The 61,344-nt window shown below is 41.8% G+C and overlaps 4 protein-coding genes and 1 pseudogene across 24 annotated transcripts; 3 read left to right on the top strand and 2 right to left on the bottom strand.

Moving 5' to 3' along the window:
• The first annotated feature begins 13,713 nt into the window (after positions 1-13,713).
• On the top strand, positions 13,714-14,391 carry LOC120109991 (uncharacterized). Its single transcript, XM_039123944.2, has one exon. It carries the CDS (start codon positions 13,714-13,716, stop codon positions 14,389-14,391), a length of 678 nt encoding a protein of 225 aa, XP_038979872.2.
• A 13,869-nt stretch (positions 14,392-28,260) lies between these two features.
• LOC103701347 (mediator of RNA polymerase II transcription subunit 15a-like) lies at positions 28,261-30,393 on the bottom strand. Its single transcript, XM_008783376.5, has 4 exons — positions 30,197-30,393; positions 28,626-28,814; positions 28,449-28,537; positions 28,261-28,344 (listed from the first exon to the last, which is right to left on the bottom strand). Exons 1-4 carry the CDS (start codon positions 30,353-30,355, stop codon positions 28,278-28,280), a joined length of 504 nt encoding a protein of 167 aa, XP_008781598.4. The 5' UTR covers positions 30,356-30,393; the 3' UTR covers positions 28,261-28,277.
• A 21-nt stretch (positions 30,394-30,414) lies between these two features.
• On the top strand, positions 30,415-31,276 carry LOC149768098 (mediator of RNA polymerase II transcription subunit 15a pseudogene; annotated as a pseudogene). Its single transcript, XR_016400055.1, has 3 exons — positions 30,415-30,588; positions 30,684-30,772; positions 30,877-31,276. The product of XR_016400055.1 is annotated as a mediator of RNA polymerase II transcription subunit 15a pseudogene (transcript).
• Positions 31,277-44,396: 13,120 nt separating this feature from the next.
• Positions 44,397-45,749, bottom strand: LOC149768097 (uncharacterized). The gene is made up of 3 exons (XM_089929937.1): positions 45,422-45,749; positions 44,667-45,140; positions 44,397-44,564 (listed from the first exon to the last, which is right to left on the bottom strand). The coding sequence occupies exons 1-3, from the start codon at positions 45,656-45,658 to the stop codon at positions 44,397-44,399; spliced, it is 879 nt and encodes a 292-aa protein (XP_089786063.1). The 5' UTR covers positions 45,659-45,749.
• Positions 45,750-48,121: 2,372 nt separating this feature from the next.
• LOC103701348 (pentatricopeptide repeat-containing protein At5g27110-like) lies at positions 48,122-60,370 on the top strand. 20 transcript variants are annotated; one of them, XM_088718293.2, is made up of 5 exons: positions 48,122-49,986; positions 50,115-50,194; positions 59,002-59,275; positions 59,431-59,582; positions 59,681-60,370. In XM_088718293.2, the coding sequence occupies exon 1, from the start codon at positions 48,185-48,187 to the stop codon at positions 49,904-49,906; it is 1,722 nt and encodes a 573-aa protein (XP_088574419.2). In that variant the 5' UTR covers positions 48,122-48,184; the 3' UTR covers positions 49,907-49,986; positions 50,115-50,194; positions 59,002-59,275; positions 59,431-59,582; positions 59,681-60,370. The 20 variants fall into 20 exon arrangements, with proteins under 20 accessions (XP_088574419.2, XP_088574429.2, XP_088574430.2 ...); XM_088718303.2 differs by adding an exon at positions 50,371-50,458 and having other exon boundaries at positions 48,140-49,883; positions 59,002-59,582; XM_088718304.2 differs by adding an exon at positions 50,371-50,458 and having other exon boundaries at positions 48,140-49,883; positions 50,115-50,214; positions 59,002-59,582.
• Positions 60,371-61,344: the final 974 nt, after the last annotated feature.

Genomic DNA, 61,344 nt, shown 5'->3' with positions numbered 1-61,344 from the left:
TACTTAATGTTTCACAGTTATGAGACAGTTTTAACTTATCTTTGACAAGAGATTGATTTTCTTCTTTTAGAACTTTATTTTTATTAATTAGTTTCTTATGTTCTTCCATGAGTTCCAAGAATGCATCATGTAATTCATCAACAGTAAAATCACAGTCAAGTTCAGAATCTACCTCATCATCATTGGCCATATGACACATTTGGGCCGTCTCTTGATGATCTTCCTCTTCCGAACTTGATTCCTCACTTTCACTCCATTCAGCCATGAAGTTCTTCTTTTTTAGTTTTTTTGCCATCCATTTCAAATTCGGGCAATCTATCTTATAATGTCCGGGTTTGTTACATTCATAGCAAATGGGAGTTTCTTTTTTCTTTTCTTTGTCCTTACCCTTCTCTTTGCTTGAGTTACCTTTGATGAAGGGTTTCTTTTTATAGAATCTATTCTTACCTCTCATAAATTTTCTGAATTTTCTCCCAAGCATAGCCATCCCTTCTTCATCAATTTCTTCATCATCATCTGAATCTTCCGATTCAGTTTGTTGTTTAGGGGTGGTAGTCTTTAGGGCAATGGGCTTTCTTTTCTTGACCTCATCTTCTGAATTTTGCCTCATTGTCAACTCATGGGTCATGAGTGATCCTAGAAGCTCCTCTAATTGCAGTGTGTTGAGGTCCTTAGCTTCTTGAATAGCGATTACCTTGGCCTCCCAAATTCTTGGTAGAGACCTGAGAATTTTTCGCACCAAATCAGAGTTAGAATAAGACTTTCCTAAACTCTTAAGCCCATTTATAATGCCAGTAAAACGAGTAAACATATCAGTTATGGACTCAGTAGATTCCATTTTAAACAATTCATACTTGTGTACCAATATGTTTATCTTTGACTCTTTAACTTGATTGGTCCCTTCATGGGTGACCTCAAGTTTGTCCCAAATTTCTTTAGCAGTAGAGCAAGTAGATATTCTATTAAATTCACTTACATCTAATGAGCAGTAAAGTACATTTATAGCTTTTGTATTTAACTGTGCTAATCTTCTATCACTTTCATTCCAATCCATTTCTGGTTTGGGTATGATAGTGCCCTCTATGTTAAGTGTGGGTGTGTGAGGTCCTCTAGTGATGATGTACCATAGTTCATAGTCGGAAGCTTGAATGAATATCCTCATCCTAGCTTTCCAATATGTGTAGTTTGTGCCATTAAATAGAGGTGGTCTATTTGTGGATTGCCCCTCACTCATAGAGCATCCCACTTGGGTTGTCATGATCTTTAACTCTTGATTGTGAGATCAATGAGTACTATTAGAGCACCTTGCTCTGATACCACTTGTTGCCCAAGGTGACAAGCCAAGAGGGGGGGGGGTGAATTGGTTTCTTTCGATTTTAACTAACTTACTTAAGTCAATTGTATGATTAGTAAGCTAAAACAAATCACAATACAAACAACACAAAATATAGTGGTTCGGTGCTCTCCTTAGCACCTACGTCCACTCCCCAAGCGACCCCTTGGGAATTCACTATAATCCCGCGGATTACAGTTGGATTGTTTTCCGGGCTCACAATCCAAAAACCTTTACACTTTGGTTTTCCGGGTTCACCAAAAACCTATGTTGGTTTTACGGGCTCACCAACGAACCTTTGTTGGTTTTGCGGGCTCACCAACGAACCTTTACAATTGGTTTTCCGGGTTCACCAATCAACCTATTCCGTTGGTTTTGCGGGCTAACCAACCAACCTTTACAAGTAGTTTAATAAACTAAGAAAGAAGATTTAAACTCCTAGATGAGCAAATAAAACAATATAAACTACAAAGAAGAGTTTAGAAAGTATTTATCGCTTGTAGTGACTTCTCTCTTCTTTGTCAAGGATGCTTCACTCTTCAAGGGAGGATGGAGCTCTAGATGACTCTTTGAATCTGCTCAACCCCTTTCTTTGATTCTTGAATGAAGCACTTGGATGAAGAAGATTAGGGCACTTTCTCTTTCTTGTGTACTCTTTGATATTCTTTGGAAAGGATGTTCTATCTGATGAATAGTGCCACTTTAAATAGCTTCCTACATCCATTGGACAAGCCCCAATGGTTAGAATTCAAAAACTAGCCGTTACTGACTTTTGGAAGGACAAAAAGTACATCTGCAGAACTAGCCGTTATGCTTCATCCCGTGTTTGAGTCGGCTCAACCTGTCCTTGGGTCGACCCAACTTTTGCTTGGGTCGACTCAAACATTCCTTCGGTCGACCCTCTCAGAAACACAGAAACTTTATAATTCAGCCTTCCTTCACTTGGGTCGACCCAACCTTTCTTTGGGTCGACTCAAAGTTCACTTGGGTCGACTCAACTTCTTCTTGGGTCGACCCTAACAGGGTTTCCAGAGAACCTTTTCTGTCTTCATTCCTGTCTTGCCTTTGGGTCGACCCTCTCAGGGTTTGGGTCGACTCAAGCTTGGGTCGACTCAACTACTGTTTGGGTCGACCCTCTCAGTAAATCCAGAGAACCATTTTTCTATCTTGTTTTGAGGATCTTGATCCTTGGGTCGACTCATGCTTTCCTTGGGTCGACCCAACTCACTGTTCATCTTTGCCATTTTTGCAGAAGTGTGCCAAATGTTTTCTTGATGTGCCGGGGTCGACCCAATCATCCTTTGGGTCGACTCAATCCACACTTTGCTGCATCTCAAGGTTAGATTCATTTAAATGAACAATGAAATGTATCTATATCAGTTTATTCAAAATATACTGAGAGTAATAAACTTATAAATGAAGTATCGATTTAACTTATAACATACTCTAGATAATTGCTTGTTAATCATCAAAATAACACTATCATCCTCAGCTACCAAAGCCATTATTATCCTTAAAGAGTCCTTCTTTGAAACTGGAGAGAAGGTCTCATGATAATCAATACCCTCCTTTTGAGTAAATCCTTTGGCAACAAGTCTAGCCTTATGTCGCTCTATCTTACCCTTGGAGTCTCTTTTGGTTTTAAAAACCCATTTGCAGCGTACTGCAGTAGCCCCAGGAGGTAGTTCAACAAGATTCCAAATATTGTTTTTAGCCATAGAATCTATCTCATCTTTCATAGCATCTAGCCATTTGGAGGAATTTACTGAATTTATGGCTTGTGAGAAATTTATTGGATCATCTATATTTCCAATGTCATAATCATTTTCTTGAAGGTATACAATATAATCTGGTGGAATTGGAGATCTCCTTACCCTTGATGACCTTCTTAAAGTTGCTTCTTGATCCACTGGTTCTATAGGTGGAGCAACATTTTCAGTGATAACTGGCACAGATTCAAGTGGTACATTAAAAGTAGACTCATCCTCCTCCAAACTATTATCAATGATAGGTAGAGGAATCATTGGCTGCTTATTTGAATCTTGCATACCATACGGAGTTTGCTGTTCCTCAAAATTAATTTCTTGAGGTTTTATACTCCCACTGATTTGGTCATTTTCAAGAAATCTAGCATTTCTTGTCTCCACAATCCTCAAAGTATGATTAGGACAATAAAATCTGTATCCCTTGGACTTTTCTGGATAACCGATAAAATAACAACTAATGGTTCTAAAGTCCAACTTTTTCTCTTGTGGGTTGTACACCCTTGCCTCAGCTTGACACCCCCAAATGTGTAGATGTCTTAAACTAGATTTCCTACCTGTCCAAACTTCATAGGATGTTTTTGGGACAGCTTTAGTAGGAACCCTGTTTAAAATATACGCAGCGGTTTTTAAGGCATCACCCCATAGAGAAATTGAGAGAGTTGAGTGACCAATCATACTTCTTACCATCTCCATTAATGTTCGGTTTCTTCTTTCCGCAACTCCATTTTGATCAGGAGTACCAGGCATAGTATATTGTGCAACTATACCTTGCTCTTGAAGAAATCGAGCAAATGGACCTAAATGTTGTCCAGTTTCAGTATACCTACCGTAGTATTCACCACCTCTATCTGATCTCACAACTTTAATCTTTTTATTAAGTTGTAACTCTACCTCTGTTTTGAAAAACTTAAAGGCATTTAATGCCTCAGCCTTGTCATACAACAAGTAGAGATACCCATAGCGTGAGTAATCATCAATAAAGGTGATAAAATACTTATGACCAGTAAAACATGGGATCGAAAAAGGCCCACATATATCTGTATGTATGAGATCCAATAAATTTGTACTTCTAATGGCACCTTTCTTAAACTTGTTAGTCTGCTTTCCCTTGAAGCAGTCTAAACAAGTTTCAAAATCACCATAGTCAAGAGTTGGTAAAATTTCATCATTTACTAATTTCTTGATTCTCTTTATGGAGATATGACCTAATCTTCGGTGCCATAACATAGAGGAATTTTCATTTATCAATATCTTAGGTGATAGCGTCGCAGAATATGCTTGGTCCGCTGATGTGCTTTAGGTTCCTTTGCCTGAGCTATGGCTCCAGTGTTATCACAAAATATAGGAACTGGACCATCAATGGAAGGTGCCACTTCCAACTCGGTGATGAACTTGCGCAACCATACGGCTTCCTTGGCTGCATCAGATGCTGCGATGTATTCTGCTTCACATGTAGAATCTGCCACTGTATGCTGCTTGGAACTCTTCCAGCAGATGGCCCCACCCTTAAGAGTGAAGATATATCCCGACACGCTCTTGCTATCATCTTGATCTGACTGAAAACTTGAATCGGTATATCCCTCAAGTTTTAAGTCAGAATCACCGTAGACAAGCCACTGATCTTTAGTATTTTTCAAATACTTAAGGATGGTTTTTACAACCTTCCAGTGGTTGCTACCTGGATCAGACTGGTATCTACTCACTACTCCTAGTGAGTATGCCACGTCTGGTCTAGTACATATCATGGCATACATTATAGATCCCACTGCCGAAGCATATGGAATTCTATCCATACTTTCTCTTTCTTGAGAGGTTGTCGGACAATCCCTTTTAGAGAGGTTAATTCCATGGCCCATTGGAAGATAGCCTTTCTTAGAATTAATCATACTGAACCTTTTCAGTATAGTATCAATGTATGTGGATTGGGATAATCCAAGCAATCTTCTAGATCTATCTCTATAGATCTTCATCCCTAGGATGTAAGATGCTTCTCCCAAATCCTTCATGGCAAATTGAGATGATAGCCAAACCTTTATTCCTTGTAATGCAGGAATGTCATTCCCGATTAAAAGAATGTCATCCACATACAAAACAAGAAATATAATAACTGAACCATTTGCCCATTTATAAATGCAAGGTTCTTCTTCATTCTTAATGAAGCCATATGATTTGATCACCTTATCAAATCGTATGTTCCAACTCCGTGAAGCTTGCTTTAATCCATAAATGGATTTTTGAAGCTTGCACACCTTAGACTCATCTGCAAATATAAAACCTTCAGGTTTCATCATATACACCTCCTCTTCTAAATCTCCATTTAGAAAAGCGGTTTTAACATCCATCTGCCAGATCTCATAATCTAAGTGTGCTGCTATCGTAAGCATAATCCGAATGGATTTAAGCATTGCCACAGGAGAAAACGTCTCGTCATAGTCAATACCATAACGTTGACGATATCCCTTGGCAACCAGACGGGCTTTATAGGTCTCTACTTTTTCGTCTGCGCCCCATTTTCTTTTGAAAATCCACTTACACCCTTTGGGTTTAATCCCTTCGGGTGGGTCAACTAATGTCCATACATCATTGACCTTCATGGATTCCATTTCGGATTGCATGGCTCCAAGCCATGCATCAGAGTCATGCCTCTGCATAGCATCCATATAGGTGATCGGATCCTCATCGTTTTCATCAAGTTCGACAGGATCCCCGTCCTGGACCAAGAAACCGTAGTATCTGTCCGGCTGACGTGGTACTCTACCTGATCGCCTTAATGGTGCATCTAAGATGGGTTCTGGATCTGATCTAATCAAATCCGACTCAACTAGTTCAGTAGATGGTGTCGGATCTTCTACATGTTGAACTTCCCTAAGCTCAACATTAGAGCTTTTAGTTCCTTCACTAAGGAATTCTTTCTCTAAAAAAACAGCTCTATTGCTTACGAATAACTTTTGTTCTTTAGCAAAGTAGAAGTAATATCCTTTAGTTTCTTTAGGATAACCAACAAAGAAACATTTGTCAGACTTGGGTTCAAGTTTGTCTGTCTTCAAACGTTTGACATATGCCGGACACCCCCAAACCCTAAGGTGAGAGAGCATTGGCTTACGTCCAGTCCACATCTCATGTGATGTTTTATTTACAGACTTACTTGGAACCTTATTTAGAATGTAGCAGGCTGACTCAAGTGCATATCCCCAAAAGGATATGGGCAGACTCGCAAACCCCATCATGGATCGAACCATGTCTAACAAAGTTCGATTTCTTCTTTCTGATACACCGTTATACTATGGTATACCAGGAGGAGTCTATTGGGACAGAATCTCATTCTCTCCTAAATATGTCAAAAACTCATTGGAAAGGTATTCGCCTCCTCGATCTGATCGAAGAGTTTTAATACTCTTTCCAGTTTGTTTTTCTACTTCATACGATACAATTTGAACATTTCAAATGCTTCAGATTTATATCTTATTAAATAGACATAACCGTACTTTGAAAGGTCGTCTGTAAACGTAATGAAATATGAATATCTACCTCTAGCATCTGTGCTCATTGGCCCACATACATCAGAATGTATAAGGGTCAATAAATCACTAGCTCGTTCACCTTTTCCAGTAAAAGGTGATTTGGTCATTTTACCAAGAAGACATGATTCACAAGTTGTCAATGATTCACAATCATTAACATCAAGGATTTCTTCTTTACTTAACCTGTTCATCCTCTTCTTGTTAATATGTCCTAGCCTATGATGCCAAAGGTAGACATCCGTGACATTATCTATTTTAGGGCGCTTATTGGACTTGTACATTACATGACAGGCTGTGACAAAATGTAAATGCCATTACTCAGAGTTCCATTCATTACATCATCACCATTCCAAATGATATTGCAATAATCCTTTTTTATTGATATTTCATAACCATTTTTGGCCAAAAGGCCTACAGAAATGACATTCAATAAAAAACTTGGACAATAGTAACAATCACTAAGGACATTTACATGAGAGCTAAATTCAAGTTTAAGAATTCCTAAAGCTAGAACTGGAACTGATCTTCCATCTCCAACATTCATGAACCTTTCTCCTTCTTCAAACCTCTCACTGACTTGTAGCCCCTGCAACGAATTGCAAATATTAAAAGGACTACCGGTATCCAATACGCAGGTCGAATTATCACAAATAGAAAAATTGCAAGGTGTTATCATATAAGTACCTTGATTGGCAACTGATTGCCCACTTTTCTTAAGCCGGTTCGGATCGAGAGATGCAATGTAAAGAGGACAGTTCCTCTTTCAATGTCCTTGCTTCTTGCAGAAGAAGCACTCCGCCTTGCTCTGATCAGCCTTTTTATTCTTTTTCTAACTACGCTGAGCATGGTGCACTTGTTTCTTTTGGATTTTATTTTTCTTTTTCCCTTTCTTAAAGGAACGACCCTTGGATGAACCTCCCACAAAGTTCACCGTCTTCTTAAGAAGTTGGTGATCATTCTCAAACGTCTGTAGTAACCCCAACAATTGGTGATAATTCACTACAGGTTTCGCCATACGAAAATGAGTGAGAAAAGGACGGTATGATCCAGGCAATGAGTTTAGTATGGCATCCTTCCCCAATTGATCATGAAGGGGAAAACCAAGAGAGCTTAGACGCTCGATCAACTCAATCATGTACAATACATGATCAGTTACCGAGGTCCCATCTTTCATTCGGGCACTGAAGATGGCACAACTAGTTTTGTGCCTCTCAACGTCGTCAGGAACACCGAATGATTCATTCAACACTTGAATAATATCTTCCGGCTGCGTATTCTCAAAACGTCTACTAAACTCATCACTCATTGCTGCTAACATGATGCATCGAACAGTGATCCGGTCACTAAGCCACTTCTGATAAGTGTCTCTAGCTGATCTTGATGCATTAGCAGCGGGCTGCTCAGGTGCTGGATCCATTATCACATAAAGGATCCTTTCATGCTCTAGCACTATTTTCAGTTTCCTATGCCAATTATTAAAATTTGGACCAGTCAACTTGTCATTGTCCAACAATGAGCGAAGTGACAAATTAGTGGCCATTTCTGCATATAAAAAAAAAAATTGGCTATTAGTATATGAATTGACTAAACACATTAGACTTGAACTTTAGTATAAAGGTACTCCCACTAATTTATACAAATTGGTAGCCTCTACCTCCAATTCGAAAAATTACTCCTAATTCTTTAGTGGGCACTAGAACCCAATAGATCGCATATAGGCCCGAGTGTGGCTCGGCTAACCCATATGCACCTATTGGTAGGTTCTAAACCAGTTGCTTCACCAAGCAACTTCTCGTGATTATTTTGCCCTAGGTTCTTCGGTAGGCGTGTGGCGCCTCCACCGAATACCCTAGTCAGGTCCAACCATTAAATGATAGGGTTAAGTCTAATCAACTAATAGACGACCAAGCCCGAGTGTAGCTCGGCTCACCTGACCGCCTATTGAAGGTACACTTAACTCATCATATATTGAATGACAATTCCAATGCTTGATAAGTACCAGGCGTGTCGCGCCTCCAGTAATTATCAAAGCATTGGACCCATTATCACCCAACTTAATGGGAGGCTATGACCTAGTTATCCCCATAACCATTTCATTTTAAGGACCTAATAATTTTAGAGGATTTCTTAATTAGGATAGATAAGAAGATCCAGTTAGTCTAATTTCTCCCACTGACTTCACCAAATCAGATTAGACTCAAACCGGTTAAGGAGGCACCTAAATCAGACAAACTAATTTTTCTTATAGGCATGGGCTAACTCGAATCATTAAGTGATCCAATCAAAATGTGATTGACCATGTCGGCCAGGTAAATGAGATCGGTGGAAGGGATATGCCATTAACTCGACAAAAACGAATCAGTGCGAGTAGCTCCCAATTAAAAACCGCCGGTCAAAACTGCCAAACTTACCTTAGACACCGACTGGTTAATCAATTTCGATTTGATTACTCAAATGACTCGGGCTACACCTCTGAGCCTAAATCAAGTTCCATCTTGGTCTAATCAAAGATATGGACTTGATCCATCTACAACTATTGTAAATTGATCTAGAATTTTCTTGACCTAATCTAGTTACTACTTAATTAGATTTGATCAATTAATTCTATTTATCCATGTATGATTCTAACCTTAGGTCTAACCCAATCCTAGGAACTTGATTCAAGCTAACCCATATGCCCAAAGAATTATGCAATCTCAATTAATTGAGTTACAATTCTATTTCATAACACTTAATTCTCAATTAAGTTTAGACTTATGAAAGTTTTGATCATTGCATATTTCTTTTTAATTACATATTAATTACAATCTTTCAGTTCTTAAAACATATTTTCAGATCTGAGTTTTTGTAATTAATCACATGTAATCAGATTTAATTCATGTTTAAGTCATTATGTTTTATGTTCATGCATCACATATACACAATAACATGAATTAATTCAAACAATATACATCTTATGTATTTATTTTTTCACTTTTATTTTCAGATCTGATTTGTTCATTAAAATCAGAGATCATATAAATCATAAACTTTATTTAGATCTAATCTAAATAATATTATAATTTCAGATTTATTCATGTTACTAATCCTAACACAAACATGCATCATATGCATCCAAAATTTCAGATCTACTTAATCATGCATAATCAACAATTAAATCAATCATAAAAAGCACTTTAGATCTAATCTAAACATGTTAATGATTTCAGATTTAATTGCAAGAATTAAAACATAAAAGTTTCAACATAAACCTGGCTCTGATACTACTGAAAGTGGATCCTAGGTTCTTCGGTGTTAAGCATGCTGATTTTTTTTTTTTTTAAAACCATGGCTGAACCTGATCGGGTTACCTACGTACTCCTTCATAAGGAGGATCAAGCCATACGTAGTTCTTTTTAAGTTTTAAAATGTAGCGGAAAAATCGAATCAAACAATTTAATTCATGCATGCTTACAAGATCAAATCTAGAAATCAGCACCTTAAGAACACATAGAATTATGCCGGAATCGTTTAAACAATTATGCTAAAACTTTCATGCATGATTAACTATCAGATCTGAAACTTAAGAACTCTATTCCGATTAATCTCCAAATATCCATCGAATGGATTCTGGAGATAACTCCGTGAGGAGCCCCAAAGGAAGGTAAAACCTCGGGGAATCAGACCTAGACTCTGACTCCAAAATAAAATATTGATGTGGGATTAATACCTTTTTATGATGGAAGAAACTTATGGATCTGATCCTTGACTTCGCAGCCACGCACACGAATGGCCTCTATGAGAAGTACACGCGAAGCCCTAGGTAGATAGTCTTCCGCGGGAGTGCTAGCTCGCGCAGGAACGCAGCAATGGCTGAAGCTTTCTCCTTCTAAACACTCAACCTTTGATTGTTCTTCAAGGAGATGGAGGATGGATGTGAGGAAGAAGGAGAAGAAGGGATGGAGGCCCTCAAGAAATTTTTTCAGAATTTTTTGAAACCTCTAAATATGGTATATCTTGAACCCAAGGCATGGGGGTCTTTTATAGCCAAAAGATCCCCCCACGTATCACACCTAATTTAGCCAACTAATTTGGCTGATAAAATTCCCAAAAAATTCTGGTGGTTTGACAGCTAAGAGGATATAAACATATCCAAATTTCGTGCATTTTGGATCCCTAAAAGATAGGAATTCATGCGTCCAAAGTTCAGCCGCAGACCACCCTATTTCATGCACCATGCAATCCCTATAAATTAGGAAATTCATCTAAATCTTTCTAGAAAGATTTAAGGCACCATTTTTATAGAAACTATAGCCCCACGCCTCCTCTCTTCTCACGCCAATTTTTGGCCAAAAATAAAGAGGATAGGTATAGAAAATATTGGAAATAAATTAAGGTGTCATTCTTCTCCAAGAAGATAAGGATGGGTTCCTAAAATTTAGGGATTCTTCTCCTTATCCAATTCTGATTATTTGGACTCATAATCCTCATCAAATAAGGTCTTCTAATTGATTTGGATCAAGCCCAATCCAATTGGGTCAAGTTCAATCTACTAGGGTTGAACCCAATCCAATTGGGTCAAACCCTGATGCAGCCCAAATTGAATCCTATTCAATTTGGCTCAACCTAAGCTTAATTACTCAATCAAATTGAGTTCATTAGCAATCTAATTGCTAATTAATCCTCAAATAATTCAATAATTATTTTAATGCAACTTTTGCTTAGGATAATTTGTCAATCAAATTGACCAAATTACTCCTGAATGATTCTTAATCATCAATCAGCCATTTGATCAACCTAGAAATTTCTATGCGTGTGACCTCATAGGTTCGAACCTAAGCCGGTAGTATAGGAACGTCTTCCTATACTAATCGATGTGACCATCTAGCAATGGTACCCGATGTCCGGATAGGCCGAATATATGCGAAGCAAATATTCTGGAACCCTGGACTATGGTTACTGTATAATTCAATCCCTTTGACTGCTAATGCCAGGATGACTTAGAGCTCACTATCAACCCTATAATTAGTACATCCATTATGTGATTAACTTTAGATATCCCGTGACTCCTCACTGAGATTACCCTGGCCAAGGTTTTGCTAAATTAATCACAAGACATTATCTCCTGTTTGCAGGAGGGGTCAATTCTATCTCGACTCACAACTGACTACGCAAGTACTTGACTGCACCCAGTGACCTTCCGTCACTAAATTAGAAATTCAGGTAGTCCGGTACCAAAGTACAGTGAGTTATTTGCTAGTCACAGGTTGCGATCTCAGGTCAGAGGGCCAAACTTATACCCATATCCACTCGGAACATCTCTCGACAGTAGAGCGTTCCGGAATTGGTCACGTTCAGTGAAATGTACTCCTACACTTCACCTGTATGGCATACCAGTATCTCCACACTCCTTGGTTAAGAGGACAACCAACGTATATGTCACACAACGACCTAATCTCGATAATGTTGTCGTCCTAGTAACAACATATCATTTGGTCGCGAACAAGTTTAAGGACTCAAAGATAAATCCTCCTTTATCATAACATAAGTCCTAAGGACTTCATCATATAAGAGTTCATTTGAAGATGAAATTATGAATAATGCCAAATAATACTTTATTAATTTGTCAGTTCATTTACAAAATTCAATCATCAATATGCTGACGATTGACATTTAGGATACAATTCCCAACAGCACGTGGAAGCGGCATGCCGCTTTCCGACGGCGTCTTGCGCACAAAGGGAGGCGCCCCCGATGGCAACGGAGACGGGGGGCAAGCCCGATCTATCGACCCCGGGCGGCGGGGAGGAGGTCCAGGGGCCAGTCTACGGCCCCTGGATGGTGGCGACGCAGCAGAAAATCCCACGGGAGGATTTGCCGCCACGGCCGGGGGTGATGATCGGACCGGACATTGGGGCTGGGCCGTCCTCGAGGCGACCGCCGCCCCTAGCGGATCAGCCGACTGCACCCGTGTCTCCGGCGGACACGGAAGGCTGGCAAAAGCCAGCCAAGGTTGCGCGGCGCCGGTCGCCACTGGCGGCGGAGGGGGAAGGGCTACACTTGGCCCTTCCTCCCGGCCCTCTTCAGGTCGACCCGATTGACTGGCTTGGGGACGACCTGCTTGAGCCTGAAGACTCGGCTCCGAGTCAGGGGGCTACCCCTCTGCATGCCAACTCGGGGCCGAGTCGGGGACCCGCCCTGATGCGGGCTGAGCCGGGGCTTAGTGGACCTGCTGCGGCCCGGGCCCAAACACAGAAGAGGCCCAGGCCGATAGCAGGCCCGGGCTCGCAAGGGGGCCCGGGAACGGTGGCCCAGCTGGCCCGCGCGCATCTCGCAGTGGGCCAGCGGGCTGACATCGTGCCGGCCCAACGCACCCGTGCCCAGGGGACGGGACGCCGGGGTCGCGGGCCGGCGGGTGCGACCCGGGGCGCGCCCGCAGCGCGGGGCGTGCCTCGTGCCCGTTCAGCCCGAGCTTGCGGGCTTCCCCAGCGATGGGGGAGCGGCCCCGGGACTTGTTGGGCCAGGCCGTCCTGGCTGTGGGGGCTGAGGACGGCCCGCGGGCCCAGGGCCCACAGGCCCAGGCCATAGGGGATCTGCGGGCAGGTTTTCGTGCGGGCCCAGAGGCCCAGGTTCTGGCGAGCGATCAGGCTCAGTCCGACCTGGGTAGGGGGGTCCAGGTTGCGCCAGACCAGCAGGCTGATGGCGAGACGATCCCAGTCTTCTGGTTTGGCCCTCCGCCTCCGATCTCGGGTGAGCAGGAGGATGCAGCCTCAGGTAGGTACGAGGCGGGGGGCCGATCTGCTCCTTACGTGGAGGCTGAGCCACTACCGCCGGGAGGTTTTGTTTGGCCTCCGGCTGGGGATGAGCAGGGGGTGGCTGCTTCCAGTGGGAGTGGGGCCAGGGACCACCTCGTGCCGCTTTCGCAGGGGTGTCACGCCGTACCGTTGATGACAGGAGGGGGTACGGACCACACGACTGTTGTGCAGGGTATCAGGGTGGCAGTCATGCAGGTCGTATCTGTTGAGCAGCGGGAGGGCCCAGGTAGCATGCTTGAGGCTGGCCCCGCGGCTCAGGGGGAGGATGGGTCAGAGGCCGACTACGTGGACTGTGACCCATGAGGGTCCTAGCCTGGAACTATAGGGGGGCGGCCAAGCCGTCCTTCATGTCTTCCTTCAAACGGTTAGTGCAAGTTCATTGTCCGGAGATCTGCTTCATTAGCGAGACCCGGCTATCTGGTGAGGGGCTTGTGCATTTGAGACGGCGCTTGGGGAGGGACTGGGAGTCATACACATTCGATTCCCGGGGGCTGTCGGGAGGTATCCTGCTACTGTGGAGGCGAGGGGTGGCGACCTTTGATGTAGTTATGGTTGTCTCGGCACCGGATGTTGCTCCGTGGGTTTTGTGTGGGGTGTACACGAGCACGGATTATAGGGTCAGAAGAGTCCTCTGGCAGGAGATCACCAGCCTTACCGCCCAGGGTGTCCCGACAGTTGTAGTTGGCGACTTTAATTGCATATTGAGTTTGGGTGACAAGAGGGGCGGGGCAGCTTTTATGGATAGAGCGGACAGGAGGGAGTTTCGCGATTTTGTGTCGCGTACTGGCCTGGTAGACTTAGGGTTCTCTGGACCTCAGTTTACTTGGTGCAATAATCAGCTCGGCAATGCTAGAGTTTCGGAGCGTCTAGATAGGGCCTTTGCGTCCCCGGACTGGATCCTCCGTTTTCCTACTTGCAGGGTTAGTCACTTACCTCGGATCGCCTCAGACCACTGCCTCTTGCTGATCCCGTTTTGAGAAGGTTTGGCTATCGTACCCCCAGTCCTGGGACATTGTCCGTGAGGCATGGCGCATCCCGGTGCGTGGAGATGCTATGTACCGGGTGTCGCGCAAACTAGAATTGGCCAAGAGGCGGCTCCGGCGGTGGAACCGTGAGGTTGTGGGTGATATCTTCCGAAGAGTAGAGGGGGTAGAGACTGCAATCTCTGAGTTGCAGCGGAAAGAAGATCTAGAAGGTGCGCTCTCGGTGGATGATATGGGCGATCTCCGGGGGCTTCTAGCGACCCACCACTCACTACTACGACAGCATGAGATCTTCTGGCGACAGAAATCTCGAGTTCAGTGGGTACGTGAGGGTGACCGCAATACTAGTTTCTTCCACCGGACTACGATTATCCGGAGGCAGCGTAGCACGATCCACTCGCTGCAGGACGGGTCTGGACATCGGGTGGAAGGTGAGCCTGCCATTCGTCAGGTCCTGCTGGATTTCTTCCATGACAGATGGACGGAGGATGAGAATTCCGGCGACAGAGACCATCCCATGAGGATGGATGCGAGGATCGAGGATACTGAGAACGCAGCCCTGGTCCGACCAGTGTCGGCACAGGAGGTTCATGAGGCAGTCTGGGCTTTGGCTCCAGACAAGGCTCCGGGTCCGGACGGGTTCCCCCCGTTCTTTTTCCGACAGTACTGGGCTATCATTCGGACAGCAGTGGTAGAGGCCATTCAGTGCTTCTTCTCTCAGAAGATGATGCCGGATGATTGGAAGGCTACCTTCATCACGCTCATTCCGAAGCGTCAGGAGGCGGCGGAGCCCGACCACTTCAGACCCATTAGTTTGTGCACAGCCTTGTATAAGGTTGTGGCCAGAATAATGGTCCGAAGGATGAAGCCCCTACTGCCTGGCATTATCAGTCAGGAGCAGGGGGCGTTTATAGCTGGCAGAAACATCTCCCATAATGTTCTGCTGGCCCAAGAGATGATGTGGGATTTGCAGCGAGCATCGAAGCGACGTAGCTTGATGGCTATTAAGCTGGATATGGAGAGAGCTTACGACATGATCAGATGGAGATTTCTTCAGCAGGCACTCGAGGCGTACGATTTCCATAGGCAGTGGATCGGCTGGATCATGGGGTGTGTCAGGGGGCCAAGGTTTTCTATCTTGGTCAACGGCACACCTTCACCTTTCTTTGAGTCCATCATGGGGCTGCGTCAGGGATGTCCTCTATCACCTTATTTGTTTATTCTTTGTGCTGACATTTTGTCTCGTGATTTGCAGAGGGTGTGTGCCCACAGGGAGCTCGAGGCCTATGTCCCCGCCCCGGGGGCTAGTCCTCTTTCCCACTTACTCTTCGCTGATGATTGCCTTCTTTTGGCCAGGGCACGGGTTTCTGATGCATGGATCCTTCGGAGGGTGGTGGCGGACTATTGCGTGGCATCAGGCCAGAGAGTTAATTTTCAAAAGTCATCAGTTCACTTTAGCCCGAGCACGGAGAGCAGAGTCAGACAGGAGATCCGAGGGATTCTGCAGATACCTGAGCAGGTAGAGACATTGACCTACCTGGGAGTTTCTATCACAGTCCGCAGACTGCGGGTGGCAGAGTGCTCCTACCTGGTGCAGCGGGTGGAGAGCAGGTTGGAGGGATGGAGAGCGGCATCCCTGTCTATGATGGGGAGACTGACCTTGATCAGATCAGTGTTGGGGTCCATGCCAGTATACCTCATGGCCAACACTGTGGTTCCAAAGATGACCTTGCTGAGGGTCGAGCGACTGCTGCAATGTTTCCTATGGGGGTCATACGACGGAGGCCACGGGGTGCACTTGGTGGCCTGGGAGCATGTCTGTCAGCCTACCAGTGAGGGCGGTCTCAGGGTGCAGTCCCTACTGGAGCGGCGCGAGCTTTTCATTGCTCGGCATGCAGCTCGGTTCTTGCTAGAGCCACATGGGCTGTGGAGTCAGGTGATGGCGGCTAGATATGGCCGTGAGGTCTCAGAGGCGGCACGGAGAGGGCGGCGAGTCTCCTTCATGTGGCGTGAGATTGGGAGGTACTTGCCGACGGTGTCAGCAAACACCAGGTGGCTGATTGGCGATGGGCGGAGTATTGATGTGACTGCGGACCCATGGGTGGATACCGTCCCACTGAGGTGCTGGCCGACCATGATCGATGCTGAGGCAGTGGAGGGGTTGCGGGTCTTCGATCTTCTTGCCCCAGGAGAGTCAGCATGGGATGACACTAGGCTACGTCAGCTGTTCGGAGGATACCTAGCTGAGAGGATCCGATCCCTTCCGGTGCCAGGTTGTGGGGGGCCTGATGTCAGGGTTTGGGGCACCTCTTGCCGGTCCAGTGTCAGACTGGGAGACTTTGTCGATGTTATCCAGCAGGAGCATGAGCCGGGGCAGGACTACACTTGGATCTGGAGGTCTGGGCTTCACCCGAGGGCGGCACTCTTCCTATGGAAGGTGGCATGGGACCGCCTTCCGACGAGAGCAGTGCTGAGCAGGCGAGGTTGGGGGATCCCAGCAGAGTGCGGGACATGCAGTGTTGAGGAGTCGGTCGACCACGTGCTCTTCCAGTGTACGTGGGTGAGGTCGGCATGGCTGTGGGCAGGGTTCCCGCAGGGGGTTTGGTGTGGGAGGCTTCAGTTTTTACAGATGATGCAGCAGTGGTTGGCCCGGTCTCGGACATGTCAGGAGGCTATTCGAGCGACCTGCACAGCACATCAGATCTGGCTGGCGAGGAATGCCCGCACCTTTGGTGAGCGCAGGGTGTCACCGAGGTTCGTTAAGGAGTTCGCGCGAGTACAGGCATTGGAGATCAGACCTTCTTTAGATGGACCTCTGATAGCTCGGGACACCTGGGTTTCCCTCTCTGCTCCGGCAGCTCCTCAGCTGGTGTTTTTCACCTGAAAACCCCCACCCTCGAGTTTCCTCAAGGTCAACTTCGACGGATCGGTCCTGGATGGAGGCACGCGAGGTGGTGCGGGTTTTGTGATACGGGACTCGCACTCCAGAGTGGTGGCAGCAGCAGGCTGTCAGTTGTTCGGTACATCGGTTTTCGGGGCAGAGCTACGAGCTGCCTGGGCGGATCTTCGATACGCGAGGCAGGTATTGCAGGCTGGCTCGATTGTTTTGGAGGGCGACTCGGCCACAATTATCAGTTGGATCCAGGAGGAGCTGAGGGGTGAGGGCTTAAACCACCCCTTGGTTCAGGATATAGGGACGATGTGTGGGGTTGGGGTGGCCATCCAGGCCAAACATGTATTCCGAGAAGCTAATGGGGCAGCCGACTGGGTGGCTGCCTTCGCGGCTCATCATTCAGGGTACACCTTTTGGGTGGGGGAGGGGGAGTTGCCACTAGCTCTCCGTGAGTTAGTTTTTTTTGACTTTATTGGGTGTATTCGCACACGTACTGTATGAGAACCCGTTTTCAGCAAAAAAAAAAAAATCATTTTTGAATCCTACTCTCAATATATATTGTTTTAATCTTTTTGGTAAAACAAATTACTAAAAAACACCATCGTCCATTTTATCTAAGTAAACAAATATTTGTCACATATTTAGAATATACATATATTATTATTATTAAGAATATATATATGTATAGACACACATACTTACATATATACATACTTGCATGTATAAATATACATAAATATATACATAATTATGTATGTATAGTATTTGGTAAACATGTATGGGGCATTTTAAATGTGTATATTATCCATCTTGTATTTAGATCCAAGGTTAAACTTATCCAAAAAGTTCTAATTGTGCATCCTTATGTGCAAGAATAGTCCAATCTTTGTCTTTTAAAAATCAATAATTAAGAAAAGTCAAATATTTTTTGTGCAATATTATCCATCTTGTATTTAGATCCAAGGTTAAATTTGTCCAAGAAGTTCTAATGTGTCGGCCGTTATGAGAAAGAAAAATCTATTTTTTTCTTTACAAATCAATAATTAAGTGGTTTTTTATGCAAAATTTACTTTCACCTTTTTAGTATTTTCGTTGCAAAGTTTCATAAGAGCAATAGAATATGTGTACGAGTCCAACTATCGTCATTCATAAGTTGGATCGTGTTAAAGCATATGACAGTTTGATTCAAAGATTTATATTAAAAATATTTTTTATACTATAGGGGGCCACAAAGGGGTTAGTTTCAGAATGAGCCAGCCTTTTTTTTTTTGGACCCAAATTAGACTTGAGTGATACGTGAGCTAAGACGAGTCAGGATTGGATTAGAAATTATAAAATCTAGAACTGACCTAGTTTTCAAATGAAGTTCAATTTTTGACCCCAATCCGATTAGGAATTTGTAGTCTACTCAGGTTGCATTCAGGTCATGGATAGATCCGGCCAATTTGTGGTCGTAATCTTGTAGCAGCTCAACAATCTGCTTGTTATTAATTATCAGAAAAACACAAAGGGAAAAAAAGAAAAAGATAAAACAAAAGATAAACTTGTTCAGCAAATAATGAAAGATGGATTTATGTTGTACTTATCATTGATCAAGCCCACCTAGGCCGGTTATTATTTTCATTTTTTGTCCAATCGGAAGGTTTTGTGTTTATTTTTATTTTTTATTTTTTGGATAGAGGGAAAGCTTGCTGTTGCTTTTATTCCCATAGACAAGATGGTATCAGATTTCTTTAAACTGTTTACTCCATTAGTCGGATTTATCAAACAACATCCTGTATTTTTAGGTATTATTTTGGTTGCAAAGTTTCCATCTCGGCTCGAATTTGTATCGTACCATATATCCTTGTTCATTAGTCTGTTGGAGTTAAAACATGGATCATTTTAAATCATAGTCAGGGGGTCAGATGGAGCAATCTAATTGCCTCTAAATGGATTTACAAATTTATGAATTATATTTATTTACATATTGCAGCAGTTTAACATTCAGTGTATTTGGCAAAATAATAAATATCAAATTTTTGTACCCACCCTTGGTTCGACCCCATCTAGCATGGTTCTTCCTAAAATAAATTATAATTTTACTGGGATGCAATTTTTTGTTTTTGTCCAGATTATCATGATTTGGACTGCTTGGTTAGATGGACTTCAGCACTTGCTTTATTTGGAGCAAGAACAAAGTGTGGATAAACCGAGACACGGGTTGGACGGTCCACGTTGCGCGGAGGTGCGGAGCCCGAGCCCGCCCCATCCCCATCTCCATCTCCGTCTCCGTCTCCGTCGGAGAGAAGAACGAGTAGCCAAGCTCGGTTCCGACGGTTCGTCATCGGAGAGAAGAATGAAGGAAAGAAAGAAAGAAAAGAAGAAGAAGAAGAAAGGAGGAAAGAAAGAAAGAAAGAAAGAAAAAAGAGAGAAGAATGGACTCACCTTGTCGCATGCGGGAGCCGCCGGCTTCGGCCGCGAGCATCGCCGGCACGGGCGTCGGCCGCAGGCACTGCCGAGGACGCCACGGGCCCCGCCGCGGGCTCCGCCGGCCGTGGCCCGACCCTCCCGTGCAAGGGATTCCCCTTCTCTGTGATCTGTTGCAGACGCAGTCTCGCCGGTGGAGCTGTGGAGGAGTCGGCAAAGAGAGGAAAAGGGAGGGGGAGAAATGGAGAAGAAAGAGGGGGAGGGGCCTCGGGTGTGATTTCTTTCCCAGCAGCGGAAGGAGGCGGCGAGGCATCGGCGGCGGAGGAGGAAGGCGAGAGGGGAGGGGAGGGGAGGGACACCTGGTGCGCCGGTGCGGGAAGCTTCTGGAGAAAATGAGAAGAAATGGGAAAGAAAAAAAAAAGAAAGAGGAGGTGGAGGGAAGGGGTAACGGATTGGGTTTGGGTTAACGGGCTGAGTCCGAACCCAAACCAATCCAATTCGATTTAAAGAAATTAAATGGATTTAGGTTAGCTCGGATTGGGTCTGATTTAAATCCAATTGTATTCAATCAGATTGGGATTTAAATTGATTAAGCCAAATAAAATTTAATTGGGTTGAGTCCAAAGTTAATTGGGACCTAATTAAATTGTTAATTGGACTGAGCCCTCTTTTGGGCTCGTGAGCTGCTCGAGCTCGAGCTCGGGCTCGGGCTTGGATTTAAACGGGCCTCATTTTGGGCTCGGGCTCGGGCTCGTTTGATTAACGAGCAGAGCTCGAGCCGGGCTTTTACCGAGCCGGGCCCGAGCAGCTCGACCCGTTGACAGCCCTAGCACCAGCTTCTTTGGGCCCGCCGACGTCCACCTACGGATGCGGCTTGCCACCTTCCAAGTGCCACTTGTTCTGCAGACGCCAGGTGGGAGTGTGGGACGCGTGGACCCTGACTCCTGAACGAACCCACTTGTTCACCAGACGCCACTCCCATCCGCGTCTCTCGCTGATTGGAGCTCCCCAGATGGGGCCGCCTCAGGCCCGTTTGGCAGAACTGTTGGTAGTACAGCTATGGCCGGCCCCGCCTAAGACCCCGTTTAAATATTAAATCTTCAACTCAATAGACAAGAATGCTTAAAGAATCTAAATTTGTCAGCCTACTTAAAAAATAAATCAATATAGAATACAAATACTAAATTCTATTAGCATCTGGAGAAGTAACACATTCACTTGAATATAGAAAATTTTGGCAAAATCAAGCTCAGCAAAAGGCACATTTGTTCACACATCCTTGAAGAATGACCCTTACAGATATTAAAAGATGCTTTTCAAGTACAAAAATCATGAATCCACAAAATTTGCACATTGGTGATAACATAAACTTGCATGTTTGTGGGATATTGGTTGCACTTCAATTGAATACCCATAATTCTATTGTTGTTTTGAACATTCAACTGGGATAGAACTGGATCCCAACCACATCCTATGGAAGAACAAGAAGATGCAGATGAATGTGAGCCAAAAGAAGAAAGCTAGAAAAATGAAGGTTATTAATATTTGACCTTCCACCTTTTACCAAATTCATGATTGTACAATATTTGTACATACTGTCGAGTAGATAGAACTAATATGTTCATCAACCTAAAACATTGAATTTAAATAAGCAAACTAGAATAAAGATACTGCACCCTATTATCATTAGTAACAAATTGCAATATAAGCATGTTCATTATTAACATGAAACCATTTGGCAAAACCAATGTCAACCAAAGGCACATCTTCATACACATCGCTCAAGAATGACCTGAACAGATATTGGCAGAATTTCTCGAGCACAAGGACCACAATTTCACAAGATGCAAACATTGGAATAACATAACCTACAGGTTTGCAAGATATTGGTTGTGCCACAACAGGATCCCCTAGATTGAGATGTTGCTTTGAGGATTCAGTCGAGAAAGAACTAGATCCAACTACATCCTGTGGAACAACAGAAACATGCAGATGAGAGTGAGTAAAAAAATAAAAATAAAAATAAAGAGAACAAGTGAGCTAGAAAATTGAAGGATCTTAAATCTTTGACCTTCCATAGTTTGCCAAATATATGGAACTACGATTTGTACGAAACTGTGAAGTAGATAAAAGGTCAATCTTAGAAATCAGGTAGAGGAATTACCGTGCAAAAAAGAGGAAAGAGCACAATTCCATGCCATTATGGGCTCCATTAAACATACGCTCTCCAATCACCGTATTCCTTTGAAATAGGCATGTTCTTCTTATGATGTTGCCATGTGAAGAAAAAGAGGTCCAATATTGAAATATACATAACTAGCAATTTCAATAATGAAATGGTTCAAAATCATCTAACACAAGTTACTAAACTTCAGATAAGCATCAAAATTGATCGGACATAAGGATTATCAAAATGATATTTTTGACACTAATTATGTTCGAGTGTTTTACCTGGAAACAACAAGGCACAAGATTGCCGAACAAATCTTCTTACATCATCTGCATCAATGGAGTACAAAGCATTTTTAAGCCCGCAAGAAGCAAGATATTCCTCTGTTTCTTTATGCAAAGTGTAACCCTTAAATACACTGACAGCAGGATCACAAACCTATTGGGGGGAAAATGATTAAATTAACGAACCACCAAAGCAAGAATCACCTTCTTTGCAAGATAGACAATAAAAAAAAGAGCAGCTCGGTGCATGAGGCTCCTGCCATCGCATGGTCTGGGGGGGTAAGATATATGTAGCCCTACCCCCACATATGGAGAGACTATTCCGTATTTCAAATCTATGACCTCTAGATCACAATGGAACAATCTTACCATTGTGCCAAAGCTCGCCTCTCCAGGCAAGATGGACAATAGCTGTTTAATAATTTATAAAAGTTTAACTCAAATGATTGACAATAACCTTTTATAAATTTAATAACTTGAACATAATTTTGAAGTCGGCATTTGAAAACCATTAGACCAAATTCCTAGAGTAGTGAATCCTGAACATCAAGAAAATTTATCATGGAAATCTCTACAAGGTCATCCTACATCCTCAAGTGCTTGATTTAAAAAATTATCGTGGGGCTATAATTTCTATAAAAATGGAGCCTTAAATCTTTCTAGAAAGATTTAGATGAATTTCCTAATTTGTAGGGATTGCATGGTGCATGAAATAGGGTGGTCTGCGGCTGAACTTTGGACGCATGAATTCCTATCTTTAGGAATCCAAAATATACGAAATTTGGATATGTTTATCTCCTCTTAGCTTTCAAACCACTAGAATTTTTTGAGAATTTTATCTGCCAAATTAGTTGGCTAAATTAGGTGTGATACATGGGGGGATCTTTTGGCTATAAAAGACCCCCATGCCTTGGGTTCAAGATATACCATATTTAGAGGTTTCAAAAAAATCTGAAAAAATTTTCTGAGGGCCTCCATCCCTTCTTCTCCTTCTTCCTTACGTCCATCCTCCATCTCCTTGAAGAACAATCAAAGGTTGAGTGTTTAGAAGGAGAAAGCTTCAGCCATTGCTGCGTTCCTGCGCGAGCTAGCACTCCCGCGGAAGACGATCTACCTAGGGCTTCGCGTGTACTTCTCATAGAGGCCATTCTGTGCGTGGCTGCAAAGTCAAGGATCAGATCCATAAGTTTCTTCCATCATAAAAGGTATTAATCCCACATCAATATTTTATTTTGGAGTCAGAGTCTAGGTCTGATTCCTCGAGGTTTTACCCTCCTTTGGGGCTCCTCACGGAGTTATCTCCAGAATCCATTCGATGGATATTCGGAGATTAATCGGAATAGAGTTCTTAAGTTTCAGATCTGATAGTTAATCATGCATGAAAGTTTTAGCATAATTGTTTAAACGATTCCGGCATAATCCTATGTGTTCTTAAGGTGCTGATTTCTAGATTTGATCTTGTAAGCATACATGAATTAAATTGTTTGATTCGATTTTTCCGCTGCATTTTAAAACTTAAAAAGAACTACGTATGGCTTGATCCCCCTTATGAAGGGGTACGTAGGCAACCCGATCAGGTTCAGCCATGGTTTTAAAAAAAAAAAAATCAGCATGCTTAATACCGAAGAACCTAGGATTCACTTTCACGTGCCCCATCCGCCCACAGCGGGGACAGAGGACCGGGATGTTTTCGAAGACGAAGGGCTGCCACCGCACCTTCGTCTTCCCCTATATCATGACTCCCGGCCGTAGCGGTTCAGTGGTATCAATCGCCACTTTAACTCGGGCGAAACCCATCGTCGCCTGCTGCTCGGTGACCCCATCCACCGCCAATGGCTGGCCCGCCCGAGCCGCAATATGAAGAATGGTCGAAGTCGACCAGTACTCCGGCGGCAGTCGCGGCAACCGGAGCCACACCATCGCCCTTTTCACCGTGTCGTCCCCGGGCTCGAAATCCGGAACCCACGGGCTCATGGCAAGGAGTTGCCCTACCACCACACAAGGCCCCTCACTGAGAGCCCGATCCCGGTCCTCCGTCGACCGGAATCTCAGAGCAAGGTAGTCATCCGCAAGCGGGACGGCCACCACATCTTTAAGTTTTGCGCGGGCGGCCACATCCTTGGCCACCCATTCCGCCGGAATCCGGCGGCCAAAACTGCGGGTAATCATCGCCCGACCCTCCTACACCTGTCGAGCCGCCTCTATCGGCTCCTCCGGAGGCCGCAAGACGTCCGGGAAGCGGCGGCTCAGGCGTTCCACTTCCTCAGCCGTGGGCCAGTGGGTAACCCACGGCCCTGGCTTCGACCAGGCCGCAGGGCGCACCCCACGACCAGATGGCTTACCGTAGCCTCTCGCTTCCTCCATCGCCGTCGGCTGCTTCCCTTTTTGGTCCAAGGAGGAACGAGTTTACCAGTTGCCCCCCTTCCGGCTGGGCCAGCCGCAAAGATCTACTCTCTCGGCCAGAAACTTTGATAGCAGGCTACAGCAGGCCCGGTCCCCCCAAGCGCCGCCGGTTTCCCTCAAGGTTTCCTCCCCGGAGACAGGCTCCACTGCCGCTCGCCCACTTGTTGTCTTCCCTGACTCCCCGATCTAACCGAGGAAATCGAAGACTCTCAATGGGATTCCAATCACCGTTCTCGCAGCCCCAGCCGTCGTGTGCGCCACGCCGACTAGCCGGAGCACCAACTTCTCCGGCCGAGTGCCTCACGAACACCGTCGTTTAGCTAACCGTTGGGCTCTCTCTTTAAAACGCCAGAGTTTCTCTCTCTTCAGCTTTCTTTTTTGCGCTCACGCCACACCACCTTAGCTGAAAAATGAGTAATTAACGTTATGTTGAGAGTGGGATTTGAACCCACGCCCTTTCGAACCAGAACCTTAATCTGGCGCCTCGGCCATCTCAACCAGTTACATTAGGTTTATTGTTTTTAATTATTAAGAATCAAATTACCCGAGCTCAACCTCCCCATTGAATTCTTACCTGGACCAAATTAAAAAGTTTCTAATCCACAAGCTGGGCCTCGATCTGAGCCATTTACCTTAAGAATATGCTAATAGGCTTCGCTTGGTCCTATTATTAGTTCTATATGCTGCTATCTGATAAATATTTCAATCATATACTTCCAAATCAAAATCAGAAATAATTTGCTAAAATTAAAAATAATGTATAAAACTACATAATTCTAACAATTCTAGTAGCACAGTAGCATGTTTCACGCCATTCATCAATCCCATCTTCCAGAAGGGGCATGCAAATTTGATAGAGATACATAATTTGATGGATTCTCTGGTTCTGACTGAAGAAGGAACCTGGAAGCCAGATCTTGCATTTCCTGGTTTTTATGAATCACAGAAGCACCAAAAAGAGCTCCCCAAACACTAGATAAAGAGGGTGCAACTGGCATTGAATTTATAAAATCCACAGCTTGATTCAGCTATCACGGTGTCGGACCCGAACACGAGGCAGATAGCGAGGGAATGGATGCCTCTGCCGGTGCCGGAGTCGACAAGCTCGGCGGAGGCCTTGGCCAGGATGGCGAGGGTGAAATGATCAGGAGATTGGTGAGTGCGCATGCGGCGGAAGATGGCGAGGGGCTCGATGAAGAGGCCGGCGCGGGAGTAGGCGGCGAGGAGGGCGTTCCTGAGGAAGATGTTGGACGGGGCGCCGGTGGCCGCGGCGGAGTCGAAGACGAGGCGAGAGAGGGAGGGGAAGCCGAGGCGGGAGTAGGCGGAGATGAGAGCGGACGAGAGGACGGGGTGGCGGTGGAGGCCAATGGGGAAGGCGCGGGCGTGGGCTCGCTGGGCAAGCCGGAGGGCGCCGGCGCCGGCGGCGAGACGGAGGAGGCCGGAGAGGGACCGGACGGCGGCCGAGGGGGAAGGGGAGAACATCGGGAGAGAGGGAGAGGAGATTGGGTAGGGGCTAAGGTTCCGATAACGGCGTTATTCCAATATAACGGCCTCCATTGCCGCCGACTGTTATATCGGTAATCTGAGCCGTTATTTGCCCGATTACAAAAGGGTGATTTCAATTTTTTATATTAAAATACGAGTGTTATAACAGCCGTTACAGCGTTTGTTTTTCCTGGTGCGCAAACCCTTTTAGAGAGAAAATTGTACAAAAAATTGTTTTATTTAGAATAAAAATAGAAATAACAGCAGGTTATAATACGTAGCCTTTGCTGACTCTGATACCAATTGTCGCAGATGAAAGAATGGAGAGGAAGCCGGCTAAGGGGAAGATGGCTTGATAAGGAAAGGATACCCTAGAGTTTATATGTAATACAGATAGCGAAATATTGGCTCTATGACCAATATGTAGACTTATAGCAGGCCATTATAACATTATAATCGTCATCATCCTTTTACTTCCCTGTTGTTAGCGTGTGGTTCCAAATTTTTATTGTTAAATAACAAACATTAGGATATCCGATGTAACATTATTATTATTATTATTATTATTATTTATGCAGGTGCACAAACTCTTTTAAAGAGAAAATTGCAATTTAGAATCAAAATAGAAATAACAATCATACCGTACAATGGATTGTTATAAGAGTCATCTTTTAGATATATTATTTTAAAATAAAATTTTTTAATTTGTATCTAAAGACTAAAAGTCAAAAATTGTAGCAAATTGTAAGCAATCTATTCTTGTTAGAAGGTTTAAGATGATTTTGTAATCTTACAGCAGCCTGTAACAGGTTTGGGCCCCCTTTGTTATATTATATCCATTATAACAAAGAAAAAGATAATGACTGCAATAGCAGATTATTCAGCGTAAGAATAGCTTGTTATAAAATGGATGGAAGGTAGATAACCAAAATGGTAAAGCTTGAAATGTAACTAACCTTTTTAAATAATTTGAGAGGTCCAAATAGAATTGCTTGCTGAATGAGAATTCGTAAAGCTTTCAAATAATTGAAAGAAGGTTTGACTGATTATGATTATGGTTGCGTGAGAACAAAGTGAAAATTTAGTAAAAAAATTGACTATGAATTTCATAAACCAGCTAGATGCATTGTTATCAGACAGATTTCTATGTTATCAATATTGTCTTCAGTTTTATCATGCCATAAATTATGAATGAACCTACATAACACATAATTTGGATCAGAGTTACAGAATCATCTTGAAAAAATAGGATGGAAGGCTTATGCAATGCCTGTAAAGTCAGGAGCTTAAAAACAAAGTAAATCTTTATACAAGTAGGACAAAGCAAACTAAATCTTTCTGAAGTCACCCTTTATGATTCGTGAGGCCCAAGATTTTCTCAAGCATCGCAGAGAAAAATAGGTTCCATATAGCACATTCAACTTTTCAGACATCAAAACTCAAGAATCATATATAACAGGGTTTTAAGCAGACATATATGACGCGTATGAGAAAGATGATGGACAACTCATTTCTTTCAGCCACCTTAGTTGCCAAACTCATTCGTACCACATGTTTGTTACTTCATTAAACAGTCAAGCCGACAGGTGCACCACATATGGAAGCCTCAGGCTAAAATTGATTGCAGGGGAGTTATACTCCATGATATACAGAAAATCAAATTCTATTATGTACACTTTCATTTTTTAATGTAAAAAAGAAATTGTCTGAAACCAGGTTTGAACCAGTATATTGTATAATCAATATGGCATAACAAGAAGACTAAACAGTCTATGTCACACAATATAAGACATTGATTCCATCTCGAGTGCACTAATGCAGCTGTTGAATCTGCATATGAAACCCCAAGAATGCCAGGTTGTTGCTTTCTAAATAACACAAGAAAAAATATATATATGGGACCTATGACAAATGAATTACAATTAGCAAAAATTCAGAAGAAATTGTTGTCCCCAGCTGTTTGTTTGCTAACTCCCTTGTTCAAATTTTTATGGTCTTCAACAGGCATCCTTCATAAAAATGGCCATCATGATGATTAGTTAATTATGGCTAAATACCCATAAGACCTCAGAAATCCATGTTGTTGACGGCAGCACGGTCACGAACTGACACAATTCTCCCAAGCACCAAACCTAGAGCTGAAGCTACCGCCTCCGGTTTGCTGAGCGTACTCATCAATAACTTTGTGTGCACAGGCATCCCATGTCTTTACGATTTCTCTACGCAAAAGGGGCTGTCAAAGGTCACGGAGGGACATTCTGAACCTTGACCATGCCTTGACAGAAAGATCTCCGAACTCCTTGCTATAGGAACACATGATTGAATAAGAAAAATTGCAGGTCAGATATAGAAGGGAGTGGTGAACTCAAACCCCCTAAGCATGAAAATCACAACAATTTCATCTCACCTCAGTTCACTTGGTAACATGTCTAGAAGTATGGGGGATGATTTTGGATAATTGGTAGGAATGAGAATCCTCAGAGGCACAATTGGAGACTGCATAAACAAAATGTTGAATCAATACTAGATAGATCAATGAGGAGTTCATATATGTACCTCTGCCTTTTGGCTATTTAGGGCTCACCATCTGATCTGAAGCGAACTGTGATTTCAAGTTCGGACAAAGAAACACAGCATTAAAACAACATTTGATAACTGTCCCTTCTCCCCCAGCTGCAGCAGCAACCATATCAGCATCTTCACTTGCAGTTATCACCATACCAATCAATTTTTGATTTATCTCGTTGATCTTTTCCAGTAGAGCATGGTTGACCTGCATCGAGGAGATCTTAATAGACAGTAAGAATACCAAAAACTAAGTAGCATGATGATATTAGATGATAGACAATGTGCAACTGTTCTTTCAAGGCTTATAAAAATTTATGTGCACATGTAATTTTAATTTACATCATCTTAAGCCTTGGAACTAGTTCCAGATGCTCGTCTAATATATTTCCATTGCAATTTAATAATGAGAAAAGAAAAGAACGAGTATACAATAATAAAATATCAGTTCACATAGACATGCCTCACCTCTGGAAACCAACTACATAATGCATCTGTCAATGTACTAAAAATAATTTTAAAAAAATCTGCATTTTCTTTCGAAGCTGTAATTTTGTGCTTAACATAAGGTCATCTCCACAGAATTACATCTTTAGAGGATTTGATTATGTTGTTTGGAAATGTACTATTCAAAAAATTAAACCTCATATGGCAGTTTCTGGACTATTTGTTACAAGCCCACCTTATTATCTTGATTAAGCATGATCTATCATAAATTATTTCTGGAACAGTTCAATCATTATCTAATTGATATCCAAGAAATAAATGTTGTTTTAATTTGTCAAAAATGGAAAATTTCTTGAGTAAGGGTTGTTTTACTCAAACATTAACAATAATCATCCAGCTTTGTCACAATATATGGCATTGGCTTTATGGATTGTAATTAGCTCAAACAGTTTTGACATAGTTTTTACTTTTCCAGGGCCATCCATAGTATTAGTTCAAGCTTTTCCAAATCCTTCTTCACAATCACCATCTACGTGACCTTATGTCTTCTCTTCTATGCTTCTACATCTTTTAAAACATATTAGAACCTATCTTTGCTGGTGCCCCATTAGGTCCTCACTGAATATTGCTCATACCGAATTTGATGATTCTCCCATCATTTCCATAATTTCAGCAACTCCAATGGAATTTCACCCTCGATCTTTCTTTTTTCAATAAAAAAACATAAATCCATGTCAAAATTCTCATTTCTGCTAGACCCACCTCTTTTCGTTGGTTCTTTTTTGCTTGCCTATTATTTAGGTAAATTCATGAAACCCCCGAGTCGTTCTATAGATTATCAGCAATACCTTATTTATCACATAAAACCCCAAAGGCACCTCTACGCTTCATCCAACTAGCTCTAGTTCTATTACATATATCTTCATCTATCTCTCCTTATTCTGTATAATAAGTCCAAGCTAACAAAAACCACCACTCTGAAGCATAATTGACATTTATCCTTGGGGAAAACGGCTTAATTGTACACAAGAATTTATAATTTAGACATAAAAGCTGAACACTGCAGACTTAAAGGTAACATACATTAATAATAGAAAACATTTAGTGATGCTACACAAGAAAACGAATTGGATTATACCATACCTCAACTTTTTGTCTCTTGAAATTGGATGTTGAAGTTGATTCAAGTTCAGATTGTTGGAAACTATCACTCATGCTGCCAGCTGATGGCATAACATTCAAGGGCCTGGCAGTTATATCACGCTTCAATTTTTTTGTCATATTATTTCCATCCTGTGACATGAGTTCCTGAGCTTCCAAATGGAACTTTGTTGAGGCAACTAAATCTTCAAGATGCTGATATGGTTGCTGCTGCAGCTGCAGCTGGTATGGTGATTGGTATGGTGATAACTGCAAGTGAAGATGCTGATATGGTTGCTGCTGCAGCTGGGGGAGAAGGGACAGTTATCAAATGTTGTTTTAATGCTGTGTTTCTTTGTCCGAACTTGAAATCACAGTTCGCTTCAGATCAGATGGTGAGCCCTAAATAGCCAAAAGGCAGAGGTACATATATCATATATGAACTCCTCATTGATCTATCTAGTATTGATTCAACATTTTGTTTATGCAGTCTCCAATTGTGCCTCTGAGGATTCTCATTCCTACCAATTATCCAAAATCATCCCCCATACTTCTAGACATGTTACCAAGTGAACTGAGGTGAGATGAAATTGTTGTGATTTTCATGCTTAGGGGGTTTGAGTTCACCACTCCCTTCTATATCTGACCTGCATTTTTTCTTATTCAATCATGTGTTCCTATAGCAAGGAGTTCGGAGATCTTTCTGTCAAGGCATGGTCAAGGTTCAGAATGTCCCTCCGTGACCTTCCACAGCCCCTTTCACTTAGAGAAATCGTAAAGACATGGGATGCCTGTGCACACAAAGTTATTGATGAGTACGCTCAGCAAACCGGAGGCGGTAGCTTCAGCTCTAGGTTTGGTGCTTGGGAGAATTGTGTCAGTTCGTGACCGTGCTGCTATCAACAACATGGATTTCTGAGGTCTTATGGGTATTTAGCCATAATTTACTTATCATCATGATGGCCATTTTTATGAAGGATGCCTGTTGAAGACCATAAAAATTTTAACAAGGGAGTTAGCAAACAAACAGCTGGGGACAACATTTTCTTCTGAATTTTTGCTAATTGTAATTCATTTTTCATAGGTCCCATATATATATTTTTTCTTGTGTTATTTAGAAAGCAACAACCTGGCATTCTTGGGTTTCATATGCAGATTCAACAGCTGCATTAGTGCACTCGAGATGGAATCAATGTCTTATATTGTGTAACATAGACTGTATAGTCTTCTTGTTATGCCATATTGATTATACAATATGTTGCCCAAGGTGACAATCCAAGAGGGGGGGGGGTGAATTGATTTCTTCTCAATTTTGGTGTTTTAAAAAGCTTTCTTAATTAAGTGCGGTGGTTGCTTTTTTAGATTATTTGAATGAGTTAAACTAGAACAAAGATGGAAGATAATGCAAGAATAAATGTAAACACAAGCACAACACAAACACAACAATATATAGTGGTTCGGTGCTCTCCTTAGCACCTACATCCACTCCCCAAGCGACCCCTTGGGAATTCACTATAATCTCGCGGATTACAGTTGGATTGTTTTCCGGGCTCACAATCCAAAAACCTTTATTGGTTTTACGGGCTCACCAACGAACCTATACACTTTGGTTTTCCGGGTTCACCAAAAACCTTTGTTGGTTTTGCGGGCTCATCAACGAACCTTTACACTTTGGTTTTCCGGGTTCACCAAAAACCTTTGTTGGTTTTACGGGTTCACCAACAAACCTTTACAAATAGTTCGACAAACAAAAAGAAAGATTCAAACTCCTAAATGAGCAAATGAAACAATATTAACTACAAAGAAGAGTTAGAAAGTATTTATCGCTTTGAAGTGGCTTTGCTCTTCTTTGTCAAGGATGCTTTACTCTTCAAGAAAGGATGGAGCTCTTGATGACTCTTTGAATCTGCTCAACCCCTTTCTTTGATTCTTGAAGCACTTGAATGAAGAAGATTAGGGCACTTTTGTTTTCTTGTGTACTCTTTGATATCTCTTTCAAAAGTTGTTCTATCTGATGAATAGTGCCCCTTTAAATAGCTTCCCACATCCTTTGGACAAGCCCCAATGGTTAGATTTGAAAAACTAGCCGTTACTGACCTTGGAAAGGACAAAAAGTACATCTGCAGAACTAGCCGTTATGCTTCAGCCCGTGTTTGGGTCGGCTCAATCTGTCCTTGGGTCGACCCAACTTTCACTTGGGTCGACTCAAACATTCCTTGGGTCGACCCTCTCAGAAAACACAGAAACTGGAATTTCAGCCTTCCTCCCCATAGGTCGACCCAACCATTCTTTGGGTCGACTCAAAGTTCACTTGGGTCGACTCAACTTCTTCTTGGGTCGACCCTCTCAGTAATTCCAGAGAACCATTTTCTGTCTGCCTTTCTGTCTTGCCTTTGGGTCGACCCTCTCAGGGTTTGGGTCGACTCAAGCTTGGGTCGACTCAACCACTGTTTGGGTCGACCCTCTCAGTAAATCCAGAGAACATATTTCTTTCATGTTTTGAGGTTCTTGAAGTTTGGGTCGACTCATACTTACCTTGGGTCGACCCAACTCACTGTTCATCTGTGCCAATTTTGCAGAAGTGTGCCAAATGACTTCTTGATGTGCCGGGGTCGACCCAATCAACCTTTGGGTCGACTCAATCTACACTTTGCTGCATCTCAAGGTTAGATTCATTCAAATGAACAAAGACATGTATCTATATCAATTCATACAAATATACTGAGAGTAATGAACTTATAAATGAAGTATCAATTTAACTTATAATATACTCTAGATAATTGCTTGTTAATCATCAAAATAACACTATTATCCTCAATCTCCCCCTTTTTGATGATTACAAAATAAAGAGTATAAGCCTATTGATACTTGTCTTTAAAAACAGTTTATAAAAGGGTTTAAATTGCTGAATTTCAGCTTTTCATATATAAGAGTGAAATCTCCCCCTATATTATTTAAATGTTGCCAATTTGACTCTTTGAATTGCTCCCCCTTTCATTTATAATTCATTAGCGATGAAACTTCAAAAATTTGAGATAAAATATGAGTTTCAGGTTATGTATCGGGGTGCGAGAGGTGCGTGCCAAATTCTGAATTTATATGTGCCAAATTCTGAAATTTGATAGAAATTTTTGATTTAATCAATTTCATTGTTACAAATTGCTCCTCCTTAGATGTATAAGCTTTCTTATATGATTTTTAATTTGTTTGCCCAATTATTTCTCTTTTCTTGCATAAATTCTTATTTCTTTTTCTCTATTTCTCCTTTCTTTAACTTTCTTTACTTTTGCTCTTATTATTCTTTCTTTACTTACTCTAAAGATATCTTTACTTCTCCCCTTTTTGTTGCTTTATCTAATCTACACAAAATCTTTACTTCTCACCTAAGATCTTTACTTCTCCTCAAATAAATACTCTTTCTTTACTTCCTAAAATAAATAAATACTCTTTCTTTACTTCTCCCCCTTTTTGTTATCATCAAAAAGATACATGGAAAAGATGCAATAAACAACAAACTTCAAACTTCATTGATCAAAATAGGAATATTTTCATACATTCATGTCCAAAAATAAAAAAACAGATACAATGTTCCTTAATCAAGATTTAAAGATACATGATAAAAGCAAGATACATATGAGAACTAGATATCTAGCTTAGGCTCTAAACATAGATGCTAAGATCAGCCTAGGGAGACTCTAACGGCTGGGATCTAGTCCTCATCCTCCTAGTGTACGTGGCGGGGGGAGGTCGAGCCTGGTGAGACTGTGGCTGGCGTGGAGCACGACGAGCTGGATGACTCTGTGCCGAAATCTCTGACTCAGCAGCCTGTGGCACAGATGGTCCATGGGTCTCTCTCTCTCTCCGGAGTGCTCCTATCTGCTGCCTCAGATCACTGATCTTAGCAGACATGACATCCAATCGGGCGTCCAAGCGGCTCGTCAGCCCGTCAGTGATAGTCCTCGCCTGAGCTGACATGAGCTCAGTCATCCTGCTCCAGAACTCATCCATATCTGTCGGAGGAACGGATGACGATGGTCCAGCCTCTGAGGGTGCAGTAGGATGATCCATATGCTCCTCATCCTCATCCTCTGGTGCATCTCCCTCTGGTGCCTCACCCTGAATGCCTGCTCCAGTGTGAATCCACTGCCCGTTCACTTTCTCATATCCCATGCGTATAAGTGTCCGTGCAGTGTATGTATCAGTATGATGTAGACTCTTGGATGCCTCCTCCTCAAGAGCTAAACCGTGCTGTCTAAAAATCAAGGTGAGTATCATACCATAAGGTAGTGATACCCTGTTGCTGCACATCACCTTTCTCATCTGTCTCAGTATCATGGCCGGAAGATTTAGGGGAATCCCCTGAATCATACACTCCATCACTGCTAGATCTCGCTCTGTGATGAGATCGAATCTCCCGGTCTTTGGAAATAAAATCCTATTTATCATATTGAGCAGTAATCTCATTTCAGCGAAAAGAGAACTGCTATTACCTTCGTGGAAAAGTCGAAGTTCTCATTTTCCATGATCAACTGTAGAGCTCTCATTTTGTTTTCTGGCTTTTCCGGAGTGGCTCCTATGCAGGGTAGATGAAGTAGCTCACTCAAGCTCTCCTCGGAAACTCGAATTCGAACCCCTCGAACTTCCGAAACAAGCCCTTCCATACCAGTTTTGAGGAAGGCATAGAACTCCTGAACCAATCCGGGGTAGATCACCACATCTAGGGAGCAAAGATACTCCCAACCTTGCCTTTGGATCCATTCCCACAACCGAAACCCTTCTTGATTGAAGAACTCGGAATGGATCCTTCTCCCCGTAGTAACCGGCCTCCCCGCAAATCTTGCAAGTATCACTGAGGGGGAAGGAGGAGGAGGGGCCTCCGCACGTGCCTCACGTCATGGAGACACCGTAGATGGCTCGGTAGGTTGCCTTTCCTCCCGTTGGATCCGTGTGACTCTTCCGGATCTCTTGGCTACGGCTCGTTTGGGTCCCATTTCTCCAAGATCTTAAGGAAATCTACTGTTTGGAGGAGTTTAGTGGAGATTGGAGAGTGGGAACTAGGTTTTTCGGAAGAAGACAAAGGGCAAACAGTGCCCTAGAAATGCTCTCGGGTCCCCTTTTAACAGTGGGGTCCCGACGGTGGGTCGACTCAAGATTTTTCTTGGGTCGACTCAACGTTGGGTCGACCCTATTCTGGGTTGGGTCGACCCAAGTGCAGACTTTTTCTTTTCTCTTCCTTTTTGCTTCTAAAAAGTTTTTCTTTCTTCCAATCCTTATAAACTCTTTATGGGACTATGATACATGAGTAAGGAATCTATAGATAACAAATTTGACTCATGTTTCATGGGATTTTTGAAGTTAGAGGAATGTATCATGAGACTACTAGCTCCCTTTTATATTTCTTCAATAAAAAGGATCACATATGCCTAATTCCCTCCTTAGCATGCAGAATCTATCTTCACTCAATGGTTTTGTAAATATGTCGGCTAATTATTTTTCAGTGCATATATGCTCAATGCATACATTTCCATTTTGCACATGATCCCTAATAAAGTGATACCTTATTTCTATGTGTTTGGCTTTAGAATGCTGAACTGGATTTTTAGTAAGATTGATGGCACTAGTATTATCACATCTAATAGGAATATTGTCTACCTTAACTCCATAGTCCTCTAGTTGTTGTTTAAGCCATAATACTTGAGCACAACAACTGCCAGCAGCTATATATTCAGCTTCAGCTGTGGAGAGTGCCACTGAATTCTGCTTTTTACTAAACCATGATACTAAGTTATTTCCTAAGAATTGACATGTGCCACTTGTGCTCTTTCTATCTAATTTGCATCCGGCAAAATCAGCATCTGAATATGCAAGCAAATCTAGACAGGAGTCTTTCGAGTACCATAATCCTATATTGGTAGTTCCTCTTAAATATCTAAGGATTCTCTTAACAGCACTTAAGTGTGACTCCTTAGGATCGGATTGGTATCTAGCACATATTCCTACACTAAATACAATATCGGGTCTACTAGCAGTAAGATAGAGCAAGGAATCAATTAGTCCTCTATAGAGCTTAATATCAACACTCTTCCCTTTTTCATCTTTGTCTAGCTTACTAGTAGGATTCATTGGAGTGCCAATTCCCTTATGATTTTCATTCCCAAACTTCTTCAGTATTTCCTTTGTATACTTAGTTTGATGAATGAAAATACCTTCTTTGGTTTATTTGATTTGTAATCCTAGAAAGAAGCTTAGTTCTTCCATCAAACTCATTTCAAATTCTCCATGCATTAAATCAGCAAATTCTTTGCACAGAGTATCATTAGTGGCACCAAAGATTATGTCATCTACATATATTTGTACCACTAATAGATTTTTGTCCTTTCTTTTGAGAAATAAAGTTTTATCTACATTTCCTCTACAAAAATCGTTATTAAGCAGAAATTTGCTTAGTCGATCATACCAAGCCCTAGGTGCTTGCTTTAATCCATATAATGCCTTATGTAATTTAAACACATGATTTGGCAATTCATGATTTTCAAATCCTGGAGGTTGTTCTACATATACCTCCTCCTCAATAATACCATTTAAGAATGCACTCTTCACATCCATTTGATATAATTTGAAATCCATGAAACATGCAAATGCTAGAAGTAATCTAATAGCCTCTAATCTAGCTACAGGAGCAAATGTCTCATCAAAATCTATTCCTTCTTCTTGATTGTATCCCTTAGCTACAAGTCTAGCCTTATTTCTTATAACTAATCCATTTTCATCTAATTTATTTCTAAATACCCATTTTGTTCCAATTATTGAATTATGCTTTGGTCTTTCAGTTAATGTCCATACATTACTTCTTTTGAATTGATTTAATTCTTCTTGCATGGCATTTATCCAGTTAGTATCTTTTTCAACCTCTTCATAAGTCTTAGGTTCTAATTGTGAAACGAAAGCAAGATAATCATTTAAATTTCTAAGAGATGATCGAGTTCTTACCCCTTGAGATGGATCACCAATGATTAAGTCTTTAGGATGTCCATGTGCATACCTCCATTCTTTTGGCACGTCTTGGGGTTGTGGTGGCACCCAATCATCTCCGTTATCTTGATTTGGCACGTCATCAATTTTTAACTTTTCAAAGTCGATAATTCCTGTATCATCATCAACAGTATTTTCTTTTCTAGCAGACTCACTATCAGACTCATCAAATATAATATTGACTGACTCTTCCACCACTAAGGTTTTTTTATTGAATACTCTGTATGCCCTGCTAGATGTGGAGTATCCTAAGAAGATACCTTCATCTGACTTGGCATCAAATTTGCTTAGATCCTCCTTGCCATTGTTTAAGATGAAACATCTACATCCAAATACTTTAAAATATTTTGCAGTAGGTTTCTTATTTTTCCAAAGTTCATAAGGGGTTTTCTTGGTTATTGGTCGTATTAAAACTCGATTTAGAATATGGCAAGCAGTGTTTATAGCTTCAGCCCAAAAGTACTTTGGAAGATTTGACTCACACAACATTGTGCGTGCCATTTCTGCCAATGTCCTGTTTTTTCTTTCAACAACCCCATTTTGTTGAGGCGTTCTAGGTGCTGAAAATTGATGTGATATTCCATTTTTAGTGCAAAATTCTTCAAAGTGTTGATTTTCAAATTCCGTACCATGATCACTTCGAATTGCTACTAAGGTGAGTTTCTTTTCATTTATGATATTATTATATAGTTTCAAAAATTCTGAAAATGCTTCATTCTTATGTGCCAAAAATGAAACCCATGTATACCTTGAAAAATCATCAACAATGACTAGTCCATACTTCTTCCCTCCTAGACTTGTAGTTCTAGTAGGTCCAAATAAATCCATGTGTATGAGTTCAAATGGTCTAGTTGTTGATACTACATTCTTCGATTTGAAAGATGATCTAGTTTGTTTTCCCAATGAACATGGTCCACATATTTTGTCATTTTCAAAGATCAGTTTTGGCACATCTTTTATTAATTCCTTCTTAACTAGTTTTGATATTAATTCCATACTAGCATGTCCTAATCTTCGATGCCAAAGCCAACTAGTTTCATTTTTCTTTTCTTCATTAGTAATTAAGCATAAACCATTTTTCTTGCCTAACTCATGAAGATCTACTAAGTAAATATTTCTTTGCCTTTGTCCTACAAGTACAATGCTATTATCTTTAGGATTAGTGATTATGCATACAGATGCTTCAAATGTAACTTTAAACCCTTTATCACAAAATTGACTAATGCTAAGAAGGTTATGTTTCAAACCCTTAACTAATAAGACATTTTCTACAAAAATAGATGGAGCAATGAAAATTTTACCCTTTCCAATGATATGCCCTTTACCATTGTCTCCATAGGTTACTACTCCACCCTTCTTTGATTCCAAGGTGATAAATTGATCTTCGTCACCGATCATGTGTCTTGAACAGCCGCTATCTAGATACCATCGTTTTTCCACTTTATCAGCTGCAAGACACACCTGCAATCAAGATCAAGAAGAAACTTTAGGTACCCAAACTAAGTTGGGTCCTTTAGGGTTAGTACTCCATGTTCCTTTTGGAACCCAAACTTTCTTGAATTCAATCTTTTGATTATAACTTAACTTGTTTTGACTGGACTTTCTAAAGTTACATTCATATGCTCTATGTCCTAACTTATCGCAGCAATAGCAAGTAATATTTTCACTATTAGCTTTTACAAAAATGTTCTTTAAGAATTTTTGTTTCCTATTCGTTCTATATCCTAAACCGGCCTTATCATATACAGCTTTTTGGCTATCAAGAATCATATTTAATTTGGTAGAACTAAGAGTAAATTTATCTACCAAGGATTTATATTTTTCAGCATCTTCTTTTAACTTAATATTTTCAGCAATTAGATTCTTGGTTTCATTTGTAAGTTTCCTACTTAATGTTTCATAGTTATGAGACAATTTTAACTTATCTTTAATGAGAGATTGATTTTCTTCTTTTAGAGCTTTATTTTTATTAATTACTTTCTTATGTTCTTCCATGAGTTCTAAGAATGCATCATGTAATTCATCAACAGTAAAATCACAGTCAAGTTCAGAATCTACCTCATCGTCATTGGCCATATGACACATTTGGGCCGTCTCTTGATGATCTTCTGAATTTTGTCTCATTGTCAACTCATGGGTCATGAGTGATCCTAGAAGCTCCTCTAACTGTAGTGTGTTGAGGTCCTTTGCTTCCTGAATAGCGGTTACCTTGACCTCCCAATTCCTTGGTAGAGACCTGAGAATTTTTCGCACCAAATCAGAGTTAGAATAAGACTTTCCTAAACTCTTAAGCCCATTTATAATGTCAGTAAAACGAGTAAACATATCAGTTATGGAATCGGTAGGTTCCATTTTAAACAATTCATACTTGTGTACTAATATGTTTATCTTTGATTCCTTAACTTGATTGGTCCCTTCATGTGTGACCTCAAGTCTGTCCCAAATTTCTTTGGCAGTAGTGCAAGTAGATATTCTATTAAATTCATTAACATCTAATGAGCAGTAAAGCATATTTATAGCTTTTGCATTTAACTGTGCTAGTCTTCTATCACTTTCATTCCAATCCATTTCTGGTTTGGGTATGATAGTGCCCTCTATGTTAAGTGTGGGTGTGTGAGGTCCTCTAGTGATGATTTGCCACAGTTCATAGTCTGAAGCTTGAATGAATATCCTCATTCTATCTTTCCAATAAGTGTAGTTTGTGCCATTAAATAGAGGTGGTCTATTTGTGGATTGCCCCTCACTCATAGAGCATCCCACTTGGGTTGTCATGATCTTTAACTCTTGATTGTTAGATCAATGAGCACTATTAGAGCACCTCGCTCTGATACCACTTGTTGCCCAAGGTGACAATCCAAGAGGGGGGGGGGGTGAATTGATTTCTTCTCAATTTTGGTGTTTTAAAAAGCTTTCTTAATTAAGTGCGGTGGTTGCTTTCTTAGATTATTTGAATGAGTTAAACTAGAACAAAGATGGAAGATAATGCAAGAATAAATGTAAACACAAGCACAACACAAACACAACAATATATAGTGGTTCGGTGCTCTCCTTAGCACCTACGTCCACTCCCCAAGCGACCCCTTGGAAATTCACTATAATCTCGCGGATTACAGTTGGATTGTTTTCCGGGCTCACAATCCAAAAACCTTTGTTGGTTTTACGGGCTCACCAACGAACCTATACACTTTGGTTTTTCGGGTTCACCAAAAACCTTTGTTGGTTTTGCGGGCTCACCAACGAACCTTTACACTTTGGTTTTCCGGGTTCACCAAAAACCTTTGTTGGTTTTACGGGTTCACCAACGAACCTTTACAAATAGTTCAACAAACAAAAAGAAAGATTCAAACTCCTAAATGAGCAAATGAAACAATATTAACTACAAAGAAGAGTTAGAAAGTATTTATCGCTTTGAAGTGGCTTTGCTCTTCTTTGTCAAGGATGCTTCACTCTTCAAGGGAGGATGGAGCTCTTGATGACTCTTTGAATCTGCTCAACCCCTTTCTTTGATTCTTGAATGAAGCACTTGAATGAAGAAGATTAGGGCACTTTTGTTTTCTTGTGTACTCTTTGATATCTCTTTCAAAAGTTGTTCTATCTGATGAATAGTGCCCCTTTAAATAGCTTCCCACATCCTTTGGACAAGCCCCAATGGTTAGATTTGAAAAACTAGCCGTTACTGACCTTGGGAAGGACAAAAAGTACATCTGCAGAACTAGCCGTTATGCTTCAGCCCGTGTTTGGGTCGGCTCAACCTGTCCTTGGGTCGACCCAACTTTCACTTGGGTCGACTCAAACATTCCTTGGGTCGACCCTCTCAGAAAACACAGAAACTGGAATTTCAGCCTTCCTTCCCATGGGTCGACCCAACCATTCTTTGGGTCGACTCAAAGTTCACTTAGGTCGACTCAACTTCTTCTTGGGTCGACCCTCTCAGTAATTCCAGAGAACCATTTTCTGTCTGCCTTTCTGTCTTGCCTTTGGGTCGACCCTCTCAGGGTTTGGGTCGACTCAAGCTTGGGTCGACTCAACCACTGTTTGGGTCGACCCTCTCAGTAAATCCAGAGAACATATTTCTTTCATGTTTTGAGGTTCTTGAAGTTTGGGTCGACTCATGCTTACCTTGGGTCAACCCAACTCACTGTTCATCTGTGCCAATTTTGCAGAAGTGTGCCAAATGACTTCTTGATGTGCCGGAGTCGACCCAATCAACCTTTGGGTCGACTCAATCTACACTTTGCTGCATCTCAAGGTTAGATTCATTCAAATGAACAAAGACATGTATCTATATCAATTCATACAAATATACTGAGAGTAATGAACTTATAAATGAAGTATCAATTTAACTTATAATATACTCTAGATAATTGCTTGTTAATCATTAAAATAACACTATCATCCTCACAATATATTGGTTCAAACCTGGTTTCAGACAATTTCTTTTTTACATTAAAAAATGGAAGTGTACATAATAGAATTTGATTTTCTGTACATCATGGAGTATAACTCCCCTGCAATCAATTTTAGCCTGAGGCTTCCATATGTGGTGACTCTTATAATATATCTAAAAGATGACTCTTATAACAATCCATTGTACGGTATGATTGTTATTTCTATGATTGTTATTTCTATTTTGATTCTAAATTGCAATTTTCTCTTTAAAAGAGTTTGTGCACCTGCATAAATAATAATAATAATAATACCGTTACATCAGATATCCTAATGTTTGTTATTTAACAATAAAAATTTGGAACCACACGCTAACAACAGGGGAAGTAAAAGGATGATGACGATTATAATGTTATAATGGCCTGCTATAAGTCTACATGTTGGTCATAGAGCCAATATTTCGCTATCTGTATTACATATAAACTCTAGGGTATTCTTTTTTTATTAAGCCATCTTTCCTTTAGTTGGCTTCCTCTCTATCCTTTCATCTGCGACAATTGGTATCAGAGTCAGCAAAGACTACGTATTATAACCTGCTATTATTACCATTTTTATTATAAATAAAACAATTTTTTGTACAATTTTCTCTCTAAAAGGGTTTGCGCACCAGGAAAAACAAACGTTGTAACGGCAGTTATAACACTCGTATTTTAATATAAAAAATTGAAATCACCCATTTGTCATGGGTAGTTCTAAATACACCCCCCCGATTGCTCAGGACACCCCCCAAAAATTAAAAAAAAATTAAATACTCTCTACACCCCCCCATTTGCTAAGGACACCCCTAAAAAATTGAAAAATCCTAAATTACCCTTCACCCTCCCCACCCCCTCACCTAAATTGCTCTCTACACCCCCCAAACCCCCCCCCCCAACCCCGCTCTTCCCCTCCAAAACTCCACTCCAGCCGGCTTCTCCCTTCCCCCCAAAAAACTTCGCCTCAAGAACCTCAAGCACCTCGCCGGCGGCCAAACCCCCTCCGTCTCCCCCTTCTCCCTCGCCCAAAACCCCCCGTTCCCCCTTCTCCCTCTCGTCGCCGGCATTCTCCCCTTCTCCCTCTCGTCGCCGGCATTCTCCCGGAACCACCTCCCCAGCCATCTCCCGAGCAACGAGCACCTCGCCGGCGCCTCCACGACCACGTCGAGGTAGCTCCCCGCCCCCCCGCCTCCAGTGCTCCGTTCGGCACTGGATCGCCGAACAGAAGGGTTCTGTTCGGCTGAACAGTGCCGAACAGAAGCCCTCTGTTCGGCAACACTCAACCGAACAGAAGCCTTCTGTTCGGCTGCACGGTGCCGAACAGAAGCCTTCTGTTCGGCTGCACGGTGCCGAACAGAATGGTTCTGTCCGGCTCTGAGCAGCCGAACAGAAGCCTTCTGTCCGGCTCTGTGAAGCCGAACAGAAGCCTTCTGTTCGGCACTGTGCAGCCGAACAGAAGGGTTCTGGTGCGTGCCGTGCTGAATTTTGTGCCGAACATTTATGTATGCAATTGAATTATTTTCTTTGATATAGCCTAACATTGAATTTCTATATTTTCAGACATGGATCCCCGTCCCGCCAGAGTTAGACCTACGGCGTCAGCTAGGAGACGTCGTGCTAGGATTGCTTCTCCCGAGCCTGCTCATATGCCATCGGACTCTCCTGAGTCAGAGCATGATGATATGCCCGCTAGGGGCGAAGACGATGAGTCCGTTGGACCATGTCCAGGAGGTCCAGAGGATGAGTCCGTCCTGATCAGTTTCAGGACGCATATAGCAGCTTCCATCTGGAGGCAACAGGTATTGTTTATTTGTTATAGCATTATATTTTGTTTATTGATGTTTTATAAAGTAGTATAAAACTGAAATGGACCTTTTGTTTTACAGGTTATTTGGGATCCCCATCATCGGCTTCGGGGAGATCGCCCATATATACCCGTCGCATTTTTTAGTGGCTCCATCAAGTGCCTTGATATCGTAGAACCCTATCATCCAGAAAGGGTTCTTAGACAGTTTGGTCGTATTCAGACCATCCCTCGAGCGCCACTAGCCCCTACGCGAGCCAACAGAGGTTCCACAGCAGGCTCGTACCGGATACATTACTCCTATATGGATCAGCTTGGGAGCGGTGGGAGGACCACGTGCTGAGCCAGGCGAGCAGGAGCCACCCAGTTACCCGGCCATCAGACAGCGTACCGGGATACATGGAGTGGTATCTCCGTATCACGCACGTTGCAGTTCAGCCTCCTCATCTGCGCTCGAGTACTCATTCTGGAGCTAGGGGAGGTCATGATGATGCTGACATGCACCGGCGGCGTAATGCAGCTGCACTCGGTATCAGTACCGACATTGTACGGATGGGTCCCTCAGAGGCTACGTCACTAGGTGCCGGGCACCTATATGATGCTATTTCTCAGATGCATCAGGTACTTCTGGGTGATGAGCCTGGCCCGAGTACAGCACCCTCTCATTTGGATCCAGGACCCTCTCATTCGGACGTACAGCAGTACACGCGTCGACGATGGCGTCATAGGGATTGATGATGGAGCCTTTGTAATCTTTGTAAAGCCTTTGATATTAATGAAAAATATATATTTTTGGTACATTTACGTGTAATCTTTGTAAAGCCTGGCCCGTTCTATTTTACATAAATATAACAGTGCACATAACAATCAATCTAACAATGCGAAGACAGATATTTTTTGATTTATATTGATGATGGAGTTTCAAAAATTGTACATATATAAACAATCAATCTAACTCTACTGTCTCGCTAATTATAACATTAGGTGAGATGCTCTCTTTGAACTGTTGAATCCGTGCTTCATATGAATTTTCCCATCCGGTAGCACAAGGAAGATGATATTTTCGCCAGTTGGTCGCTACTGGCGGAACGGGATGTCCCGGCAACAAGAACACCTTCAAAATTAGAAATAAGAAAATATTAATAGCTACAAAATTATAAATAAGCAAAATTAAATAAGCAAAATTAAATATTCGCAAGTGTTGTGAACGTAGTACCTCAACAAAATGATTTCCATTTACGAATCCGATAGCGATATCTTTGCGGGATAGAAGAGGTACTGGCACAGAACGGAGAGGTAGGAAGGTCAGACATTGTTGCAACGAGAGATGGTATAGGACAACATTATAGCAGGATGCTATAAGATGACCCATGTCCGGCATAGTCATCCATCTGTCATATGGTGGACAATCATCATAATATGATAATGCATGAGTGATCTCAGCAATCGTCCCTTCCACACCATATAATGTGCGATAGTGGTCCGAATGACATTGCAACTCTTGCAATAAATCCTTCCTAACACGCACCCAGTCATCTTCTCCAAATCCCAGTAAGTCAGCTATTGCCCTAAATCCGCAATTCCCATCAGCTTTTACATCCTTGATATGCTGGATGTATGGTCTCAAGGCAGAAGGAATAGCATCAATATAGATAATGGGCGTATGTGACTGGGCTCTAGTACGAAAAATCTGCAAATAATATCAAATGATAGAAAATATGTAACAATGGCAGAACATGTCCCGTATCGGCACATCTCGGCACGGCACATCCCGTATCGGCACATCTCGGCACGGCACATCCCGTATCGGCACATCTCGGCACGGCACGTCCCGACATGTCCCGTATCGGCACATCTCGGCACGGCACGTCCCGACATGTCCCGTATCGGCACATGACATACCGGCACGGCACGGACCGTCCCGTAGACGTTGTGATACCTATTGTAAGGAAATAAATATTTGGTACTTACCTTTTGCTTGGGCCGTCTCTTTTGAATCTGAGTAGATGGATTGCGGATGGTAACTTTCTCAACACCAGGTGAATAACTATCCTGTCCAGATAGAACCAACTCAAACGCAGACGGGTCACGTCGAGTAGACGTATCAACCTTCAGTGAAGCGCGCCCACGTGAACCGGTCTTCCGTTTTGCAGGCTCTAAAAGAGGTGTACTATCTGGACTTGCAATCTCTCGTAACTTCTTGATCATCTGCAATTGAGAAGCCCCATCTAACTTCTTGAATCGTAGCGCAATCAAATCTAACTCTGCATCACAACTCAACTGAATTGGCTGCACGGGGGGGGGGGGGGGGGGGGGTAGGCAGAATATCAAGTTTCCTCCAATGAGGATCTATGCAGTCGAGAGGAATGGGCCGACCTTCCACCCTGTACCGCGCAATCTGGTGAGCACATGGTATACCATGTGTGCGTCGAATAGCGCACCCACAATTTGAATCATCAAACCCAACTGAATTGGCTCGTTTCGATTGGGCGAGGACATGATTTAACGCACTTATAGATATGAAACCTCGCAACTCTTTGAATTCAGCTGGCTTGAAGTTGTGCTGCACTACCAATAAACTCTTCTCCAATGAGGCTTTAACAGAGCTGTGCTGCAACTCAATCAATCCATGTATTCTAGTCCAAGATGACTCGAAACTTCCTTGGCTTGATCCAAGCTGCTTTTTGAGCTTTGCATGTGCACTCTCGACCCTAGTAAACAAATGAAAATTAGATATAAGAATTGAGGCAAATTAAATTTAAATGAGTCTTTATTTGTGATACCTATTTGTCGTCACATTTCCGTAGTGCCTGCATGTATCAGTCCACGCCGCAACAAATCTTTCCTTGTATTTGCTCAGCCAAGTATCTGACACATACTGTAGTGCATCTGGATAGGTACCGAACTCTCTCTGTAGTGCACTCCAGCGATCATTATACTCGTCTTCCGTGGAGGACAGCACTAGTACATTCCAACTCATAATAAATTTATCCCATTTCTCCTTCAATTCGAAAATTTTTTTGCACTTGGCCAAAACATTCCTACTAATATGCCATCTACATAATAAATGTCTAGCAGTAGGAAATACTCTATGAATTGCATTCATCAAAGCCAAGTCTCTATCTGTAACAATCAACTCAGGCAAAACATCATCAGCTATGACACTGCGCAATCTCTCTAATGCCCAAGTATAGCTTTCTTCCCCCTCAGAATTTAAGTATACAAAAGCAACTGAAAATGTCATGTCAGTAGATGTCACCCCCACAATCTCTAAGAGCGGAAGACGATACCTATTCGTCTTGTACGTGCAATCCATTATCAACACACGGGGAAATGCACGGAACAAATCAATGCTGCCAGGGTGTGCCCAAAATAAGTCATGCACAACATCCGTATTAGTACAATTCCTATGCCACTCAATATATTTAGCCTCTGATAATTTACCTAATAGATGTTGCATTTCAGACCTCCCGGCTTTCTTTGCAACCTTAAACCGTTGACGTACATTGTAGATAGTCTTGATAGTCGTAACATTGAGGGCATCTCTTTCCTTCAATGTGGATAATATGTCCTTTGGACGAACCAAACTCTTCGACATATCCACTAACAATTCCGTCTCCTGCTCAGATAATCTCCCTGCATATGAGTGCCCCTCCAGATTCTCTGCAGCGGGATGATTGTGCACTCCACATACGACCAGTAATATCCAATCATCCGCAGTATCCAATTTCTTTCCTCTTAATGCAAAAGGGCATCCACACTTCTTTGTCCCACAGGCAGTCTTTATTCGCTTTTCTTTTGTGGTTCGGTACGTCCCACCCCTCTCACAACCTAACGTAATTCTGGGTTTCTTAGAAATGGTACCTGCATCGGATGATTTGATTACAACAACAAAACCATTTCGCCTCCCAGCTTCACGACACCAATTACACAAGTCCTCTCTACTCTTGAAGATCTATACATTAAACAATTTATGTAAGTACACAGTTGTAAAAATAGCTCGCTAAACTAATACAAAATTGCACAATATATTATAATACCTCGTAAGTTGTAAATTCGCTTGTGTAATCCAGTACAAATTCTGATCCAATTATACTAGATTCGGTTGTAGCATAGCCCTACATATAAAATAATTTATCATCAAGAATTAATGAATCAGAGGATCTGTTCGGCACAAAATTCAGCACGGCACGCGATTTGGCACGAGAAGGCTTCTGTTCGGCTGCAGAGTGCCGAACAGAAGCCTTCTGTTCGGCAATGCTCTACCGAACAGAAGGCTTCTGTTCGGCTGCACAGTGCCGTTGCGGCCGATTCTTCGTCCCAAATCACTAGTTGCTTGTCCATGCTTCGAATGGGGCTTAAATCTCCTTCAAAGATCGCCTAAACGATGTAAATGGATCGAGGGGTTTAAGGGGGGTTTGAGGGGTGGTTTTTTTTTTCCTTTTCAAAACGAAACGGAGGAGGAGATGGAGGAGGAGGAAGGGGGGTGTACTGAGAAAATTTCAAGGGCAATATGGTAATTACACTAAAGGTTAGTTTGGGTATTTTATTTTTGGTTTTTGGGGGGTGTCCTGAGCAATCGGGGGGGTGTATTTAGAACTACCCATTTGTCATCGGGCAAATAACGGCTCAGATTACCGTTATAACCGTCGGCGGCAATGGAAGGCTGTTATATTGGAATAACGCCGTTATCGGAACCTTGGCCCCTACCCAATCTCCTCTCCCTCTCTCCCGATGTTCTCCCCTTCCCCCTCGGCCGCCGTCCGGTCCCTCTCCAGCCTCCTCCGTCTCGCCGCCGGTGCCGGCTCCCTCCGCCTTGCCCATCGAGCCCACGCCCGCGCCTTCCCCATTGGCCTCCACCGCCACCCCATCCTCTCGTCCGCTCTCATCTCCGCCTACTCCCGCCTCGGCTTCCCCTCCCTCTCTCGCCTCGTCTTCGACTCCGCCGCGGCCACCGGCGCCCCGTCCAACATCTTCCTCTGGAACGCCCTCCTCGCCGCCTACTCCCGCGCCGGCCTCTTCATCGAGCCCCTCGCCATCTTCCGCCGCATGCGCACTCACCAATCTCCTGATCATTTCACCCTCGCCATCCTGGCCAAGGCCTCCGCCGAGCTTGTCGACTCCGGCACCGGCAGAGGCATCCATTCCCTCGTTATCCGCCTCGGGTTCGGCTCCGACACCGTGATGGCCAACTCCCTGATACTTTTGTACTTCAGATGCGGGAGTCCCCATGATGCTCGGCAGGTGTTTGATGAAATTCCTGCGAGGAGTGTCGCTTCTTGGAATGTGCTGATTTCTGAGTTGGTGAGTTTGAGGGATGGCTTGGATGAGGAGGAGGAGGTGTGGAAGGTCATAATTCGGATGCAGATGGAAGGAGTGAAGCCGGATGGCTTCACGGTCACAACTATTCTACCTTTGTGTAGCTGGCTTCGTGGGAGGGAGATCCATTGTTTTGTTCTAAGAAATGATCTGGGTCTGGGTTCGGATTTCCATGTGGGAAGTTGCCTGATCGACATGTACTCAAAGAGCGGACATGTGGATTTTGGAAGGCGGATTTTTGATGGAATGGCGTCCAAGAATCTGGTCGCTTGGACAGCCATGATTGCGGGTTATGTGGAGAATGGGGATTTCAAAGAAGCTCTGAGGCTTTTCCGGGTGATGCAATTCAGAGATGGCTTAGTGCCCAATAAGGTCACTTTGGTAAGTGTCCTCCCTGCAATTGGATCTCTTGCAAGTTTGGTGGATGGGAAGCAAGTTCACAGCTTTGCCATCAGAGCAGATTTGCATGGAGAAGTTTCTTTGAACAATGCTTTAATTGATATGTACTCCAAATGTGGAAGCTTGAATTATGCAAGACATATATTTGATGATGAATCTTGGCATAAGGATGTCATCTCTTGGAGCTCGATGATTTCGTGCTATGGTATTCATGGCAAGGGAAAAGAAGCCATTGTATTGTTTAATGAAATGTGCAGTCTTGGAGTCAAACTAGATCAAATAACCAGTTTAGCAGTTCTCTCAGCCTGTGATAGGGTGGGTTTGATATCTGAAGGTGTTGATATTTATAATTCTTTGGTAAAGAACCATGGTGTTTTTCCCAGTGTTGAGATGTGTTCCTGTATGGTTGATATGTTAGGACGAGCTGGCCAGCTGAATCAAGCTGTGGATTTTATAAATTCAATGCCAGTTGCACCCTCTTCTAGTGTTTGGGGAGCTCTTTTTGGTGCTTCTGTGATTCATAATAACCAGGAAATGCAAGATCTGGCTTCCAGGTTCCTTCTTCAGTCAGAACCAGAGAATCCATCAAATTATGTATCTCTATCAAATTTACATGCCTCTTCTGGAAGATGGGATTGCGTGGAACAAGTGAGGACAAGAATGAAAGAACGAGGGTTGAGAAAGATGACTGGGTACAGTTGGATTAATGTCAACAGTATGTTACTTTCTTCTAGATAAGTTTCACTGTTGTCCAGATATGAGCTTTGTTATAAACTCTTATTGGCAATTAAAGGAGCTGGTCATGTTCTCAACTCTTGGTAATCTTACACAAGCTTCTAGAAGCTGGTTTTTTGACATTAGTTATTTGGCTGACCCTATAATTGATCATGAGATCCTAGCTAAGCTTCTTACTCAACTCATGAGATGGTAAAACTATTCTATGCAGAGTAGTCTGATGCATGGCAAGAGGAATTGAACCATCTTATTGTAGCCTAAACAAAATGGTGCTATTATTGATTTTTCCAGGTTTCTTCTTAACCTTTTTGGTAAATGGCTTTTTCCATTAAAACCTTTTGTGTTACTCTTTGCTGCTTGCTTCTTTGTTCAATGCTTTGTACCATAGGTAGGGAAAATGAAATTCTCTGTGATCATCTTATTGTGTTTTGAGAACAATAGTAAACTATACCATTTGGGTTTTGCAGATAAGTAGAACGGCTTTCGAAATTTATTAGAAATGAATAGAGGTGAATAGTGCACCTTTTTAAACCTATATTATCACCACAATTTGAGGTTAGAACACTTTCCTTCTGTTAAGAGCCGCTATTCTTATAATGTTTATCATTACTTTTGCTTATTTTCTAAGAAGATATCTACAACATATAATGCCAAACAATCATGTAAAAGCCCATATGATTTAAAATTCAATCACCAACTCCATAAGAACTCTCTTATAGAAATGTAGTTCACAAATTTATTTTCTAATATGTCATAATTTCATTAGAATGTAGTCATATCTTCTTTTCAATTAATCAGGTTTAGTTGTTTATTATTTACGTTAAATCATATTTAAACCTGCCATTTCAATTGCTTCTATTATATCTGATGGTTTCCAACTTTAGCCAAATATTGTTGGATTACATTTTTTTGTGTGAAATTAATCTTGACATTGATATAGTGACCATGGGAACTTATAAACCTCATGTTTGAGAAAATCAAATGCATAGACACACCATGCATACTTGTATATATACATATATATACAGAGTGTAGACACACGTGGAGAGAGTGGTGAACTGTATCTAATCAACCAGATTTTAAGTCTTTTTAGGTCACGTGAAATGTAATATGGGGTCCACATTAATAATCTAAGCCATTGAATGTGATCTACTACCTTTAAATTGCTTAAAGATTAGATCATGTGATTGGAGGCTCTTAGCCTGTGCATCAAGTGGCAAAATGGGCATTGTATTGTGTTTGAACACCACCTTTACCACTTCATGTGTGGGCTAGAGGTCTCCAAATCATATGATTTTTGGTCTCTGAGCAATTTAGACGTAGTATATCACATCCAACATATTAGGTCATCGGCATCGAACCCCCATCTTCCAATTCCACCGGCAGATTCAGCTTGAAATCTAGTTGAGTGGATCCTAGTCTATATTTGTATACACTATACATAGAAAAGGTGTATCCATGCTAGTTTCATTAAAGTTAACATTTTGATATGATCCTACCTTAGATGGATAGGGTGAAACCAGACATAAGATTATAAGAGTTTTTAGTGTCCTACAAATAAAGGATAAAATACTGATTTTTCCCGTCCTATGCATATAAGCTCAAATATGCTCCTTTAAATATGAGGGTGCATATTGCATTGAGTAGTTGATGAGGAGGGGAAGCTTGAGGACATATTTTTCTTTATTCTAGGAATTGTAGACAATGGCCAAATAATAATTTTAAAAAAGCTAAAAGGAAGCAAAGATAAGTCAAATGGCAAATAAGAATACGAACCAGGCTTTTACCAAGGGACTATGGAATTTTAATTCAATGAAGAATATACCCCTCATATGAATGGATGGGAGAGCAGGATCCATAAAGGTGTCAGTGAATTGATAGAAACATCCTATTGAAGACAAGAAAATCTCAAAGCAATATGGGAGAGCAAGATCAATAGACAGTGAATTGACACAAACATCCTATTGAAGACAAGAAAATCTCATAACAGGTTATGTTATGCATTAATTCTAATTTGTATAATTGACTGATGTGCATGGTGTCAAGTCTTTAAATTTCTAATAATGCAGTCAAGCAACACTATGTTATACTAGAGACATTGGACATGCGTTGGTCATGAATCGACATCAACATAGCTGTAGTAAATTAATCCTCGGTTCAAGTGAATGCATCTGAGTTAGCAAGCAGGTCGGGTACAAGAGAAAAAGAATGTGATCTTCAGGTTCTGAGTGAGCTGGGCAGTCATTCTCCTACTCCTTTCTATGTCTCCTCCTCTTATGGAAAATGGGAAAAGAATATGCATAAGACTTGAGAGACACCACTATTCCTCACATTGGTGTCCTGCAACAACTAATCAGATACCCAGCAATTAAACAATGGAAAGACTGAAAAAGGATGAGAAGGGACATGTCCTACATTATATCTGTTGTTCAAATGCTTAATGTTAGACCAGGTTAAGTTATTGATCCTTTTCGACAGTGTGCATTTCATTTTTTTTAGATGATTCCAGTTGCAGATTGTGACAATGAAGTCCAGGTTATAACAGAATATTGTAAACATAGGGTATAATATCTAGTTACATAAGCATTGAGGTGAAATGACTAGAAATTTGTTGCATTTCCACTTTCTTAGGTAATCTATGTTAAACATGATAATAAAAATGCAAGTCCTAGCCTATAAAGGAGTTAGGTGCTCACTTTCATTGCTTTCACTTGAAAATTTCTATTAATATCTTTCATTTTAATGTTCTTATTCTATAATTCATTAGCTCTTGGGTTGCTTAGCCCTGCCCGCTAAGTGGCTTAAGCAATTAAGCTAGTGAAGTTAGCAATTAGCACAACATATCGGAGGATCGATGTCGGGCTAATAGTTGATCATGAATATTCTACTTAATTCACACGGGGAGTCTTCTAAGTTTGAGTCATGTTTTGTAATCTTTGTTAGGATAAGGCGTAGATTTTGTTGTAGCAAGCCAGTAGAGGTAGTACTGACAATGCTAACCTCACTGTAGTGATAGCAAAAATTCTCTATGAGCACATGGATAAATGTAGTTGTTATTGGGTAATGTGACTAATTTTTGCATGCTAAAGCAACCCTTTAACCATGCTAAGCGCCTTCTAGTGATATTAAAGATTCTTAATGAGGGTATGGATAGATGTAATTGTTATGACTAATTAGACTAATTTGCTTAACATTAGGTGGTTAAATTAGCTCACTTTCTGGACAATAATTTACCATATGAGCCAACTATTTGGTGAGCCTTTTTCCTTGTTGGGTTTGCTTCTTTTTCACCCATTTAGTAGATACTCAACCACCTAATGGAGGCAGTGCAATGGAAGTACACAATTTTTAACAGATTTCTAATCTTTTCGCTTATGGTCTTCATCATGTTACAATCTATTATCGCGGGTTCAGATGATGGAGATTTAACCTCGAAGCTGTGGCTCACAAAATGATTGCCATTTTTGGGATAAGGACATGTAGCCTCAATAATACATTAACCCCTCCAGCCCTCCTACTCTTGGTAGCACTTGTGGAATATCACAATTTTGAGAATTGGTAAGGTTGTGTTTGGTAGAACTTTCATTTTTTTTAGTTCTTCCTAAAATCATAAACATGTTTGGCATAGTTAACTAAAACATAAACAAATTTTCTACAGCTGTCTCCTATACAAGAACTAGACTAACACCAGAGAGAAGAAGAGAGGGAAAGGGTGGGTTGAGTGGGTGGTGGCAGTAGCAGTGGTAGCAACAATAGTAGTTGTGTTGGCGATATTGGTAACAAACAATGGGTTGGAGGGAGAAAGTGGTTTGGGGGGTTGGGTGTAGGATGTATACAAGCCGAACACAAGGGAGCTGGCCCTAGCTTAAGCTTGCTCAAAAAATTGGGTGGCCCACTTGAGCTTAAGCACATCACGAGCTAAGCTAGCCTAGAGTGGGCTCGGCTTGTCCACAGCGAGCTAAGCTTGTGGTTGGCTTGGTGTGGCTTGTTACTAGCTGAGGCTATAGGACAAAAAGCTCATCCAAGTGTAGGCCATCATGTACATGAGTAGAGAAGAGGAGCACTAGTATCTTGTGTTTGCGGTATTGATTACAATCATGACCAATATCTCAATCACCTTTAACGTCCTGATCCCGATCGTTGTTAATAATACATACTCTAACTCTACATCCCTAGTGTTGGTCATGCATCAATGAGGAAGGAGGGTGACATTTAACCAACCTTTGTAGCAAGTGAATTGTTAAGGAAGGAAAAGATAAAGTTGGAGCTCTGATTTTGAGAATTTTAAGGGATTAAGCCAGGGTCCAGGGAGAGTAATTTGCTAACCATGTAGGATTAAACCACTAGCTATGGTGGATTTAGCAATTAGGAGTAAAAGCTGGTACTTACTAGAGGAGAGGTGTTAGAGAGAGTGCAGACAAGACAGTGGTTGTGGCAGTTATAAAGGTTGAGAGAGGGGTGTTAGGGTTAGGCTTTTGGTTATGAAGTGTAGCATATCTAAGCCGTTAGATGATAATCTAATGGTTACAATGTGATCATCATTGCAAACAAAGGATTGGTATCTAATTGCTGAAGTATATCCTTATTTGTAAAAAAATGTTTGTATCACAAAATATAGAATCCCTATTTTATAAATAAAAATGTAATGTGATATTATATAAAGATTTATTTCTATTTCAAGCCATACTAAGCCAAACATGTGCAAGCTGATCATAGCTTGTGTTTGGATTGTTCCAATTTTGATCTAAAAAATTTAGCTCATGTTATTCTCCCATCATTCTAGATTTTGAATTTTGAATTTGGAGAGAGACTTTGGCTCTATTCATTAGGCTCCTAGGCCTCTTGGTTGGGGAATCTCCCCTCCCTTCTTTTTATCTCTTCTCCTTTTCTTTCTCCCTTTCTTTTATAATGACCCAGGACCTCATCCCAAAAGACTAGCCAGAAAGTATCATTTGGATTCCTTTGCCTTGTATAAGTACGCAAAATCTATGGAAGTAAACATGCCTAAATGGGTCCTCACATACTTTCCCATTTAAGCTTTGATGTCCTCGCCAGGCTAAGAGTCCAAATCCATTTAAAGCTAATCACAAGCATCATGATTGGCCCATGAACGGCCCCAGTGTGCCCGTGCTGCAAGTTCCTTAGTCCACATAGGCCATGGGCTAGGTCTACTCTAATGCCATTTGTAACAACTCAGGACCTTACCCAAAAAGACTAGGTAGAAGGTATTATTTGGGTTCTTTAGCCTTGCGTAAGTACCTAAGATCTACCCGGTGCATGGACAATGTGAGACTAAACACACGCCCGCACGGGTCCTCACATCCCTCTCCTTTCATCTTTCTCCCCGCTCTTACCGCTCTTTCTCTCTTTATATCACTCATCCTCTCTCATTTCTTTCACTCCATCCTCTCTCTCTCTCTCTCTTATGTGCATTTTGGGCTCTGGTTTCTTCTTTCTTTCTGTATGGATCTCGGATCCACTTTTTCCCCTTTCATGGTCCCTATGGCTTCGCCCCTCTCTCCCTCTATGGTCCCCCATAGATCAGCCTCTCTCTCTCTTGTTTGTGGTCCCCTGCTGCCCCCCTATCCTTTCTCCCTTCTCTCTCCTTTTTTCCTCCCCTCTCCTTGTGGTCCCCCATTGCTCCGCCCTCGCTCTCATTTTGTGACGCTCTCTTCTTTCTCTCTCTCTCTCTCTTCTCTCTCTTCTCCCTCTCCCTCCTTTTCTTTTCCCTCCACCATTTGTGTTCTTGAGTCCCATATTTTTGGTTTGCCTTCACCCCTTCTCATCTAGTTGAGAACCTTGATCCTTTCCCCTTGGCCTCCTGTTCCTGGCTAGTTTGTGAGACTCCAATCTGTTGCCTTGTGCCTACAGGATTCATGATGATTGTGGAGCAATTCGTGGCGATGGGTTCGAGATGATGATGGTTCCCCCCCCCCCCCCCCCCGCCCCATACACACACACACGCGAGTTACTCCGCCACCTCTCTCTCTTTCTGTGGCTTTGTGGCTTGGGGTGAGGGTGCTTTTGGTGATGGTCGAGCTCCCCCACCAAGATGCTGTCTTAGCTTGTTGATTAGAGATTTTTCCTAGTCGCCGACGTTGGCATTGTTAGTGGTTGTCATTCGGGTGCTCATGGTTTTGGCGACTTTCTGGCACTTTCAACAAGTCCTTTGGTGGTGGGACTTTTGAACTTGAAAGTTTGAATTTCGTTGGATTTTTTTGTGAAGAGTTATTTGTCTTCATTTTTGGAAGGTGTGGTTTGAATTTGAATTTGTGATTGACTTTTTAGTCTTTAGGATGTTAGTTGTGCTCTATCTCTTTGTTGTATCTTCACACTTCTTAGTGAAGTGTGCAGCTGGTACTTTCTCTGTTTTCAAAAAAGAAAAAGCTCATCTTCAGCTGGTTTGCAAGCTTAAATTGAGCTAAATTTCAAGCCAAATGCATGCTGCTCAAGATTTGCTCATTCATTTGACAGCCCTGCTCAAGTGGGGGGTCCTTGTTAAAGAAAATGGTAAGAACAAAATATTCTTGCTTTCACACTTCTAAAAATTATGAGAACTTAATTATAAAAGTAGAAAATGAAAGTAGTAGTACCAAACGGACTTTTTGTGTTGCTTTTTGTTAACAAAAAATAGGAAAAAACCAATGCCAAAAATTCTCTGAGGCCTGAAGTTTTTTCCACTTAATAGATCATTATTAAGGTTTCCACTTTTAGCTGACATCCAAATCCTGGAAGCACCTCCTTATATTGAGACCTCTTCCTTCTACCTTCAGGCACCTGCTTTTTATACCTTGGTCAGCAAAAAGAGAATAATGGCTAGCTCCAATAAGAACCCAGAAAATGCCTCTTTAATCTCTTACACAACAATCACATGCATCTCTTCTAGCAAATGTACATCTAAACAACAAGGCATGAATACTTTAAAATGCATGTTTCCTTCTCCTTCTCTCCCTCTATTGCCGGTTTCTTATTTTGGTTCCCTTCCCGGTCCTCCGCCTGTACGGCTCAGTAGGCTCCGAACTAGGCGGTTCAAGACGGTTCCGCCAACCACGGTCAACATTGTAACAAAAAAGTAGGCAATCCCCCAAATCAACCGTCTATAATTTGTAGAAAAGGAAGATTACTTGACATTTCTTCCATCTGAATGTCATCCTTTCTTATTGGTAAATTAAGTTTGTTGTAAGAGGAGTGCCAAAGGAGCTCTGGTGCCAATTCCTTGCAATTTTAGACAGTATAACCACTAAGTACTAGGTTTCTGGAAGCCTTATTGTGAATTGTGTAGCCCTACTTTAGAAGAAAAAGAGACATTGAGCAAGAAGAGAATGAAGCTGCTTACTCAAATGATGTTAAAATGCTTCTTGTGCAACAGGTTGTATCTAAAGTCTAAACCATCATGTTTGGTGGAGCATGATTGTTCTGATGTGAATGTTGTGAACTAGTGCTGTATGTGGTAAGAAGTCATGCAGTTTTTGTTGACGTTGAAAAGGTAATGATCATTAAGAATGTCTAACCAGATTCCCTATGGAAGTTTTTTTATTTTATGCTTGTGTCTGATGTGAATCCCTTCTCGGTTAGCAAGGTCACTCTTGTCATGTTAAGGTAAATTCATTCCCTTATAAAAGGGCAAGGGATCCCCTGATACTAGCTCCAAGGATGCAGCAGTAAATTTATTTGCCTAACAAATCCACCACAAGTGTTTATATCTAAATGAATTCCAGGACCTAAGGGATTTCTGTAAGTTAATGCCAGAAGATGCTTGTTGTTGATGAGCTTCACGCAACAAAGTTTTTGATGGCAAAGAGTGATATGAGTGGCTGAGGCATGTCTGCTTTCATGCACTGGTAACAACCAGAAAATCAACCAAGTTTGAACAATTTCCCCCGAGTCTTCTGGAGTTTTGCACGGGAAACACACACAAGAGTCCTAGCTTGTAAGGATAAGAATTTCAAGTGTGTTTTGTTGCCTCTATATGTCAGTGTGAATTTCAGAGAGAGATGGCATAGCTTGTTTTAGTTTATGATTTTGCAGTGAGTTCTATAATAATTCGTTTTCTTCTTCCATTTCTTTCTTCCTTCAATTATCATCTTCCCTACCATTCCCACTTTGAATGGTGTGAGAGAGATAGAGAGATCTATGAAATGCTTCTTCACTGAAATTGGAAAAGGAGTGGTGATGTATGCTCATACTTTTTATGATTTCGCAGTGGGGACCATCACATCATTTTCTTCTTCCATCCTTTTCTGCTTCTGATTATCCTCAGCCCCACCTCTCCTATTCTGAATGTTTTGAGACAGAATTCTTTGAAAATGATTCTTCACTAAACTTGGAAAAGGAGTGGCGATCTATGGTTCTATGCCAACACATATTTATATTTCATAACTTAGTAACAGGAATAGGATAGTGGTACCTCCTCTGGAAACTGCTCAGAATCTTGAACCATACATGCTTCCTAAGAACTTTTTCACTTAAGGTGTTTTTAGAATATCCGTTTCCCTGCACCAGCACTGACTCTCAATTCTGTCAACCAAGTTTCAGGAAGTAAAATCGCACCAAGTAAACAGTTAGTGTTATACTACTGTCTTACAATAACAGGATATAATATGTTTTGGATGTTCCTATATGCAACATAATTCTCTAGATGCTATTCATTAAATTTAGTACCTTGAGAATTGAACCTACAATATTCTGCAGCGTAGTCAAGATATGCAACAGAATGTAAGACCGTAATGGCCATCAATGCACAATAGTACAGTTCACCGATAAGATGTTGCTTTTCTTTTCATATGACATTGATTCTTTCTTTGCTGCTAAACTAAACTGTTTTTTTTTAAGAAGAAACAAAATATGGGATGGGATACAGGACTACATAGTCCATCAGAGGAAAATTATAGACAAAGTCATGTGATGCTACATTTCATTTCGCAAGACATTGAATCTTTATCCAAGTTGAATTTAACTTACTATACTGTTGCTCTCTCTCTCTCTCTCTCTCTCTCTCTCTCTCTCTCTCTCTCTCTCTCTTTCTCTAGAAGGAAATGCGCTGTCAATTTTACAAATTATTGAAAATATTACTTTTTGAATGGTGACTGCATTTGCAGGATGGTAAAATTCGATGTACCAGAAATGATAACAAGTTCAGATTCAAACATTGCAGCTGATGGGATCTGCCTGACACTAAAACGTGCTTGATTGGTCGCTTTCCATTTTCTGAGGCAAAGAGGCAAGTAACAGTGGAACAGGTGGGAAACCCTTCAAATGCCGATGCCTGCCTCTCAACAGTTTTTCTGAATGCTGAGAAGAAGAAATCTACTCATCAACATAATTTCACAATTATAGCAGTTTGGAGTGCAGCATCATGATAACCCGACTTTGGTAGGTGGACTGTCATCTCTAACCCTGGTCAAAAAGTTCTGCAAATCATTGTTTTTTTATATTATTTATCATATGCCAGTATAAATATTATTTCTTGGTTTTCTCTATAGAGCAGTGTGCTTCATGTGGCTTGCTCATATACTATCTCACATTAGGTGTGCAATGGCAATGAAAGTGATGCAGATCTATCTTGCATTATTACGAATGGTGGATTAGTTGTTTCTTGTGAGCATGACCTTAATAGTGTAGTTAGCTAAATATCCAAGGGGAGCCATCACCAACATTCCAAATCTATCAACGGTCGGAGGTAACGCGCATTTATTTTGCCGTGGAATATTAATCAATATGTAATTGACAAGTGACAAGCAGCTACTAACCAAATCTGGCATCATGCCTAAATGCTAGCCCATGATGGCAGCACATGCGGGTGGCGATACTGGATTGCCCCAATGGCCAAAATTCTTCTCCATGTCCTTTGAACCTGGAGCCATGATCGCCGATCTGTCAACTCCTAACAACAGGTTGATGGTAAGGAAACCTCTCAAGGGTGGTGTTAAGGAGGATGGCCCCAGGGGTGCTTCCATCTGCCGGGCCCCAGGGGTGCTTCTGTCTGCCGTCGGATCTCCATCTCAGCTTCTCAGCCACCATGGATGGCATCAAACTAAGAAGAATATATGGTATCCACGTGCATCTGCTCCATCTGGCACTGTGGTCTTCCTCCTCCTCTCAGTATGTGGAGCCCTCGATGTGAGACGCTGTCACTCTCTTCCTTGAATGCAGTTGTGCTACCATCCGTAGCCCAATTAAACATTCCTGTGGCCCATGATATGGTGGGTCAAAAGTTGTCGCTCTCATCCTGCTCAGATGCTAGCCAATTGAAATGTGATAGAACAATGTCAGATTCAGGGTAAGACTGTGTTGTTTTGGTTGCTTCTGCCATGCGGCACATCTATTTCAATCAGTGAGAGATCTGTTCTGCCTACCGAACTCCCATCAGCTCAGAAAGCTTCAGGCTTTCACCTTCTCTATCCTAAATTTTCCTACTTAATGATTGACTTTAAGGCAAATGATAGCAAGCCAAACTTCCATGATTAATTTAGATGCTCTCCTGTTGATGGTGGTGTGCCCCTAATCATTTGATTCTGCAGGGATCTGAATTAATTTGGAACATAGACACGGGCTGCAGGCCTATGCCATCTCTTTGCTAGTTTGCTTTCCTGCTTTGACTCTTTGATATCATTTATTTTTGGCGCAGATCTCTTCCTCTTTGATGCTAGTGTATATTAATCTTCTCGCCATAATCGTAGCTCATTTATGTCATGAAAATGCCTCATGCTTATGCCCCAATCATCATGGCAAATATTCTCTTTGGAAAACAAAAACAATTTCGATACCCTTTCTTTACTGTCCTTTCATTTTCATGGAACAGTTTTTTTTTCATCCTTCTTCCTCTCTAGCACAATTTTTCCTCTCTTTTAGGCCTTCTTAGGACAGTGCAGCTGATGCAGCTCCAGTAGTTGGCAGGTTAATGCATCTAGATGGTACCATGGCACACCTCAATCCTGTGGGGATTTCTGTGGTTTTTTCACTTTCTGATAGCTTCAGTTACTATGATTTCAACCAGCATTTGCTCCTTTTCTTTTCCTTCTCATAACATTAGAAAGCAGAAAAAGATTAGTGCCTATCCTCTTCCAAATTTGCAAGAAAATCCTATCCTTCATTTGATTGGACATGGAGATATATCCCCCAGCCTTGTGAACTTTCAACTATATTTGTCTTGCATGTCAAGGATGGGACCGATAATTTTGCTCAAAAGAAAAGGATTGGACTGATGATCTGTTAAAAAGAGATTGAAACGGTTTAGGATTATTCTAATATAGCAAATTTTACAATCAAGGTTTGCCCTCATATCTAATTATAACAATCAATTTAGATGGTGCATTATTTGAGCTTGTACTTAGTTGATGGTCCATCAGATTTCAGATTAACATATCATGGTATATCTTCTGATAGACTTTAGAATTGTTTTGATGCATAATTACAGCTCTTCAATTTGATGAACTATAAAA

The sequence above is a fragment of the Phoenix dactylifera genome, chromosome 3, assembly GCF_051530095.1.
Source record: "Phoenix dactylifera cultivar Ajwa chromosome 3, Ajwa_hap1_PhDact_Kaust_v1.1, whole genome shotgun sequence".
Taxonomy (NCBI): Eukaryota; Viridiplantae; Streptophyta; class Magnoliopsida; order Arecales; family Arecaceae; genus Phoenix; species Phoenix dactylifera.
Note: the sequence above shows the minus strand (reverse complement) of the source record. Positions and strands in the feature narration are given on the sequence as shown.

What these genes read in the sequence shown, in the direction of transcription:
- LOC120109991 (XM_039123944.2), top strand. Translation starts at nt 13,714, where the DNA reads ATGAGGGTCCTAGCCTGGAACTATAGGGGGGCGGCCAAGCCGTCCTTC.
- LOC103701347 (XM_008783376.5), bottom strand. Translation starts at nt 30,355, where the DNA reads ATGTCACAGGATGGAAATAATATGACAAAAAAATTGAAGCGTGATATA. An exon ending in AGTTCGCTTCAGATCAGATG is followed by an intron (nt 28,538 to 28,625) that starts GTGAGCCCTAAA and finishes TTGTTTATGCAG; the next exon opens with TCTCCAATTGTGCCTCTGAG. An exon ending in ATGTTACCAAGTGAACTGAG is followed by an intron (nt 28,345 to 28,448) that starts GTGAGATGAAAT and finishes GTGTTCCTATAG; the next exon opens with CAAGGAGTTCGGAGATCTTT.
- LOC149768097 (XM_089929937.1), bottom strand. Translation starts at nt 45,658, where the DNA reads ATGATCAAGAAGTTACGAGAGATTGCAAGTCCAGATAGTACACCTCTT. An exon ending in AGAGACGGCCCAAGCAAAAG is followed by an intron (nt 45,141 to 45,421) that starts GTAAGTACCAAA and finishes TATTATTTGCAG; the next exon opens with ATTTTTCGTACTAGAGCCCA. An exon ending in ATGGAAATCATTTTGTTGAG is followed by an intron (nt 44,565 to 44,666) that starts GTACTACGTTCA and finishes CTAATTTTGAAG; the next exon opens with GTGTTCTTGTTGCCGGGACA.
- LOC103701348 (XM_088718293.2), top strand. Translation starts at nt 48,185, where the DNA reads ATGTTCTCCCCTTCCCCCTCGGCCGCCGTCCGGTCCCTCTCCAGCCTC.